The sequence below is a fragment of the Diachasma alloeum genome, unplaced genomic scaffold, assembly GCF_001412515.2.
Source record: "Diachasma alloeum isolate Michigan unplaced genomic scaffold, Dall2.0 Dall_scaffold_00360, whole genome shotgun sequence".
Taxonomy (NCBI): Eukaryota; Metazoa; Arthropoda; class Insecta; order Hymenoptera; family Braconidae; genus Diachasma; species Diachasma alloeum.
Window position 1 is genome coordinate 29,692 of NW_021680499.1, and position 66,157 is coordinate 95,848.

At 35.6% G+C, this 66,157-nt stretch overlaps 7 protein-coding genes across 18 annotated transcripts; 5 read left to right on the forward strand and 2 right to left on the reverse strand.

Moving 5' to 3' along the window:
• Positions 1–1,353: 1,353 nt before the first annotated feature.
• LOC107041296 (LIM domain-binding protein 2) lies at positions 1,354–15,421 on the forward strand (the record flags this gene model as incomplete). 3 transcript variants are annotated; one of them, XM_015261785.1, is given in 8 exon segments in its annotated part: positions 1,354–1,447; positions 7,998–8,100; positions 9,246–9,418; positions 9,522–9,749; positions 10,306–10,438; positions 11,368–11,492; positions 11,921–12,163; positions 13,555–15,421. In XM_015261785.1, coding segments are annotated over 8 exon segments (1,201 nt in total), but the record flags the coding sequence as incomplete, so codon positions are not given.
• A 2,853-nt stretch (positions 15,422–18,274) lies between these two features.
• On the forward strand, positions 18,275–23,023 carry LOC107041270 (heat shock 70 kDa protein cognate 5). The gene is made up of 10 exons (XM_015261742.1): positions 18,275–18,516; positions 19,184–19,245; positions 19,322–19,467; positions 19,761–19,884; positions 19,978–20,286; positions 20,551–21,170; positions 21,384–21,680; positions 22,005–22,192; positions 22,266–22,406; positions 22,746–23,023. The coding sequence occupies exons 1-10, from the start codon at positions 18,424–18,426 to the stop codon at positions 22,827–22,829; spliced, it is 2,064 nt and encodes a 687-aa protein (XP_015117228.1). The 5' UTR covers positions 18,275–18,423; the 3' UTR covers positions 22,830–23,023.
• A 444-nt stretch (positions 23,024–23,467) lies between these two features.
• Positions 23,468–28,136, forward strand: LOC107041271 (ethanolamine kinase 2). Of its 2 annotated transcripts, none has more exons than XM_015261743.2 (6): positions 23,468–25,132; positions 25,428–25,562; positions 25,627–25,892; positions 26,030–26,256; positions 27,595–27,817; positions 27,885–28,136. In XM_015261743.2, the coding sequence occupies exons 1-6, from the start codon at positions 25,019–25,021 to the stop codon at positions 27,943–27,945; spliced, it is 1,026 nt and encodes a 341-aa protein (XP_015117229.1). In that variant the 5' UTR covers positions 23,468–25,018; the 3' UTR covers positions 27,946–28,136. The 2 variants fall into 2 exon arrangements, with proteins under 2 accessions (XP_015117229.1, XP_015117230.1); XM_015261744.2 differs by having other exon boundaries at positions 27,697–27,817.
• A 588-nt stretch (positions 28,137–28,724) lies between these two features.
• LOC107041275 lies at positions 28,725–33,169 on the forward strand. Of its 3 annotated transcripts, none has more exons than XM_015261750.1 (7): positions 28,725–28,854; positions 28,909–29,708; positions 29,861–30,034; positions 31,346–31,834; positions 32,401–32,524; positions 32,598–32,725; positions 32,824–33,169. In XM_015261750.1, the coding sequence occupies exons 2-7, from the start codon at positions 29,595–29,597 to the stop codon at positions 32,932–32,934; spliced, it is 1,140 nt and encodes a 379-aa protein (XP_015117236.1). In that variant the 5' UTR covers positions 28,725–28,854; positions 28,909–29,594; the 3' UTR covers positions 32,935–33,169. The 3 variants fall into 3 exon arrangements, with proteins under 3 accessions (XP_015117236.1, XP_015117237.1, XP_015117238.1); XM_015261751.1 differs by having other exon boundaries at positions 28,912–29,708; XM_015261752.1 differs by having other exon boundaries at positions 28,790–28,808; positions 28,912–29,708.
• Positions 33,170–35,482: 2,313 nt separating this feature from the next.
• LOC107041267 (tetraspanin-11-like) lies at positions 35,483–40,454 on the reverse strand. The gene is made up of 7 exons (XM_015261740.1): positions 40,392–40,454; positions 39,253–39,462; positions 38,056–38,238; positions 37,081–37,293; positions 36,319–36,538; positions 35,612–35,662; positions 35,483–35,541 (listed from the first exon to the last, which is right to left on the reverse strand). Exons 1-7 carry the CDS (start codon positions 40,452–40,454, stop codon positions 35,483–35,485), a joined length of 999 nt encoding a protein of 332 aa, XP_015117226.1.
• A 243-nt stretch (positions 40,455–40,697) lies between these two features.
• LOC107041290 (elongator complex protein 4) lies at positions 40,698–45,526 on the reverse strand. 7 transcript variants are annotated; one of them, XM_029126318.1, is made up of 7 exons: positions 45,440–45,526; positions 45,086–45,267; positions 44,521–44,752; positions 43,424–43,459; positions 42,742–43,361; positions 41,143–41,355; positions 40,698–41,062 (listed from the first exon to the last, which is right to left on the reverse strand). In XM_029126318.1, exons 3-7 carry the CDS (start codon positions 44,639–44,641, stop codon positions 40,955–40,957), a joined length of 1,098 nt encoding a protein of 365 aa, XP_028982151.1. In that variant the 5' UTR covers positions 44,642–44,752; positions 45,086–45,267; positions 45,440–45,526; the 3' UTR covers positions 40,698–40,954. The 7 variants fall into 7 exon arrangements, with proteins under 7 accessions (XP_028982151.1, XP_028982150.1, XP_015117261.1 ...); XM_029126317.1 differs by having other exon boundaries at positions 45,086–45,311; XM_015261775.2 differs by lacking the exon at positions 45,440–45,526 and having other exon boundaries at positions 45,086–45,400.
• A 3,182-nt stretch (positions 45,527–48,708) lies between these two features.
• LOC107041292 (muscle-specific protein 20) lies at positions 48,709–50,648 on the forward strand. Its single transcript, XM_015261781.2, has 4 exons — positions 48,709–48,816; positions 49,398–49,609; positions 49,701–49,821; positions 50,442–50,648. The coding sequence occupies exons 1-4, from the start codon at positions 48,787–48,789 to the stop codon at positions 50,631–50,633; spliced, it is 555 nt and encodes a 184-aa protein (XP_015117267.1). The 5' UTR covers positions 48,709–48,786; the 3' UTR covers positions 50,634–50,648.
• Positions 50,649–66,157: the final 15,509 nt, after the last annotated feature.

The following is a 66,157-nucleotide window of genomic DNA, read 5'->3' on the forward strand; positions in this document are numbered from 1 at the left end:
AGGGAGATAGCGAAATTTTCATAACTCATTTTTTATAGCTCTCAACCGGCTCTTCAAAAAAGGTTGTGAAAAAATTTTGCCATCTCCCTTAGATTCCGGGATATTCATTGAAAACTGGTCAGTCAAAATTGACTTGTACCGTTTTACCACTTCGCTACTGATTTCATAAGAGCCCTTGTATAAGGAAAAATGAGTTTATTTATTTCTCCTGAGACTATTGCGATTAATTTTTTTTTAACGTTAGAAAAGTTAGTTTTATATGCTCTGCTGTCAGTCGAAAAAATTACAGAATTTTCTTTGGCCGTGAAAAAAAAACACATTTACTCAACTTTAGATGAAAATGTCTCGAGAATTCCTCGAAAACCGTTGTCCAATGATGACTTGACATCATTGAAAACACATTTTCAATAATATTTTCATTTTAAACACGAAGTACGTAGCAGAGTAAATGAAAATGTTAACAAGTCCTTGATTACCGCATACTCGTTGAGACAATCAATGTTATTAATCACCTTCTTCTTTCTCCTCTTAATCATGCATTTACCCCAAGAGCACACATCTTCATGGATGCATTTAAGACTTTCTCACACCTGTATGTCCCTGAAATATGTACGAAATTTACATGCTTGCTCTCGTCAATATCCATTACTTACATCTCAAGCGCTTCTTTAAGTACCCAAGTCATACGAATCTGACACTAATTGACAGTGGGTCAAGTGACGTTTAACCTTCCTCCTTTTTAACTCCCGAATTTGAACTATCTTCATTAATTTTTCTCTGTAATGTTTAAGAGGGCGAAAATGGATATTGCTGGCATCATATGACCCCAATTAATGAAAATGATTATTTGTTCTTATCTGTAATATTGTGTTCCGAATTTTGAGAGTTTCTGGGTGCGCCAAGATTGTTGAATCAAGTCTTTTAAGTAAATTAAAGTTCTGGTTCGTCATGAATTCAGTAGTGAAGTGGTAAACCGAGTTAAGTCGATTTTGACTATTAGCCAGTTTTTGCTGAATATCTCGAAATCTAAGAGAGATAGCAATAATTTTTCTCATGACTTTTTTTGTAACGCTCTATTGGCTCTACAAAAAAGGTCGTGACAAAAATCTTTCTATCTCTTGTAGATTCCGAGATATTCGTCAAAAACTAGCCAATAGTAAAAAACTACTTAACCCGGTTTACCGCTTCGCTACTGAATTTCACGTAGAGTTTTAAAAAATTGTACCTCGCATGATTCAATGAAATTAACTGCGATTAGAATGTAAATTTACACACGTCAAACACAAATTACACAATAATATGAGATACAGTAATACACGCACCTTAACATGACCCATCGGTCTGCACTGACAGATCGTTGCCTGTCCCCAGGAGGCATACACCGTACTTCCAACAGCCGGACATCCGACTCTACGAGCTCAATAAGAGGTTACAACAGCGGACTGAGGTGAGTTTAAATATTCAACATTTTTTTCGTCCCTCAGTAGAATTTTCTCAACGCAAACTGTCTGATCTTGAATAAAATTTGTTGTGATACCAGCTTGAAAAGTTCGCTTTTCGAAACCGTTGGTTAATGCTTGTTTTACGAGGTGCGTAAAGTTCAGAGGTCGCGCGTAAAGCGTCGCTTTGCGTTACGCGTGCGAGCAAAAAAGTGGTTCTTTACGCACTCGTAACACAATTGTAACACAAGTGAGACTTTTCATACGTTGAAGATCGATTATATAGATCTGAAAAAGAATAATCAGTGCAAAAATAATTTTTTTTTATTGTTCGTTTGCCCAAAAATACTTAAAATGAAAAAAACAGTCCAGGGCCTCCAATTGTTGAGCTACAAAAGATTTTTTTTTTTTTTCAAATTTTCGAAAAAATGTGTGGAACAACAATTACGAGCCAGTTTTTTTTAATTCGACTCCTACACAGCTGATGTCAGCTTTTTTCATATAGAAAAATTCACTATGCGCGGAAAAAAACTTTTAAAAAAGCAAATTAAAAAAAAATTAGCTCATAATTGTTATTCCACATATTTTTCTCAAAATTTTGAAGAAAAAAATCCTTCGTAGCTCAAAAATTGAAGGTCCCGGACTGTTTTTGCCATTTTAAGCGTTTTCGGGCAAACGAACAATTGAAAATTTTTTTTTTGCACTAATTATCGTTTTCAGATCTACATAATTGATCTTCAACGTATGAAAAGTCTAACTCCAATAACCCACGACCTTTAAAACTCATAGTAGTCTCCTCTTAATAGTTAGGAAATGCATATTTGAAGACCCTTGTTCGACTCGACTTTCACCTTTCAAGTGAATCATTCTATCAGTGTACTATCAAATCACATTAAAAATTCACATGTAGAACATGGAGAACGTTAAAATTATGTAAATTAAGGAAAACAGTTAAGAAGACATTATTAAGTTCAATGATTCTGAATATTTTTGTGTCGTAGACATTATTTGACAAAATGAATTCATTAAGACACATTAGTCCGTCGATCCAGCTCGACGGCTTGTCAATAGCCTGTTTCAGATATTTTTCACAACATTTTTTTTCTCGATTTCCTACGGAAATTGTGAGAGTTGTTGAATTAAGAGTGTAGGCGGTAGAGTATTATACAGCACGTCGCGTGTCGCATAACGATAAATCATCTCTTCTCGTTTGCTTATATCGTCTTGGGATCACTCCTGACTCTCCGGTGCGCCTGGTGAGATCTCTCTGTCCGTGGTGCACCCTTCATCGTTCCTCTTTCAGTGCCATTCCATTCCTCCTCTCGCTTCACTCCTTCCAACCGATTCCCTACCCTTGTGATGTTTCCTGGAGATCATGCGCTCGAAAATTTGTAATTCTTCGCACTGGTGCACAATACATCACTACTGACATGTGCTCCCAGTTCAATATTATCCAATTGAATACTTCCTTGAAGATTTTTCTGTATTCATCCTACGTGGAGAGAAATATTCAATAAAAATTACGTATCTTTTCCATAATTCCGGAGCGAAATTGGCGAACTGTCACGGAATTTTTACCTAAAATCACGGAATTTTTCCAGAGCGTTCTGCAATTTTTACCTGCACGGAGAGAAATATTCAATAAACATTATGTATCTTTTCCGTAATTCCGGGGCGAAATTGGTTGTAGGAAATTTTACGGAACTGTCACGGAATTTTTACCTAAAATCACGGAATTTTTCCAGAGCGTTCTGTCATTTTTACCTGCACGGAGAGAAATATTCAATAAACGTTACGTATCTTTTCCGTAATTCCGCAGCGAAATTGGTGGTAGGAAATTTTACGGAACTGTCACGGAATTTTCACCTAAAATCACGGAATTTTTCCAGAGCGTTCTGTCATTTTTACCTGCACGGAGAGAAATATTCAATAAACATTACGTATTTTTCCGTAATTCCGCAGCGAAATTGGTTGTAGGAAATTTTACGGAACTGTCACGTAATTTTACCTAAAATCACGGAATTTTTCCAGAGCGTTCTGTCATTTTTACCTGCATATTTAATAAAAATAACGTATTTCTTCCGTAATTCCGGAGCGAAATGTGGTTGTAGGAAATTTTGCGGAACCGTCGCGCAATGTTTCCAGAGTGTTCGGTAATTTTTACTTGAATCTCCTGTGAAAAATTACGAGATCGTCACGTAAATTTTCTGAGTCGATTCCGACATCGCAAGTGAACTGTGAGTTCCGTAATTTCTACTGAACATTTCTGTCCGCGTAGAAAAGTAAAAATTTTCTGTATCATCATGAGACGTTTTCTTTTAGTAGTTTCTCCATGAGCTTTTCACACTCCCTATTAGAGGTGGATAACCGACTCGTTAACCCTCACCATTGAGTACGTAATTTTCAGTTACTATGCTGAAATTACATACTCAATGGTGAAAATACTGAAATTTGTAAATGTTAAAGGGACTTGGATTTCCTCAATTCAGGCGCTAACGAGTAATAATTATATTCAGAAAAAGGAATATTACAGTCTTTCTTCGTCTCATTGTTTTTTTTTCTATATGAGTTTTTTTTTATAGTACATGCATGAGCCGTAATAATAGACACAACGTCCCCATAGTCTCCATAGCGTTACGAGGCCATTAAACGGATTATTAATAGTGGAACGTTGCAATATCCACGTATTTAGGTTAGTTGAGTCGGCTGATATACGAAGACCAGTCGATGTGGTCTCTCATTGTCATTTTGAATTTCCTCGGGAAGATACAAAGATGATTATTATTTGCATATCAATATTTTCCCTGTCACCTCTCTGAGAATGGCTACCGCATTTATCGTATAACAGTGGTGGAATTTTTACTAATCAGAGTTATACCATTCTCATGGGGGTTGCTGCGTTCTATAGCCAAGAAGGGAATAAAAAAATACAGAAGCATCTTGGGTGCTCTCTCTGACATCTCTCTCTCTCTCTCTCTCTCTCTCTCTCTCTCTCTCTCTCTCTCTCTCCTCCTGAATATCTTTTGACTTATCACATACATTTAGAATTGTATTTGTAATGATTGAAATGCAATGGAGTGTGAAAAAACTTTTAACATAGAAAGGAGTGGGGCAAAATGAAACAATGGAAAAATGACTGTTAGCAATTCAAGCAAAAAAAAAATTTTTTATTCAAAATTTTTTTCATCAACTTTTGTTGCTTAATTTTTTTTATTAAGAGTACTAATGAGAATAATAATTTTCCATTGAGTAGAATGAAAAATTATTGAGTTTTGACGGGAGAAGATTTTGTCAATGGATTAATTGCAAACAGAACGAAACAGCAAAATCCAGGGTCTACAGGAAGGCCCTGGGGGAGACCCAGAGGGGGAAAATGGAAAATATGATGCTGAATTTCAATCGAATGAAAAAAGAAAAGTGTAATCGGCATAATCTACTCAATTGAATTATAAGACGAATAGGAAATTATTATTTTCATCAGTACTCCCAATAACAAAAAAGTTAGGAGAGGGTCGGGCAAAATGGGACGTATTGAGATCTTTTCCAATTGAAACAAAATTAAATAAAAATTAAATTGATTAAATTCATTAAATATTAAAAACAACGCAAGAATATTGTTTCAATATTATTTATTTATTTTATTTTTATTTTTTATTATTAAATTTTTATTATTGATTGTCAATATCTTCCCCTATAAATGAGGATATTGACAATTACAGAAGATCACGAAACGTCCCATTTTGCCCGATTCTGGCCTCATAAAAAAAAATTAACAAAACATTTTTTTTTTTTGCTTTAATTGCGTCAGTTATTTTTTGACTGTTTCATTTTGCCCCACTCTCCTCTAGATTTTTGCCATGAGTCACTCAACGAAGGATCGAAAAATTGAGAAAAGAATTGATTTCTTGTACTCAAATGAGCATTGAGACAATGATAGATCCACAATTCCTCTTCCGCAATCGAAGAGCCAAATAATAAATGACAATAACCCAGTGATATCCTTGACCACGGTCAGTGCCCGAGACTGTCGACTCAATGTTACCAATGAGTTTATAGAGGACACGAGAGGAGTAGAGGCACAGAAAAGCAAACTATTCAACCACGACGATGCTCCGATGTGCACTGTACAGCGGAGACTGGGCGATGGCAAGGAGGGGAGAGAGACGAAAAGTCTTGTTTACACGACATAATCCTCATGCTGAAAAGTTTTATGAAAGTTGAGAGCCACGGATGGGAGCCTGGGTAATAAAATGAGGGCCCCTGGCTTCCCTCGGGGGTGGGCCGTCTCCCTGTATCCTCCTCCCTCTTCCCCACTCCTCGATAACCCATATTGTACCCCCACCTCTCGGCCCTCTTCCCCCCCATGTCTCTCTCTTCTCTCCTGCCGCTGCCGCCGCCGCCGCCGCTGCCGCCACCGCCGCCCCATTCGACGTATATACTCAACTCAACCGGGCCAGTTTTGTCCACCTCCTTATACACCAGAGACAAATCATCCAACATCATTTTTCCCCTTTCACCTCAATCCAAAATTAACCAAAATTGGTGGGCACCTCTATTGCATTTTTCCAAACATTTACGTATTTTTGCCGGATTATTATAATTTATTTTTACATATTTTAACGATTTTCCAATGAAAATTCGAGAGATAGAACGCTGAGACAATAGTTTTACTGGTTCGTATATACACGATCATATACCACCCCTAGGTCTCCCCCTTCTACTTCCATCTTTCTCTCTCACTTTTCCCCCCTTATACCCACCCCATTCCAACAACAGTGGGGTGGTACAGTCAGTGAAAAAGACCAAAGGTACAGAAAACGCAAGAATATTGTTTTTAATTTTTTTTTTGCTGCATATTTTGATTTAACAGTAGAGTAAATAACAATTTTTCGAAATTTATTATTCGCATATTCAATTTCAACTTGTTTTCTTCGGGTTCAAAAACATGAAGATGTTAATAATTGAAGAAACGTTTAGTTCCATGTGAAATTTTGAATGCACATTTGTCATCATCATTTCCAAAGTGGTTTGCCAAAATAACAGCTCGATCAATGCTCTATTGAAAAATTGCAGGCGGCTGTATCTTCGATACAGCTGCAATTGTGCGTGGATACGTCCATGGTCTTTCCTTCTTTCTCGAATTTTCTGGAAACTCCTTAAATTCTCTCGAATTTTCTGGAAATTACTTGAGTTCCCTCGAATTTTCTAGAAATTCCTAGAATTTTCTCGAAATTTCTAGAAACCTCTCGAATTACCTCGAAATGTCTGGAATTTTCTAGAATTCCGATAGATGGCGCTGCACGTAAGGACCGTTTCCCAAAAGACCCTCCATATTGAAACCATAGACGTGTCCACGTCAAAAATGTCAAAAGAAAATTTTTCAGGCGACCGTATCTTCGATACAGTTGTAATTGTACGTGGATAAGGCCGTGGTCTTTACTTCTTTCTTGAATTTTCTAGAAACTCGTTGAATTCCCTCGAATTTTCTGGAAACTCCTTGAATTCCCTCGAAATTTCTAGAAACTCCTTGAATTTCCTCGAAATTTCCAGAAACTTCTCGAATTACCTCGAAATGTCTAGAATTTTCTAGAATTCCGATAGATGGCGCAGCACATAAGGACCGTTTCCCAAAGTGACCCCCATATTGAAACCATAGACGTATCCACGTCAAAAATGTCCAAAGAAAATAGCAAATAGCTGGTAAATTTCTGAAACACACTGCATTGAGATAAAAATTGCAGGCGGCTGTATCTGCGATACAGCTGTAATTGTACGTGAATACGTCCATGGTCTTTCCTTCTTTCTCAAATTTCCTAGAACCTCCTTGAATTCTCTCGAATTTTCTAGAAACTCCTTGAATTCCCTCGAATTTTCTAGAAACTCCCTGAATTTCCTCGAAATTTCTAGCAACTCTTTGAACTTTTTCGAAATTCCAAGAAACTTCTCAAATTACCTCGAAACGTCTAGAATTTTCTAGAATTCGGATAGATAGCGTAGCACATAAGGACCGTTTCCCAAAATGACCCCCCATATTGAAACCATAGACGGATCCACGTCAAAACACACCCAAATAATTGAGAACGATTATTCATCCTTTTTGCTTGAGAATGCGTGAAATTTTTCGCGCGTTTGTTCATGTCCCCGCACTCCCCCACAAGATTATTACAAATCATGAAACTCGAGAAAAAACATAATCATCAACTATGGAGCAGTTTCCATTTCTCTAAAAAAAACTCACTGAATGAAAATGCAGAAAACATAGTGAGTGGAAAAATACTTTCTACCCTCCTGCCCCCAACAACCCGCAAGCGGGGATGCAGCTATAATTCCAAGCCAGACAGTCATGCGTTATTCAGTCCGTACTGACTTACTCAATCCCTTCCTTCACCCTGTTTCACCCTCCCCAAAATAGAAAATCATAATTCATCATGAGAAATTGATTAGAATGTAGAATTAATAGTTGATGGACTTTTCACAACGCGAAATAATTTCTTCGGTTCATGCGAGTTTATCGTTTAAAGGAGACTCGAGAAATCTCAAATTTTCTTTTTTTTTCAGGAAAGCGACAATCTTTGGTGGGACTCCTTTGCGACTGAATTTTTTGAGGACGATGCCACACTCACACTCGCATTTTGCCTCGAAGACGGACCCAAGAGATACAGTAAGTGAAATTCAAAACTTTTTGTTTACTTATTTATTTATAAGCTTTTTATTTATGTTCTGGGACATAATGACCCCCTAAGGACAATCTGAATATGATACAGTAGGTAATAAACCGATACAAAATGCGTAGTGAATTAAATCGTGATCTTAGATAATGGCTTCCTGACAAAGACGTATTCATACTATTTATACAGTTTTTGTGTTTTGATTTTATGTACATTATTACAAAATTCAAAGTTAAGTGTATGTCAGGAAAGTTTAATAATAGAGCTGTTTATACAGCTTATGTGTTGGATTATTATTCATTGCAATATTCTATGTTAAATTCTAAAAATTCTAAACAATGCACATGATCTGCCACTTAATTGAATGATGCTATTCGATGATAAAAACTATTTCGTGTTAATAAGATATTAATGATCAATACCAAGTACAAATCCATAATATTAATACGCACGTATGTTTGTTATAGTCGCACGTATGAAAAAATCGTATAGAAAAGTTCTGTACGGATTGCGTATAGAAATTCTATAGGATTTCCGTGTATGATATTCGGATATTTCTATACGAATTATTTCTATACATAAATTTTTACATAAATTTCTGTTTTCATACGAAAGATGTCTAAACGCTCCAGAGAAAAACGTAGAGAAATGTCACAACTCCATACGAAATGTTTCTATACATGTGGCAGTGGGTCGTATAGGATCAAACCTATAGAAATCGTATAGAAATAATTTCAGTAGCGAAGTGGTAAACCGGTTTAAGTCGACTCATCTCCCATTTGAGTTTTTCAGGAATATTTCCGAACCTAACGGAGATAGCGAAATTTTCGTAATTACATTTGTTACAGCTCTCATTCGGCTCTACAAAAAAGGTTATAACAAAAATTTTGCCATCGCCCTTAGATTCCGAGATATTTATTAAGAACTAGTCAATAGTCAAAATTGACTTGTACCGGTTTACCACTTCGCTACTGATTTGTAGAAAAACATCCGTATGGAAATATCTGAATATCATATACGAAAATCCTATAGAAATTCTGTACGCAATCCGTATAGATAATTTCTATACGATTTTTTCATCCGTGCGATGGTGGTTTGCATTGAGAACATTTAGTAAATGAAGAATATGTAATTCCAGCAATAGGAAGGACGTTAATACCGAGGTACTTTCGTTCAATATTCGAGGGAGGTGTTATAGAACTTTATTACCACATGAAGCATCCAAAGGAGTCATTTCACAATACGAGTATAACGTTGGATTGTGAAAATTGTGTGATGGTTACGCATCACGGGAAACCACCGTTTATGAAGGTAAAATTTTTTATAAATTCTTATTCCAACTTTTTTTATAATTTATTCTGTATATGAAGAATTTGAGATGGGAATGAATGAAAGAAAAATTGAAGAAATTTAGGATTTTCTGTTCCAGGTGTGTACAGAAGGTAGGCTAATATTAGAATTCACCTTCGATGACTTGATGAGGATAAAATCGTGGCATATGACGGTACGGCAGCATCGAGAATTGGTACCCAGATCGTATGTTAACTTGCACACAGCCCAGCAAGATCCATCGGCGATTGAACTATTGAGCAAAAACGTTACTAGACAAGGCATCACAAATTCTACTCTTAATTATCTTAGGGTAAGTACTGTGAATGAAAACATTGAAAATATAGGGGAGAGTGGGGTAAAGTGAAACCTCAGGCAAAATGAAACAGTGGGAAAATGACTGTTTGACGCAATTCAAGCAAAAAAAAATTCTTTTTTGTTAAATATATTATTTTGAACTTTTGTTTATTAATTTTCTTTTGTTCTTGAGAGTATTAATGAGAATAATAATTCTCCATTCAGTAGAATCAGTCAATAGATTAATTGAAAACAAAACGAAACAGCAAAATCCAGGGTCCAGAGGAAGGCCCTGGGGGAGACCCAGAGGGGGAAAAAGGAAAATATGATGCTGAATTTCAATCGAATGATAAAAGAAAAGTGTAATCTAATCGATTGAATTACGAGACGAATAGAAGATTATCATTCTCGTCGTTACTCCCAATAATGAAAAAGTTGATAAAAAAAAAATTCAAAATTTGTTTTTCCTGTTTCATTTTGCTTCATGCTTCATTTTACCCCACTGTTTCATTTTGCCCCACTCTCCCAAAACAAATGTCCTCATTCTTTCATTGTTTGTTTGTTCTTTACAGTTATGTGTCATTTTGGAGCCAATGCAGGAGCTTATGTCGAGGCACAAGGCTTACGCACTGTCGCCGCGTGACTGTCTGAAGACAACTCTTTTTCAGAAGTGGCAGAGGATGGTTGCCCCGCCGGGTAAGAGAGGTAGACAGACAGTTGCTTTACATGAGAATCCACCAACAAGTGGATTCAGGACCAGAAAATAGTTATTTCAATTCCACCGAGAGATCTTCGTTGATGCATCAAAGTTTCGACTGACTATTTTTGCATATGACAAAAATTTTTAACAAAAGTTGCACGCAACGTTCCAACCATGGCTCTGATTGTATCTGGCTCCGATCAATTCAATTCAAGCCCAAAAATGGCGGGAGCCGTAGCTTCATGCCTAGTCAGAGGGATTTCCCTTTTCAAACTTCACTGTTTAGCATTGAATCGCTTCAATTCCATCAAAAATTAAATTTCCCTGTTATTTTTCCCTCCTGACCAGACACGTAGTAATTAGCATTTATTGTGGATTCGGCTACGAGGTTTCCTCCACCGTTGATTCCTGCATGAGTGACTCTTTACACACTCTATGGCCTGTATGTGCACACAAGCTTATCGCACCTCACTTCCGTTTCTCAAGAAGAACATGTAAGAGAAAAAAAAAAGAGAAATGAAAATTTTAACATTTTTGTGCCAACGAGACCGTGTTTCCTTTGCCAGGTCGACAGAGCCTCGGAACAATGCACAACTTTTCTTCTTTCTTTAAAACATTGAGAATCAATCAGCTCGTTGACTCTTGTCGAAATTATTATTTACATTTCATTAAAAAAAAGAATAAGACAAAGACGTAAAGTATCTGTCTATTTGTACATATGTGGTGTGCCTGCATGCCTGAGTGAAAAACTTTTTGCCATAATGTATCAGAGACCTTTGATGACAATAAAGGTCCCCAGCTGGATAGAATTTGCTTTTATTTCGATGATATTTTTTTTTTCGTTTTTTTTTCTTCTCAATTCTCTGGCATATTTTTCCTTGCCAAATTTGCTTGACGATGAAAGTACTAAAAGAAAACATTATAAAATTTGCAGAATCTCAGAGGCCTGCGAGTAAAAGGAGAAAGCGAAAGGGGAGTGCATCAGGGCCCGGAAATAATGCACCACCAGCCCCCAGTAAAAAGCGATCACCAGGGCCCAACTTTTCCTTAGCATCGCAGGTAATTTCTTCATTATTAATTTAAGGATGTACTACGCCCTTTCGGCCAAAATTCACGTTTTTTTTTTTTTCATTTTTCTGGCAAATTATTGATCGGATTGACGCGAAATAATATATCGTCTTTGCGTTTTATCATTATTGACTGACTCGCGAAGCTTCATGGTAGTCTAATCATTTTCCTGCATTTTTTCTAAAGTTTTGTGAATTTCCGAAAAGTTTTAGAAAAAACGCAGGAAAATGATTGCACGATCATGAAATTTTGTGAGTCATTAAGTAATGATAAAACGCAAAAACGGTGTGTTTTCTCACGTCAATGCGATCAATAATTCCCCAGAAAAATTAAAAAAAGGAAATTTTGGCGAAAAGGGTACAATAAGTGGCAATGAATAATGGTGAACGAAGAGAGTAAGTGAGATTTTATATTGACAGGATGTGATGGTAGTGGGTGAGCCATCTCTGATGGGAGGTGAATTTGGTGATGAGGATGAACGATTGATAACAAGGCTTGAGAACGCGCAGTACGATGCTGCTAATAGTCTCGATCCCCATAGTCACGATACCTCAGGGGGCCCACCACCCCATCCCCATCAATTTCATTCGGAACCAACACCCGGTAATTCCTGGCCACCTGACCGCGGTGGAGGACCACCCCAAGGAGGTCCCGGAAGTCAGGTAAAACAGGAAAAACTTGATTTCGACACAGAACCTCGAAAATCTCCTAAACCACACAACCGAAAAAAATCTCATCAGGATCATTAGAAAGTACGACAAATTTTTCGATCCAATTCTCGATGCACGTCATTTCTGGAGTTTCTTTGGAATGAGGAGAGGAAAATTCATTAATGTCTTGAGAGAAGTCGCAATTCCAATGACAGATCAGTGTTATTTAGTCAAGTGCTGACTTTAATCAATATCAATACCAATTGGCGATTTCTTTGGGTAATGAGTTGTTGTTATTTATGGCGAAATAATTTATATAGGAATAATGAGCTTAGTGTTAAATTGTAGAAATATTCAATAATGCAACAACTAATTATGCAACATGTAATTAAAATATCAAAATTTCTTCGTTTCCTCTGATGAAACATTTTGTATTGTATTGAACAAAGTATCTTACCCTGCTCCAACAATTATTTTCATGAACGGAAAGTGGGAAATAAATTAATAAACTGAAAAATGTTTTGTCAAATAAACTCGACTGAGACTCTTGAACTTATTTTATCTCCTAATTCCACAAAACTCGAGATACTTTTGTTAGAAAAAAAATTAATTGAGTAACGTTCTCCTCTGCGCAAAGCAGTTTATTTTTAAAGTAAAAATGAATGATTGATAGTAGATGCTACACTGAGAGAGAAACAAACACGTCAAACAAGTCTTGTTTGGGCCGACAAAATCGCTAATTGATAATTGCCAAAAAAGAATTTGTTTGGTTCGCATTTGAAAGTCTCAGACATGAATGATTGTGCTGCTTTCGACAGCAACGAAATATTTGGCTCAAGAGGCGGATAATTCACACCAGACGGTGGAAATATCCGGTATAGAGGAAAATTTATCAACAAATATTTTATTCCTAAGTTACAAGATTGCTATCATATCATTATTATTGTTCCATTTAAGTGTTCATTTCTTGTCTGTGATTATTAGACAACCGGGACGAAAAACTACCGTCCCTTGTTTCGCATGAAACAAAGATTTTTCGGGAGCAAAATACGCATGGGAGTATCGAATAACGAAGGAGTAGTGCTAGAAATGACATTTCTTGCGTGTACAGAGAATGCAATTTTTTTTGAACTACTAAATCTATTTTTGCGACAAAAAATTTTCATTCCAGCGCACTCTCTGCACGTTTGGCACAAAAAAATCATTTTTTGATAATTTTCAAAAAACTATTGTCTTAGCACAAGTAAGATTTGTTTGAGGACTTTGTCGTTTTTCTCTCAGTGTAGAATCGCTGGGGAGAAATGTTATGGGAAATTGGGAGAAAGAGAGAGAGAGAGCGAGAGGGGAAAAGCGTGAGTGAGTGCGAGAGGAAATAGTAAAGGAAGTTGAACTTGAATTTGTAGGGTGTGCAGGGTGCTGGAGGTGGTGGAGGAGGTAGTGTACAGGGCTCGCAAGATGGGAGCCAACAGCAGCAAGACAAAAAGAGCCCCGCAGTGAGCCAGTGAGGCCAGGAGTCCCCGCGCCCACCCACCAGGGGGCGTCGGGGGCGCAGGCCCAAAAACGTGGCTCCCTAGCGGGGCGAGAACACGGTGTTATCAACGAGCTCATATCTGACCTCATCAACCGCCTCGTCGCGTTATCATGGACAGTTAACTGGTATGATGCCACAGCTTCCAATTTCTGAGCCAACATCCATGTCCATGGAGAGCGCTGATATTGGACTGTCTAATACCGTTACAACTGCTCAACCTACTGGTGGAGGTGTTACGCAAACTAATCAGGGTCAAGATCCACTACAAAGTATTGTACAGCAGTTACTCTACCTTCAACAACTAGATTACATCCTTGCACAGCATGGACACATGTGACCCAACAAACAGGGGGCTGGTCATCAATTCATTGAACATTCAATACAAACATCATTCGAACATTGATAACATTATCTGAGAATCGTCAATGACTCAGGGGCTTAATGAAAAATAAAACAAAATAAATGACAAGTTCAACTTGGTTGAGTTAAAACTTGAATAAATTCAAAGACGATTAAATTAATGAAAGTCAAATTTTAATTATGGAATTTCTTCATCGAAATTTTTTAAATAGAAAATAAATTCTACGATACCCTGTTTTGGGATCGAGTGATACGCAAAAATAGTTGGCAATGTGAAATAATATTCTTTTTTTTTATATCAAGTGGAGTGAGGGTGAAGGAGTGGTTAATGGAAACGAATGAATGTTCAGTAAAATTAATTCTACGAGGTGGAAAATCGTGGAGATTTTTCTTTGATTTTTTTTCCCTCCAATCGAAGGTCATGTACATCATCCGCGCACAAAAATGGACAATTTCTAGTTTTTGGGGTTTTTTAATTTACGCTCGATTAGACGTGCGCGAGCTGTGAATGAATCTCTATCCGTCAACAGTATTGATATAATTATAGAATAAATGAATATAATATTCTAAGAGGTTTTTAGACTGTAAGTACGTACTGTGCAAGCGAATTCTGAGTGACTGAACAATTTGTTCTGTGGATGAATGATTATTTTTTTTCGTTCTTTTCATGACAATTGGTCGTATGAAATTGTCTTAACGCACACATTTATTTCTTCAATTCTGGAGGGCATTGCACAACAAAAAGTGGCATATAATTTTGTTTACTACTTATGAAGAATTAATAACTAATTTATTAAAACTACGTAAAAGTACTTTTTTCTTTATTGTCGGTGGCAATTTATCAATTTTTATTGCACATTCTTAACTCAAAAAGGATAAAATTCATGAATACATTTGTATCATTACAAATGTAGTAATATTCAAAATGTACAGGGGAGATAGCAACCCAACTATCTGGATCCTAACTGTATTCAGACTTACCCAATGATTTTCTTAGTTTTGGACTTGTTATTGGCCGCAAACACTATCCAAAATTTATAAAATCGCAATTTCGAGTGAGATTTACTGATATAATTTTTCATTCAACACGATGAGCCTCTACGTAAAGATGTGAATTATTGGTGAATTACATGGGAATATTTTAATTTAATCGAATCATCAAGCAGGAAAATTTCCCAAACTCGATCACACTCCCGATATTTCACCATTTTTTTAAATCTCAGCTATGTCACAAAAGACTCAACGAAGACCAATGCGCATAAAATCAACTGACAAAAACAATGTAATAAACTGAAGGTGACTGAAGAATATTATACACTGAGAAAAAAATTTATTCCTTCCAAGAAAATGTTATTGGTGATATCTTTTTCATACTCTTAGTAGAAGAAAATATCTCTTTTGGAACATATTTCTCCAGGCCAGTCATTTCCAGGTGCTCCGAAATCAGTTCCAAGCGTGAGAATTATGGTGATCTATAAGAATATTCTTCTGCATATGACCTCGAAGAAACTCCCATAATAATTATTAACATTTGAAATTATTCCAATTTTCTTTACATGAGAAAATCGCCAATTTGTAAAATCCGGAAGATATCGGAGAACATTTTGTCAAGGTCATATGTAGCATAATAATCAGATTGTTCAATATCACTGTAATTTTTGAGGATAGACTTGGACTCTCTGAAAATGACTGTCCTGGAAAAATTCGTTCTGAAAAAATATTATCTTCTGACGAGAATATCAATCCTTGGCAGGAATAATTTTTTCTCTCAGTGTAACAGACATCTGAATTTTACATAAGTTGATAGAGCCACGCGTGCAGCCAGTAAGTTGCCCCTAAAGTGTGATTTCATGTAGAAAATAAAATCGATGAATAACATGAAAAATTATGATTTTGTGTAATTATAATAATAAGTGCGCAACGTATGAGTGAGTATAAAATGAAAGATGAAAATGAATTTGTGAGAGCGCTGAGTTTTAGAATAAATGATTTATTGACAAATGTTGTATATTATTACGAATTATAATGACACTATAATAATTAATTAATTATTATACCATAATAATGTGAATTGACCTTAACAGAAGAAAAAAAAATACATGAATGATAAATAATAGGGAATTTTTAATTGTTAGTAAAAAGGTGAAAATAATAAAGTGGTGAAATGAAAAACTCAAGTGCAGAAGCAGTCGTTTTGACAGCTATTAGGTCTGAACTCGATAGCAGAAACCGATCCGCTCAATGCATCGAAATTATTTTACACCCCTATGAACTCGTTGTATATTGTCAACTTTATTTTTATTCTTCTATGGATTTTTGAGAGATGTGCTTTAACGTTCGAATGCAGTGTGAACCATCATTTTCTATAGGATTTTAATAAGCTTCTTGCGCTCTTTGGATGTAAATACAGTGGTAAATTATTCATATAGAATTTATTATTTATCCGACAGGCATGAAACGTTCAAAGTACACTCTCAAAGTACACTCTTTATTATTAACTTTATTATTTTGACAGAGGGAGAGACAGAGAGAGAAAGAGAGAGCGAGAAATAAAAATTATGGCCCTCATCAATTCAATTCAATTCAGTCGAATTTGCTATTCAATCAGGCGTTCAAGATAAAAATAAAAAGAACTTGAATCAACCTCAAATACCAAGAATCAAAGAATGGAGAATAGTTTCTAACGGTAAAAAAAATCAATAAAATAGAAAAGTGACACACTTTCACATAAATGCGTGTTACTGCGTGAATTGAAGGAAATAAGGGGCGGAGAAATATTAACGAGTTCTGTTGTACATTGTAAACGGATTTGATGTCGAAAAAGAATTACGAACAATTATGAATTGAAACAAAGCAAAAAAAAATAAGTAGCATCATTTTTTAAAGTGATTAATTAATATTATGAATTATCTTTAACTATTATTACATGTTTCTGAGGCAGTGTACAAATAAAATTATCAATCACTTGAAAAAGTAAATGAATCTTGTAATTTTGTATTCATTATCTTCATTATTATCTCTACTATGATTTCTAAAACGTTTTTGGACATTATTGAATTCTAAACAATTGAAATTATGTTGTTTCTTTTTGCAGATACATTTGAGGGAAATGTAAATAGTGATCTCTTCTAAACTTTCAATCAATTGATTTTCAAAAAACGACGAAATCATTGGAAGGAAGAACATAGAAAATGAATTTGATATTGATCGATTACCTGTGATTCGTAAAGTGATTGTACGAAAGAAAGAATCGAGAAAGAAAAGAGTTGAACTACCTGCAAAAGTAGTTGGAATGAAGCAGCTCACACTGGACCAGTTTATTAACGACTAATGTGCACATTTTAATGTAAAGAAAAACGGGAAATCCCAAGGGCTGAGTGAATTTGAAAACAAAATTGACTTGGGAATTATCAAATGCGTTGTAATGAAAATTTAAAAAATAATTAATTTATCCACTTGCGATGGATTACAGCCAGCCGGTATATTACATTAATATACCTTCAGAGTTGGCTTATCTCCGTGACCAATGCAATTATTGAATGAATGAATGAATGATAGCGAAGTAAATCATTGATTCTCATTCAACAAATTTTTACGCACTTGACAGAACAAAATCATTTCCAAAAATGAATAGAAAATGGTAAATTTTTATCCTCGTCATTTGTATAATAATATTGACACGTTCAACCTTTTAAATGAGAGAAGAATAAATAATTCAATAAAACAAACGAAAAAATGGAAAAATGCAAATTCACATTATATGTATGTAATCAAAATTGTAATAAACAACACAAATGAAGAACGTTAATAAAAAAAAAGTAATGATAATCAGATAATTTGATTTGAGAATATTGAGAGATATATAATGATTTCCCATCGATGTGACGTCATTATTTCCATTCAAATTCCGGAAATTTCTGCAAATTTCCTCAAAACAGTCTATATTCTGCGCCAAAAATTCAGATGCGATAATTATTCAATTTTGCAAACAAAAAAAGAGATAAAACGTGTTTGATTGAGATGAAAGAAAATTTTACCTCGAACTTGATGGAACATTCGGGATCATTCTCACAAGATCAAATCCCCACGGATCAGTAAAATGAATTTCTATTGGTCAGAGCGCTGACAAGATGGCATTCCCATTGGCTGAAACTGGTAACTAGCTCGCTCATAGAAACTCGCGCATGCCCGTTGCACACTCCGTGAGACTCCGAGCTTCGTACAATTTCTAGTCGACGAGATTGCATCACTACACGTGAAGTCGTACAGGCCTCTGGCTCGTTTCCGGTCGTGCACATTAGTGCTTTTTTTCATCATTTATTATTAAACTATTGAGAGAACTTGGGTGTGAAGTACCCAAACACATCGACAAACGACCAAAATGTTGGGAGCATCGAGATTGTTAATCCGCAACTGCAACGGACTTGCACAGGATCTTGGCAGGCGAAGGCAATTCAGCACAATCCTCAAAAACGTAAGTTGTACGCAGTTTCCTACAATCAGTAATTGCTCATTTGCCTTCACAACTGACTTCAAAAATTCTCTCCCACTGAATTCGTCAGTCTGAGCATGAAGAGTATTTTCCTAATCTTTGCACGTATATTATACGGAGCATTTTCGGATTGCTCCATCGTATCGGGCGTCCATTCCCTCACCGGCACGTGAGGGAGCATTGAAGATGCGATAGCATATCAGGAAGCCCCTAAATCAGACATTTTCTCGGTTTTTCATGACGAATTCAACGGGTTTTGGCTAGTCATTGCATTGGCAAATTTTTACCGGGAGTTGTCAATTATTTATTCGACATGGAATAGCTCACAGCTCTAAACGAAGACAGAGAGCACGCACCCGGTAGCACGTGTGCGTGCCGTTTCAACAAATTCACCAACCCCCGACATAGTCTCGATTTCAGAAAGAGTAGAAAATTGAAGATCAATCTATTGAGTTCTCTCTCCTAATTTTTTTTCTCTCCCTCGATGACGAGATGATTGACGACTTATTTCCAAATTTGAGTAGTTACATAACCCTCAACCCTAGCCAGAATGATCCAATGAATTGGCGATGAATCCTGATGACTTTCATTATTATCATCGCCTCATTAAGTTGAAAGTTTATGTTTCAATGTGCTGTAATATTTCTAGTCCATAGCCCCGACGCTTTCTGCTCCTCAGAGGGAATATGAGGTTAACCAGTATCGGTACAAGTGAGTAAAATGACAAGTTGACAAAAATCCATTGCATTGTTTTTGGATCTTTACCTTAATTATATTAATTAAACAGGTCTGATGGGGTCAAGGGTGCAGTCATTGGTATTGACTTGGGTACAACATTCTCATGTGTGGCCGTAATGGAAGGAAAACAAGCAAAAGTTATTGAGAATGCTGAAGGATCTAGAACTACACCCTCTTATGTGGCTTTCACCAAAGGTCAATTTTCCTTCTCTTAATTTTAATAGGGGAGGTTGGGGTAAAACGGACACTTTTGACTTTTTTTTCAATGTTACAGAGGGGTCGAAATGTTGATAAAATTTGATATTTTTTTTTTTCAATACAAAGAACAATTCTTTCCGTTTGTGACGAGCCTAAACTGAGCTCAATTGATCAATTTGTTTCTCAGTTATGAATAATTTAAAAGAAATCTAAAGTGTCCGTTTTACCCCACCCTCCCCTAAATAATATTTTTTGAAAATGTTTTAAACTGGAAATTTGTGTCACTGCAGATGGAGAACGACTCGTGGGTATGCCAGCTAAACGCCAAGCAGTTACAAACTCGGCGAACACGTTTTACGCTACGAAACGTCTGATTGGTAGAAAGTTTGAGGATCCAGAAGTGAAGAAAGATATGTAAGTCAAGTGTTTGGCTGTTAATCCTTTGTCAATAAAATTAAATGTTAATATTTTAATATTTAATAATTAATTTTAATATTTAACGTCCAGGAAAACAGTATCTTACAAAATTGTTCGTGCCTCGAACGGCGACGCTTGGGTTCAGGGGGGCGATGGAAAGATGTACTCACCAAGTCAAATTGGTGCTTTTATCCTCATGAAAATGAGGGAAACCGCCGAGGGCTATTTGAATACGCCAGTGAAGAATGCAGTTGTCACTGTCCCAGCGTATTTCAACGATTCTCAGAGGCAAGCAACTAAAGATGCTGGTCAAATTGCTGGTCTCAACGTCCTCCGAGTCATCAACGAACCGACGGCTGCCGCACTTGCCTATGGAATGGACAAAACCGACGATAAAATGTAAATATATATGAGATCATTACGCCATTAATTCTGCATATTATTTAATAATCAGGATAAAAATATTTATCCAATGAAAATGTTGAATATAAACTTCATATACACTAGATTAGTCCGCGCTTTGAGCGTTTGGCGTATTCATACTAAACTATTCTCCAGACTTTTCACTTATTTACTTATTTTAAATAGAATGCAAGCACTACATACATGTCCAAATAATCTATCCCAATTGCCTAATGTTAAACCTGTTGTTTTGATTATCAGCATTGCAGTTTACGATCTCGGTGGTGGTACCTTTGACATTTCCATTCTGGAGATTCAAAAGGGCGTCTTCGAAGTGAAATCAACAAACGGCGACACTTTCCTGGGTGGAGAAGACTTCGACAATGCTCTCGTAACTTACTTAGCAAATGAATTCAAGAAAGATCAAGGAATCGACGTAGCCAAAGACGCGATGGCAATGCAGAGACTGAAAGAGGCAGCCGAGAAAGCGAAAATTGAGTTGTCCAGCTCCTCCCAGACTGACATCAATCTCCCTTACTTGACAATGGACGCTAGTGGACCAAAACACTTGAATCTCAAACTCTCCCGCAGTAAATTCGAGAGTTTAGTTGGTGATCTCATTAAGAGGACGATTCAGCCATGCCAGAAGGCCCTTTCGGACGCCGAGGTGGCTAAATCTGACATTGGCGAGGTCCTCCTCGTTGGTGGAATGACCAGGGTACCGAAAGTTCAACAAACTGTACAAGAAATATTCGGGAGAACGCCGTCGAGGGCTGTCAATCCCGACGAAGCTGTTGCTGTGGGAGCTGCTGTACAGGGAGGCGTCCTCGCTGGTGATGTCACAGATGTCCTGCTGCTTGATGTCACCCCACTATCCCTAGGTAATTTACATCCACCGAAACTGATCATTTTCCCTTTTTCTTCTTCACACCTTAAACTATGATGCACCAGTACTAATCTTCTCTCTGATATTATAATCTTGAAGAAGACCAATTTGAAATCTGAGTTTATATTCTAAAATATTGTTACTCATCGCCCGTCATTTTTGCAATGCATGACAATAAAAAATAATATATTTTTATTTGTTATGAAAGGTATTGAAACACTTGGTGGTGTCTTCACAAGGTTAATTTCGAGAAATACAACAATTCCAACGAAGAAGAGCCAAGTATTTTCAACAGCAGCTGACGGACAGACACAGGTAGAAATAAAAGTCCATCAGGGTGAACGTGAAATGGCCAATGATAATAAGCTACTTGGACAATTTACACTTGTTGGTATTCCACCAGCTCCACGTGGAGTTCCACAGATCGAAGTTACTTTTGACATTGATGCCAATGGAATTGTCCATGTATCTGCTAGGGACAAGGGAACTGGAAAAGAACAACAAAGTAAGTTGTATAATTCTCAATAATAATAATAATAATAATAATAATAATAATAATAATAATCTCATCCAATCATTTCCTATGACGTCACAAAGATGTGGAACGCTATATAAATTCCCTTCTTTAATGTAAAAAATAATAATATTTTCGAATTTTTGTTATGAAAGTGATGATTAATATTTTTCGTCTCTCAATATTACCATGGGTAATGTATGTGGACAAAACAACCTGATTATTTGCTTAATGCAATCAATTTTTTCCTCAAAAATGATGGAAAAATGTATAATAAATAATATAATAATTGAGAATGATTCCCTTTTATTACAGTTATTATTCAGTCGAGTGGTGGCCTAAGTAAGGATGAGATTGAGAACATGGTGAAGAATGCCGAGCAGTATGCGAAAGAGGACAGAATCAAGAAGGAACGTGTTGAGGCTGTAAATCAGGCAGAGGGCATGGTTCATGATACTGAAGCTAAGATTGACGAATTCAAAGCACAGTTACCACAGGAAGAGGTAAATAACGAGTTATCCTAGCAAGTATGGCATTACCGATGGCTCATTGATTATTGAATTATGATTTTTCCAGTGTGACAAATTGAGGGAACTCATCGCTAAGGTGAGAGAAGTTCTTGCTAAGAAGGACGAGATGGACCCCGAGGAAATAAAGAAGCAGACCAATGAGCTCCAGCAGGCCAGTCTCAAGCTCTTCGAAATGGCTTACAAGAAGGTACGTGACGAGGATGAAAACGAGAAAACGTTGACAAGACGATTTCAGTAGTAAAGTGGGTAAAACGGTTTAAGTCGACTTATATTCCGGTTGAGTTTTTGAGGAATATTTCCGAAACTAAGGGAGATAGCGAAATTTTTGTGATTACATTTGTTGTAGCACTCAATCGGCTCTACAAAAAAGGTTATAACAAAAATTTTGCTATCTTCCTTAGATTCCGAGATATTCGTTGAAAACCGGTCAATAGTCGAAATTGACTTGTACCGTTTTACCACTTCGTTAGTGATATATATTCGGTTATAATTCAACTGACTGACTATTATTTCTATGTGTCTGCAGATGGCTGCTGAGCGTGAAGGAAATCAGGGCTCACAACAGCAGGAGCAACAGCCGGAAGGCGAGAAGAAGGAGGAGAAAAATTAAGCACACTTAACATTGTTGCATAACTTTAAATTTATTGAATGCTGAATGCCTGACTCTATATCGTTCGGCTGAGCCGATGAATGTCCTCAAGTTTTCACGTTCATTCCTCCTTCGAACGAACGAATAGCATTCGTCAATTATTGATTCATTTCAATCTCATGTGAAGGCCCGGGTGGACTATATTTCGAACGTGATCTTGGTTGTTTTTTTACTTTTATAATCTGAGGTGATTAACAATTGCCATTCAGTTTTACTGTGGCAAGCTAGCCCTGGAGTCTCCAAAAATTATGATTGCACAATCAAAAAAACGTTGAAAAAAAGCTGAACATTTTCAAAGAGCGTTTTTGAATAATGTTGGGAAATAAACCGAATAGAGAGGAAATTGCAAATTAATAATTTGATGTATCTAATGGCTGTTAGGTCGTCATTTGTCACAGTAGTCAATGGCTGTCAGATCGTTAGTTACCATGATAAATTATCCATTCATTATTTCCTTTCTATCGGACTTATAAAAAAATTTAATGTTCAACTTTTTTTCTACATTTTTTTTATTGCACAATCATAATTTTTAGGGACTCTCCTGCGTGATGTAAAATCCAATGGAAATTGTGAGATATTTTACATTATAAAGATGGAAAAACAATCGAGATGACGTTCGAAAGATAATCCACCCGGGCCTGGACTCAATAAACGCGGTATTTTTACATTTTTACGGTGAACTCTAGTTTCCTCCGGAGTTCAATTGGCAAATAAAATACTATTTTCGTAAAAAAAATGAGCCAGAATTTACTCTAAATAATTTCAATTGAATTCGTGTGCTGTTTTCCATTCACATAGTCGTTGAAATTGAAATGGTTCATTCTGAATGCGAATGAACTTGAAAAACAAAAATTCATTGAGCCCACATTGTATTAATAAGGAAAAGCACAGACGGGTTAAAACAAATATAATGAACGCGAATACCTTATTTTAACGTAATGTTGAACAACCGACCGGCTTAATAGCCAAAGAATGAATTCAAAAAGATTTCTCAATTTCATGTGTGTAAAAGATTAGAATGTTGTAATTGGATGTGGATGATGAGTGTGTATGTTGAAGATAAATTGCTGAATAGACTAAGGATTGAACAGAAAAATTATGGAGCTATAGCGAGTAACAAAACAAAACTAGCGATAATAATAATAATATAATGATGATAATATTGTTATAATATGACGGTAGTTTCTGCATTTTTTATTATCCGTAGATTTAGAAGAACATGGCTCGCTCCAGGTTTTTTTCTTTCCCTTTCGTTGTATTGTTTCAATAAAAAAAATGTAAAATTCATAAGCACTCGTCTCATAAATCATAAACAATATGAGTCATAACAGGTACTTGGAAGAATAAAGTATCAAAAATCTGTATCAGACGTACGTCCCTGAGCGTCACGTGGTTCCAGTTGACCTAATACCCCCCTCGTACGCATGACACATCAATAACATCAATTTCTACCGTTCTCTGCAGTACATCCAATATATCCAACCGCAAACTGCAGAATTCCATACTATCATTGTCATTAAAAAAAAAATCAACTAGTTGAAATTTGTTTCTAATTAAAAGAGCGAAGATTGATAATCAATGTAACCGATAAGGCCTAATTAGCATTGAAAATGTCCACAAAGGCCCGATCACTCCATATGAAATTTGCAAAATCGTCGCTAATGAGCACCAGACAAATATCGTGAGAAAAAATTGCAATATAATATGATAAAATGTTATTGAAGGTATTGTGGTCCAATTGGTTTGAGGCAATACCGGTCCCTCGTGCCCTCAGCAAATAATTCAACCTTGCGCTCGGAGGAAGTATGGAACGCTGGAAGTGCTAAAGTCCATTACTCTTAAACGCTGAGAGTAATGCGCCAGTGAATATTATCAGTTATACTCTGGCACTCGTGACATGAGGTTGTCCACTCAGATATTGTGATAACGTCAATTTCATTCAGTATCACTGAGTGGCTGAATTATCATCTAATCGGATGGTTAATAAATTCCACGTGGAATTTTTGCGATAAGAAAAAATTTGCTATTTGTATTTTTCGTTGCGAAGAATAAATCAGTGTTTCTCTGAATCAATCACTTCGGGTTTACGTCTAAATAATTCGTCCCTCTTCCTCAGAAGAGTAAAAGGAAATTGAAACTGTGTTTGAGGAATGGACGACGTGTACTTGAACGTAACAATCGATGAAAATAATGTTTTTCACGGGGCAAAGGAAGTTATTAAGCAATTGAGACCCAATTGGCCGACAGAGCAATTGAAATTCAAGGTAACGAATTCTGTCATGAACTTTAAATGATAAATTCAATAGACTTTTAGGGGAGGTTGGGGTAAAACGGACACTTTTGACTTTCTTTAAAATGTTAATGAGGGGTTGAAATGTTGATAAAATTCAATTTTTTTTTCAATACAAAGAACAGTTTTTTCCCTTTGTGATTAGCCTAAACTGAGCTCAATTGATCAATTTGTTTCTGAGTTATGAATAATAATTTTAAAAAAGTCTAAAGTGTCCGTTTTACCCCACACTCCCCTACCTAAAAACATGTCACATATTTTTTTTCCAGATTTTTACCGATGGAATCACAAACAGATTGATTGGAATTTATTTCGATGAGTACAACAGTATGGTATTGATTAGAGTTTATGGCGAGAAGACGAATTTGTTGATTGACAGGCAAGCTGAAATAAGAAATATCAAGGTGAGTAGGAGTGAAAAAAATTGCCAACTTGTTAATATAATCTTGATTAATTTTTTCAAATTAGATTCTACACAAAGCAGGCTATACACACTCTTTGTATGCCACTTTCAACAATGGCCTCGCCTATGAGTTTTTGCCAGGAGAAATCCTGACGGTGGAAACTGTTAGACAACCGGAAATTTACAAACTCGTTGCAAAACGAATGGCTCAAATGCATAGACTCGATCCAGAGGATCCTATGATGATAAAAAAACCAATGGTTTGGGACAAAATAGAATGTTTCATGAGTCTCATGCCAAGGCAATTCGAGGATCCTGTCAAGCAGGCCAAGTAAGACTGTTTATTAATGTTGCCATAATTATCAAACGATTTTGTTGAAATAATAATAATAATAATAATAATAAATGGAATAAGTAAAATAATTTTATTATGCAATCAATATATTAAATTTTCGTTTGTTGCCATAGGTACGAAAAAACGATAAAACCATTCGAGATATTGGAACAAGAATATAAATTACTAAAGGAAGAGTTATCAAAATTGGACAGTCCAGTTGTGTATTGTCATAATGACCTTTTGCTTGCAAATATTCTCTATGATACGAGGGACAAATCAGTTGTCTTCATCGACTTCGAATATACAGCTTTCAATTATCAAGCTTTCGATATAGCCAATCATTTTGCAGAATTTGCCGGTACTTGTGTTTTTCTTTCATTTCCTCAGATCTTTCAAATTGGTTCCGTAACTTATGATCCGCGGACAAAATTTCCGACAATTTATCCGTTGACAAATTTTTCGCCGACAGTTTCCCCCAGATGCAGTATTCCGGACGTCTCCAAAAAGAAAAAGAAACTCAGAATTCGTGCAGAACATTTAATTCGTAATTTTCAATTCGATAACTGACAGTTTAGATACAATTACAACAATGCACCCCAGCAAACAAATTCCCCTCAATTCATAGGAGCACGCTATTACCATTAGTTAATGAATGTACAGTACAATCATTAACTGACATCGAATTAACGTATAATTACAAATAATACTGCATTAAATTTCAAGTCGTTTAAGCATTCGCTCCGCTTCATTTTCAAACTACCCGGTGAACATACCAAAAACATCGTCACAACAGCTTCTACAGCCTCAAAATGGCTATAACACGTTTTAAATAATTCAATTTGCCACTAGAATTGTAAAAGATACAATTTTCTTAAGACGAAAAGAGAGGGCATCATTGAGAACCCTCGCTGATTACTGTTTACCATCCGAAATTGTAAAGACATGAAATATCGGATAATTTCTCGACGGATATGATGTACCAAGGATAAATTGTCGGCAGAACAGATGTCAACAATACAATAATCGCCGGAAAAGTTGTCTTCAGTTTTCCTTTCATTTGGGAATTTTGTCGCGGAAATTTTGTCCGTGGATCCACGTATTAAAAATTTAATAGAAAACCTAGCAAATTCGTTAGAAAATTGTATTGGAATTCCATTGACGAATTCTATTCGTTTTTGCGCCGATTCTATTGGATATTCGATAAAAAAAAGTCAATAGATTTCGAATTTCTGTTTGAATTTTTCCCCCGAGATTTTTTCTATAAGAATGGCTGGGCATCAATTTTCCAATTGTTTTCCACTCGGATTCTTCAATGCAAAACAAAACAAAATCCAGTGGAAAACGAACATTTGTGCCCAATAATTCTAATAGAAAAAATCTAAGGGAAAAATTCAAACAGAAATTTGACTTTTCCTTATTTAATATTCAATGGAATCAGCGCAAAAAACAAATAGACTTTTTCAGTAGAATTCCGATAGAAATTCTACAGCAACCCCATAGAATTCAATAGAATTTTCTAGCGAATTCGCTAGGTTTTCTATTGAATTTTTTCATGCGTATCAAAATGTAAATATCTGTTACTTGAATACACACACTTGCCCACTAATTTCTCATTTCGCTCTCATTTTCAATTTCAATTGCCGTTTTGTCAGTGCATTCATGTACTAAAAATTTTCAATATGAATTATTCTCTCAGGTGTTGAAAATATAGATTACTCACTTTACCCCGGTGAAGCACTTCAGAGATCATGGCTCAGAACGTACCTCCAAGTTTACAACAAATGTAACAATGTTTCAGAAGATGATGTGACGAAAGTTTATGAACAGGTTGAGAAATTTGTGCTGGTGGCACATTTTCTCTGGGGCTGCTGGGCAATAGTCCAGTACGCCAACTCCTCAATTGAATTCGACTTCCTGCAGTAAGTCTCGACGCAAAGGATGATGAGAAATTGAGAGAAAGTGAGAGTGAATTTTCTGCTGTTTTAGATTTTCCGCAGATCGATTCAATGAATACTTCAGGCGAAAGGCAGTTCTGGGTGATAGATGAAACAGAGGAACAATTTTGGTGCCTGCAATGTCGCAAAAAAAATCCAATGCATTCAGTTGAACATCTTTCGGCACCAAAATTAACAAAGTGGCAAAGCTGGTCTTTACTAATTTTATATGTCACGGAGACGAGAATTATATTGTTGAACGAATGTATGTTTTTATGTATAAAAATTTTATCAAACAACGTTACCATTCTTGATTTGTAAGACAAACCTGTCTTTCGTGCCATTTATTTCGTAAATCCCATCTTTTTTGTGCATAAATTTAATTTAAATTGAATAATGCGCAATAAAAAATTATTATTTCAAAACTTATCATTTTTTGTACATAAATTTACTTCAAATTAAATGATGCACAATAAAAATAAAATTATAATGGTTTATAATTTTATTTAAATTTCAATTCAGCAGCGAAGGGGTAAAACGGTTCAAGTCGACTTATCTCTCAGTTGAGTTTTTGAAGAATATCTCCGAATCTAAAGGAGATGATGAAATTTCCGTGATAAACTTTTTTCTAGAGCAAATTGAATGCTACGAAAAAGGTCTTGACGAAAATTTAGCTATCTCCCTTAGATTCCGCGGTATTCACTAAAAACTAGCCAATAGTGAAAATCGACTTGAACCGTTTTACCACTTCGCTACTGAATTTCTTTTAATTTAGTTCAAACTGAGATTATTATTCAAACTGAGACCACTGCCTAGGGATTTCTGTGCCCTACCTAACCTTCCTCCCAGGCTAGCCAAACAACAATGCAACATTCAAAGATCAATTCTTGGAGCAACAAATTCATGTGACACAATTCCAGAAAAATCAATCATAATTTAATAACAATCTTCTCTATTGATCACCTGAGAAATTACCGTCTGTATAAAATAGCCAGAGAAAAATTGTGCATTTGAATCACTCAGTATGTTTTTGTCATGGTACGTACGACGGCCCATAAATCAGTGTTTATTTTTAGCAGGCACCACAGAGCGGCGATTTTGTGATATTTTTCTACATCTTTGTGAGAAAATAGTAAACTCGTGAGATCAATTGGCGATAAAAACGCCCACCGACTAGTCCAGGGACCTTTGAGAATTACCAAAAACCTTCCTGTGTTTCAAAATCAAGAATCGAAGGTGGGGTGAGTGATCAGCGGGCAGCATTGTTGAAAACTTCACCTTGAAAAACTTGAATTGTTCGGAGTGAAAGAACTAATAGTACACAGTACGCTGAAAACGTTCTAATTGCTCCACTAAAAGAACAAAAGAATAAAAAATAGAAATAAAGAGGTGCTGATGCTGAATGTTTATTGGCATCCAGCGTGAGTTGGGGGGACGAAGATTGTTAATTTCCACAGAAGGCAAACATTTGACTTTGGTCAAGTAGAAATGTGAAGCTCGTCACGTTTACCGGTACTGTGCAACACGTTCCTTCTTGCGCTTTAATCAACCGACCAGGGCTTGCAGAACAATGTTCTTCACTCAACCAACCTCAAATAATTGAAAGACATCACATTGTTCAGGATTCAACAATATTTCTGTCAATTTCCTGATTGAAAAATCGACTTAACAACGAAACCTGTGCGCACTCTTGTTATTCTTACTCGAGATTGGCATTGCATATTTTGGGAAAGTGACCAGCAATTTTTACCGATTTTTCATCATGCATATAACGTGCAAGTGTCTTAATGTTTCAATCAAAACGAGGGGCAGCCAGCTGGGGGATTTCACTCAGGAGATTCATGATTGTGAAAAGGCTCATCCATTCTTTCAACAAGTGAGTGACTTATTTTCATTCATTATTAATTTAAACATTCAGGAATTCTGCTGGATCAGTGCTTAGGGTATTCAGTCTATTGATTCTAATTTTCTAAGAATGATGAGGACAACAGTAGTCGAAGATTGAGTGAGTAATCTTCGAAATTTTAGAATTTGGCGACTGCAACGGAGCTCGAGGGCATCAGCAAGGAGCAATCAGGTCTCGTTGAATGCAGAAATGTTGGCTCTTGGATTGTCAATTGTTGCCTGAACTGCTCTAAATATACGCACGCCGTTCACAGAGAACACGGAGCTGCCTTGGTTGTCATCAACACTGACCTGGTGGTGAGTCCTTGATAATTACTGGAAAGAGATTCCTTTAATGAAAAATCCAGTGTAACGTATTTTGAAGCCAATCGATTCGGCGTATTGTGCCATTATATTTTTCATAAATGATGGAAGTATAGTGGGGTAAAATGGACACTTTAGACTTTTGTTTTCATTACTCAGAACTCAGAAACAAATTTATCAATTGAGCTCAGTTCAGGCTCATCACAAAGGGAAAGAATTGCTTTCTTCAATGAAAAAAAAATATATATTAAATTTTTTCAACATTTCAACCCGTCATTAACAATTAAAAAAAAGTCAAAAGTGTACATTTTACCTCATCCTCCCTTACATTAAAGATGTTACGATAATACTTTATTATATTATATTCTACACTATACTATATTATAATGCATTATGCATATTATCACTGTCAGTTTATTATTTCATTTTTTTTATTATGCACATTATATTTTATAATACATAGGGGAGGTTGGGGTAATGGACACTTTTGACTTTTAAAAAAATGTTAATGACGGGTTGAAATGTTGATAAAATTTAATAGTTTTTTGTCATTACAAAGAACAATTCTTTCCCTTTGTGATGAGCCTAAACTGAGCTCAGATGATAAATTGGTTTCTGAGTTATGAGTAATTAAAACAAAAGTCTAGTGTCCATTTTACCCCACTCTCCCCTACAGTACTCTATTATATATTGTGTATTATACATAGTATTTATAATATAATATAGTCTTATTGTAATAACTTTAATGTATGCTATTATCATTCATAAAAAATCTAATGACACAATACGCCGAATAGATTGGCTCCAAAAAAGTCACACTGGATGTATTAAACACAAAAAAATAGAATACATTCCTGAAACTTTTCCTTCGGAAACTTTGATATTAAATTCAGAAATCTAATGTAAAATTATTCACTACAATTGATGTATGAAAAAATCGTATAGAAATTTTCTACACGGATTGTGTATAAAAATTCTTTGGGATTTCCGTATATGATATTCGGATATTTCTATGCGAATATTTTCTATACATAAATTTTTACATAAGTTTTTGTTTTCATACGAAAGATGTCTAAACGCTCCAGAGAAAAACGTAGAGAAATGTCGCAATTCCATACGAAATGTTTCTATAATATATGTGGCAGTAGGTCGTATAGGATCAAACCTGTAGAAATCGTATAGAAATAATTTGTATACAAAATATCCGTATAGAAAAATTTCTACACAATTTTTTCATACGTGGAGCGCGCGGACTGATCTAGCATCGGCAAAAAAATGATACATGTTCATTGATTACTTCTCCAGATGTCTCCCGAAGAGATGGAAAAACTGAAAACTAGCCCAAACTATAGTTCAATATTCAGAGTAGTAATAGACCGTGGGCTTGATGATGGTGACCTCCTGGAAGCACCCACCAAATATTCCGTCTCTCAGTTGTCGAGCAATTTACAATTAGCACTGACGAATCTTCAACAGCAATTGGAGCAGGTTGTTCACAGAAAGGCAACGGAGACTGAGGAAAAAATTCGCGACTTCACGGCTGAACAACACCAACTGTTGGAGCAATTTCGGGAAGAAGCACATTATGAACATCGACTTCTAGCTAGAATAATCTGTGATCAACATAAAGTCAAAGCAACGAGCAATGTCAAGGCCGATGCTGCAGTGACTGAAAATCTTACACCAAACTTCATTGCATCGCCCTTGAAACTCAATAATTCTAAGACGCCTCATAGGTCCGGAGTGATGAGTGAAAATCAGGCTGCTACGAAACATCCAGCTCATATTCACTTGGTAAATTTCTTTTTTTTTTTAAGGGCCAGGTGGATTATCTTTCGAATGCGATCTGGTTTGTTTTTTTTTATTTTGATAATCTGAAATGATCTCCAATTGCTGTTCAGTTTTCATTAGCCCTGGAGTCTCCAAAAATTATGGTTGTACAGTCAAAAAACGTTGAAAAAAAGCTGAACATGTTCTCAGAGCGTTTTCGAATAATATTGTGGAATAAACCCAATAGGAAGGAAATTGCAAATTAGAATTTGATGGATCTAATAGCTGTTGGGTCGTCATTTGTCACAGTAGTCAATGGCTGTCAGATTGTTAGTTACCCTGATAAATTATCCATTCATTATTTTTTCTCTATCGGACTTATTTCTTAATCTTTATTAAAAACGCTCTTTGAAAATGTTCAGTTTTTTTCTACTGTTTTTGATTGTGCAATCATAATTTTTAGGGACTTCTGCGTATGAAGATGGAAAAACAATTGAGATAACGTTTTCGAAAGATAATCCACCCGGGCCTTAAGGCAATTAAAAAAAGAATAAGAACAATGTTTAAGCTTGATAAATTGCTTGTGCCAGAATGGAGACAGGAAACTACATGTAAGTAGTTACGATACAGAAGCACTATTCCCACTGGAGGGAATGGATGACACATCGTATGTGGAGCCTTCACATCCCTCAGAGGATGAATCAGATACTGATGGTAAGAGCCCTCCCAAAAAACTTGTCCTTATGAATGGGAACGACGAGATGAATGTTATTATGGTTCGTTCAAGGTCAAGAAGAAGGGATTCACATTCCGAGAGCACTCAGAGGTGGTCATCCCACTCTGGCTAAATCATTACCAGTTAGTGTACCCAACTTCATAGTTCGTCGAACTATGCAAGACCAAGACGATGATCAGGTATTCCCTCAATCAGTTTATTCAAATTGCTATGCGTTTCCGTCCAACGCCAATAAGAAGTGGTTATTAATTTGCATTGACGGTTTAAAAAATTTTAGCTGCCAAATCCGCATAATATCCGGGCCTCCATCAAAGCACTCGCAAAGAGCGTCCACGGTGATACGGTCTTCGGTGATCTGCCTCGCCCGAGATTTTCAACTCAAATCTGACTCAAAAAATGTCAGTTTTTCTATGACGAAAACACTCATCATTATTGCGACACCAGTAAAAAAAAATATTAAAATTTGTCATTAATAATTGGAACATTCATCGATAAACCCTGAACACAAGAGAATGTTGTGATTTAATCGAGAGTGTAGACAGTATTTATAATTCCTTGAATTCCAGTTTTGGTATTTGCTTATTTTCCCTTCATTGGTAAATAAACAGAGAGGAGCAGAGGTAGTCGTCGGAGTTCTTAAATTTCCGGTCAATTTAAATGATAATTGTAATGAGACTGCAAACGAAAGGCGAAGTAATTCGAACATAAGAAAATTCTATTGATACAGACTGATTTGAAATTGTTAACGGTCATGAGGACAACAAAATTCAAATGTATTTGAATAACAATACATGAATATTTTTCACCTCAATTTTACAGTTGAAATTTTTTTTTTAATTTTTCAATTTTTTTGCTAATTATACACTTATTTTTTTACAGTTACTTAGCATTGTGCGTGGAATTTGGTATCTGATTAAAAAAAAAATTATGATCATGAGATACATAATTTTTTTTTCATTTAGTTGACGATGGCTAAATAACGGTAACACCTCTGGAATCGTGTGTGTGGAAATCATTGGATTTCCACTCACGCGATCCACATTTCCATAAATGAATACAGATTAATAAGGTCTCTAGTTGTCAATCACCATGAGCGGTGAAGCCAATGACAGAGATAACGCTTGACTGACGGCCCATTTAAGATACCCCACATCGAATGCAGGACTTGAACAGTGCACTCAGAGTCATTCCCTGATGGAGATTCCCTGATGGTGTCTGATCTTGTCAAGCAAACAGGTAAATGGAGCTTTTTAATCTATGAAAAATTATTCCACAGAGGTATAGAGGTGGGTAGGCGCCAGATTATGATCAGTCAGGCCTTTTTGGATGTTTCGACGTGCGTTAATATGTCCATTCCAACAGATGAAACAACACGCATGAAAAAATTCAATAGAAAACCTAGCGAATTCGCTAGAAAATTCCGTTGGAATTCTGTAGCAATTCTGTGGGGTTTCTATAGAATTTCTATTGAAAAATTCTATTTGTTTTTTGCGAAAAAGTTGAGAGATTCCGAATTTCTGTTTGAATTTTTCTCTTGAGATTTTTTCTACAAGAATGCTTAGGCAGCAATTTTCCAAGTTTTTTCTATTCGGATTCTGCAATGCAAAACAAAATCCAATGGAAAAAACCTAAACTGCAATTGGAAATTAATTGAATAAAACTTACTTGTTTGCGTGACGGCAATGAATAACGGAATGATGGGAATGACTGAACTCAGATATCATCATGTATGGAGAAAAAAAAACAATTTATTGAAAAAATTAATAAAGAGAATACGAGAACGGAGTGAGGTTTGTGACATAAATAATATAATACAATAGTTATATATGAGATGAGATTCTTATAATGATAAAATATAATAACATACCATTCCGAGGACAGTGAGTCCAACGTTAAATCTGTCATTGTTCACCAATGAAACAGATAACACCAAATTGGGATACAAAAGCCAGATTTACAGCGGGAAAACCGATATCACCAGATCATATTGGTGGCATTCTTATGTCTAGCCATTGGATTTAAGCAGAGATTCAATAAAACATCAGCCGCTTCATTGTCATCATCTTTTGCGTACAGAGTAGATCTTTTGACATTCCACCCTGCCGGTGATTTTCTCGACTTATTCTCCAACACAGAAGATTTTCCCAACGACTTTTGATGTGTGTGTTGATTTTTCTTTTTCCTATCAACTCTGGAGCTCCTCCTTGTAGATTTAGTTGATCCTCGTGGACGCTGAATTGACTTTTCCCTCATCTGCCGAGGTGTTCCTGATATTGAAGCAATTATGGGAAGACCGCAGGCATTGTGCATTCCCACAAGGGGGACTCCAAACATCTGATGCTTATTATTCTCATAATCGGGACTATTACATCTCGCGTTTCCTTCGTAAACTGAGATTTTCTGCAGAACATTACTTCTTGACAAATCATCATTGTCTGCTTCATTCCGGTGTCTGTGTGAATTTCTTTGGAAATTTTGCTGGATATTTGAGTTCCCCAGCTCATCATCTTTTTTAATGAGTCGAAATATTGGAATGGACTGGCTGTTCGGTAACTTGTTGGTCTTTGATAAGGAACAACATTTTCGGTGACTATGACTGCTCCTGTATTTTCGGGAAAATGCCCCTGAGGAAGTGTGATTTTTCTGCTTATTTCTCTTATTGCGATAATGAACAGAAGTTAACGAGTCAAATTGTCGATGAGGTGAACTCGATCTCCGCAGTGTTCCCATGTTTTGAGCGAGTGATGCTCGATAATTTGAAAATTGTTTGAGGCTTCTGTTAGTGTTGTTCCCTTTGGGGGTTTTTGAATGATCGAGTAACACAAAGTTTGAAGAAGATTCATTGGGCACATCGATGGCACGTTCCTCGTAAAATTCCTCATTTGCAAGTATCTCCAACTGATGATTCTTCTTGTGGCTTTGCCAAGCAAAATCCATTATACGTCTGTCTGGCGGATTCGCTGATAACTGCGCAATTTGCGATGACTCTTCAATTCTTGGGAAATTATTGTTTGAATTGAACGGGTGTTGTCTCTCACTGTCCTCCAACCACCTTCAAGATTTGCCGCAGAATGTCGAGCCGTCTGTATGGCTTCGACTGTTCTCCATCCCCAATCCTGTCAATTCAAACAAGTATGATTATTTTATTCAAACAAGTATGATTATTATTTTTAAGGGGAGACTACTGTGAGTTTTGAAAGTCGTGGGTTATTGGAGTGAGCATTTTCATACGTTGAAGATCAATTATGTAGATCTGAAAACGAATAATTTGTCTAAAAAAAAATTTTTTTTTATTGTTCGCTTGCCCGAAAACGCCTCAAATGCCAAAAACAGTCCAGGGCCTCCAATTTTTAAGCTACGAATGATTTTTTTTTTTTTAATTTCCGGAAAAATATGTGGAATAATAATTACGAGCTAGTTTTTTTAATTCACTATTTTTTTACACAAATAGTGAATTTTTTTATATGAAAAAAGAAACAAAATCAGCTGTATAGGAGTCGAATTCCAAAAAACTGGCTCGTAATTGTTGTTCCACACATTTTTCCGAAAATTAAAAAAAAAAAATCTTTTGAAGCTCAAAAATTGGAGGCCCTGGTCTGTTTTTAGCATTTTAAGCGTTTTCGGGCAAACGAACAATAAAAAATTTTTTTTTGCACTAATTATTCGTTTTCAGATCTATATAATGGATCTTTAACGTATGAAAAGTCTCACTTCAATAACCCACGACTTTTAAAACTCATGGTAGTCTCCCCTTAGTCAATGAAATGCTTACCAACGTTGTGATTACTCTCAATGGTGAATGTAGGGGAGTGTGTCAATGTTTGAGTCGACGTGAATGTTGACAAATTTGTTTTCCTCTTTGGATTTGACTTTGACCAAGCTAATATTGTACTCACTAGAGCACTTATTTCAATCAACATTACAATGAGCCCCATGACTAAAAAAATCAGCGCCTGATCCTGCGTCCATTTTTCTATCATGTCCAAACAGCCCTGGAAAAATAAAACTGATGATGATTTTTCAATCAACTGAATGTCGTTTCATTATTATGAGAAATTGAAAAAAAGTATTAGCAAATATGCGTAATAGTCAATAATGACACAGTGGGTTAATGAATTTTAACTCTTTATTCAATCGCACTTGGAAGAGGCACCTCGACCTTAACTCTATCTCCGTCTCTCGGATGCTAACATCAAGAACCAAAGGAACACTACTCTGGGCCTCTGATGACTAATATTCTCTTTATTCTTTATTCCATCTTGACAATTGGCCAGTTTTCAACAAATATCTCGAAATCTAGGGGAGATAGAAAAATTTGTGTCATGACCTTTTTTGTAGAGCGAATTGAGGGCTACAAAAAAGGCCATTACAAAAATTTCATTATCTCCCTCAGATTCGGAGATATTCAGCTAAGGGCTAAGTCGACTTGAACCGTTTTTCCGCTTCGCTACGCAATTACAATAAAAAATATCAATTTATATGACAAAAAGTCTAAGTGAGAGATACTGTTGACCAAGAGGGATAAAATACATACCGTAGTGTGCCGTGCGCGCTGATGTTCAAGAGGATTCAATGTTTGACACAATTGAAGATCTTCAGGTTGTGGATTTAGAAAAGCATCCGGCGACTGGGTGTTGTTAAGGGTGCAGCATGTGAGGGGTACGACCAGTTCCCGGCGCCCGACTTCCTGCAGTCGCCACCATGAGGTCCCATAATTACTGCTTCCGTTGATGCCGCAGCAGGAAAACTGTTCAACGATCCCATTAAATTACACAACCATGGAACCCCACGTTAAGGATGTACTACACCCTTTCGGCCAAAATTCACGTTTTTTTTCATTTTTCTGGCAAATTATTGATCGGATCACGTACGGAAAAAATATGGAGAATTCGAACATTTCCTAGAGGATTTTTCTGATAGGATTTCCTATCGGATTTCTCACAGGATTTCCTATAGAATTTCCTATCAAATTTATGACCCTAATTCTGACCCTTGTGACCGATTGGTTTCGAGTCTCAGTTTTGGTACTTTCTATAGAAAACCCTTTAGTGAATTCTATAGGGTATCCTATAGAAAATCCTGTAGGAAATCCCGCCAGAAAAATCCTATAGGAAATGTTCGGATTCTCCATAGGATTTCCTATAGGATATCCTATAGGAAATTCTATAGGATTTTTTCATGCGTGATTGATGCGAAATAATATACCGTTTTTGCGTTTTACCATTATTGACTGACTCACGAAGTTTCATAGTAGTGCAATCATTTTCCTGCATTTTTTCAAAAGTTTTGTGAATGTCCGAAAGGTTTTAGAAAAAAACGCAGGAAGATGGTTGCACGATCATGAAATTTCGTGAGTCATCAAGTAATGATAAAACGCAAAAACGGTACATTTTTTTACGTCAATTCGATCAACAATTTGCCAGAAAAATTCAAAAAACGTGAATTTTGGCGAAAAGGGTGTAATACTTCCTTAAATCCGTCATGCTTCACCAAGACGTTTAATACGTACAGCCGTTTGAGCAAGGTCTAGAGCTGCAGTAAATTGTTCACGTCCAGGCAGTGCGTAATTTCGCTGCAAAGCGCGAACTAATCTGCTTGACCGGATTTCGATGCCCAGTAGATGTGGCCAGAATACTGCTATGACGCAGCACGCAAATTCTCCCAATAAAAGAAGAGTAAGTGACATTACGTACTGAAAAGAATTAATTAATTTTTCACTTGTGACAGAACCAGATTAGTAACTGAATCAATAAAATTTCATCGTAATTTTTTTCTCCGGAAAATCGAAGGCTTTGCGCGCCTGGCAATTTGATAGATTTTATATGATTTATCACGTTGTTATTGTAAGTTGATTAAAATCATTATGTTCTTTCACGTATACGAATTTCTAGTATTACTAAGGAGAAATTCGTGGGAAGTGCTGAAAACTTAAATTGAAAATCCATGATTTTTTTTTTATTGCAAAGGAATGGAAATGTAGATCGAGAATCAATAGAAGATACGATGAAAACTGTGAAAACTTGCATTAGAAAACGAAGGATTTTCCATAGAAATCTATCGAAACTTCTATCAAAAGTCTGAAAAATGCGTCGAAATCCATGAAAACTTCAATTGAGAATCAATACATATTCCGTTGGAAATCACCAACACCAACATTATTAGCACCACCGGTAAGATCAACCTTATCAACAAAATCAGTATCATCATCGTCATTTATGCTATTTCTATTTTCGACATTTAGAAATATAAACGTGTGACATCTCCTTTCTATATAAGAGATGGAAAATTCCATCGAGAATCAATAGGAGATACGACGAAAGCTATGGAAACTTGTATATTAGAAAGCGAAGTATTTTCGATAGGAATCTGTGGAAATTTGTGTTAAGTCCTTGAAAAATTCGGTTAAAACGTCACTTTGAGTCAATTGAGAATCAATACATGCTCTGTTGGAAATCACCAACACGAATAACATCAGTATTACCAACAAATAAGTATCATCATCATCATGCATGCGATTTCTCTTTCAGAACATTCAGGAATAAAAGTGTGACATCACCTTTTTATATAAGATTCAAATTGCAATGTCGCATAGTTATGGGGGTTCCCCCTGTAATATCTCGATATGCTTTACAAGCACCGGCGCGTATCACCTCTTTCTATTTGAATATATTTCAAACACACGCTCCAAATTCCTCGGCAAACTCACCCAAGTAGTAACGCAGCTACTAGTAAAACACGTTGCCAACAGTCCCGTAAGAGCTATAACGAAGCCCATCCCTACCATGGCGAAGGACAAATAGTACGCCGGAGGTTGATCCGTGTGGACGTCGTTGAAGCCAACAAGTCTTGATAGGAGAACGCGCTCATTATCGAGAAGCAGCAAAACTCCGAGAAACATGATTGCGAATCCTGACATCTAAAATTATGTTCCAGTAAATACACAGAAAAAAATTATTTTTGGCAAATATCCATTTATTTGAGAGAAGTATTTATTTTTTCAGTGCCGTATTTCTCCAGTCGAGTCACGGACGAAAAAATTTAATAGGAAAACCTAGCGAAGTCGTTAAAAAATTCTAGTGAATTTTTATTGAACTGTTCTATTCGTTTTTGGCCGATTCTATTGAAGTGTTCGATAGAAAATATTCAGTAGAAAAAATTAATAGAATTCAATTTTTCTATATAACTTATTCTACTGAGATATTTCTATAGAATTTCGCCGACTCAAATTTTCTAAGTTTTTTCGTCTGATTTTCTTGATGAGAAGAAAAGAAAAAGAATGAAAAAAATTGGAAAATTTGAGTCGAGCAAATTCTATAGAAAATATATGAAAAGAATAAGTTATATAGAAAAATCGAATTCTGTTAACTTTTTCTATTGAACGTGCCAATAGAATCAGCCAAAAACTAACAGAAAGTTTAATAGAAATTCAATAGAATTTTCTAACGCATTCGATAGGTTTTTCTATTAAATTTTTTCGTGCGTGGTCACTCCAGAAGATGACCATATTAGCCATTAATTGGAGTGCACTTCCTCAATAATTATCACCATTAAAAAAATAATCGAAATTCTTCCCTCTAGAAAATAAGACATTCATGAAAAATGAATAATCATTGGAGGAGTTCATCCCACTGAAAAATTCGATTTTGTAAAAATAAATACTCTTAAGTAACTGAATACTTGTCAAAAATAATTTTTTTCTCAGTATACAAAAAACTAATCCTGCTCATGAAATTCACTAGTATATAGTAATAAAAAATAACTGATATTTCATCAATTATTTCGTTCTTTGCAGGTGAATAACAATTGCTGGTGTCCAATAATTATTTTTACAGTCGATAATTTTACCAAAAACAGCAGATTTGAGCAGTACACGAATGTGCTGGATCCAGTCAGCCGCTTCTTGTCCATTGCCTTGTAATATTCCGAGACACAAACATATGAACAGTCCTAGATGATTCCCAGGAATGAACTGACACCCAATGCTCCCCCGCGATTCAGAGCTAGTATTCAGGAACGCGGTAACACGCGTTGAATCCTCTCATGCGAGTCGACCCACCGGATAAAACCGGAAGGAAATACAGATACAGAGGGTGAGGTGAAAAGTTTAATTACATTTGTTCATGGTCGAGTGATCTGGTATACAACTGTTTTTTATTTACATTTTTCAATGAGTTTCACCAAAGTTGAGATGAAAAATTGATGGATTCGAATGGAGATAGTTAATTTTCTGTAGCATCTTGAGTTTACAGGGCCATATACATATATGTGTTATTTATTCAGTGTTCGTTGAGCCTATCTCCTGCCTCTCGGCACTAATTCACCGTCGATGGGTCACGCCGTTGGTGTTAAGTGGGCCAACAATCCAGCCAAAACTCAAATCAATGTCTTATTTATTTATTTTAATTGGATTAGAAATCCATTAAATTACTGCCACCTTTGCCGCAAGTGGTTGCGTGAATGCTGTCATCCTGTTCACGTTGAGTTGAGTCACCCAATTCTGGTGGCAAATGGAGAATCTAAAGAGGAAATGGAATTGTCGATTGAATTCACACCCAACTAATCATCACTATCAAATGGAGTGACATAATGAACTCACCTCAATGATGAATTTCTTTCTTCGTAGCTTGAAGGCGAGATCGAACGACTCTGGACAATGTGGAGCAAGGGTGTTGATGGCAGACAATTTTTTTATATGAAGTAGCCCGTGGTAGTCTCTGAAAATGGGATTCGTTTCTTTCGATGAACCCACGAATGACTCCAGGGACACTACAGTGTCTGCGAGATGTTCCATTCGTCCCACAATGTCGTTCTTGGTGAAAACAATCGTGATGAATGGATGAAAACAGAATACGAATTAATTTTACAGGCTCAACATTGAAAACAAATTATTTTTTCCAAATATCCGTTTACTTGAGAAGGATTTATTTTTTCAATGCTGGATTTCTCCAGTCGAGTCACTCCCAGGCAATCCTCATTAGGTGTCAATTGAGCTAAATGACCCTACGCTGGTCTAGCTAAGGTGAACACATCATTAGTCCAATATTTCTATCGAAATGAGCGAGAAGATGCGATGATTTAAATTACATATCAGAGGGTAAAACCTTCAGAATTGGAATTTATTTATATTAATTATGATAATTACTATTTTTTAATAAATAATCGTGCATAAATGTGAAAGGTCCCATGTCCCTACGCTCGCTCTTTTGTCCTCATGCTCGTTTGACACATGTCCCTATCCTCGTCTCGTGATTTGAGTGATATGGAAAGGTTACATCCGAACTAATTACATCGTGAGTATCCGATTTTGTGATAAAACAACGTTAAAAAATATCTCGATGCGCAAAATTATATTTTCATTGGACAGTCCAACCTTTTAAATGATTTTTTCATCCGTTTAGTCCGTTACGAGTTGACAGTTGGGTGCAAAACGAGCGTAGGATCAATGCCATTCTCATTGTTCCTATTCTTTTAATTGGCAATATTTCAGTGAAATATCCGGATATTACTCTAATTTAGACATTTTTATTAAATTTTTAACTGTTCGAAACCTTGGCCAAGGGATTTTTAATCCCATTTTACTATTGTAACGGAGATATAAACGTTTTAAAATTCTGAGTTTCTTAACTTGTGGCTCAAGAATTGACTCTGTCGTAGCACGAGTTGATGTGAGTGGGATTTTTCTCTCTTATTATTCAATAAATCACTCTGCATTGGTGTCTATAACTTTTCTTATTGACTAAAATCATAACTCCGATCGTACTTTACTCTCAATAGATTCTTGAGACCATCAAAATGATTGGAATGTCACAGCTGGCAGGTACATTTACCTTATGAAAATTATATTGCTCGAGAAAATGAGCATGTTAGTCATCACTTAGAGTGCACCCCCTCAATAATTACCAACATTAAAAAATTAATCGAAATTCTTCCCTCTAGAAAACAAGAAATTTAGGAAAAATGAATAATCATTGGACGAGTACGTCCAAGGTCAAGTGCAACATAGTCATCCTCTAGAGCAACACGATCGTCATAATTGAAACCTATTCAGGCTCACCTGAGCACGAGTCAATAGGAAAAATACTATTTTCTAAAAATAAATGCTTCTCTCAAGTAAATGAATATTTAGAAAAAATAATTTTCCTCTCAGTGAAATTGAACGTGTAGAGAAAATAAAAATTTTCGGTTAAATCCTTACATGGCCTTGGAAACACTGTGATGGCATTGTAATAACAGCAACAGCGAATGCACTTCTCAGAAGTGCTCTGAAGCAGTATAAAAATTTGAGAAAGTCATGGTGCATAGTTTCTTCAGTATCACACAGCCAGAGCCTTGAGCCCAGGGAGTGTAGCCCTATCCTCAATATATTTCTCTTATTGGGGCTGGCATTGACGTAGAATTCACCCTTTTTAAGGGTCTCTTGAACAGTCTTAAGTAAATCAACGTAAGCGCTATTTCTGAAACCACTTGTTTCGTATGTAATGTCCTCTCCATCCCAGAGAGTTATGTCGGTATTACTCAAAATATTTTTATCTATTTTTTTGGTGAGATCGTAGAAGTGACCGAACATTTGTCCACTCTTGGGTGAAGAATCCAATATTCTCATGTTTTGGTATCGCCAGGCAATTTGCATTTTCTCATCGGCGGGAGCTGGTGGTGTGGGTGCTGGAGATTCTGTCACAACAGCAGGCATCTCCGATATCAGTTGATCCGGTTTTGTGTCTTGGGATGCTACTAACAGCGAGTGAGACATCACAGCTCCCTCCGCGAGAAAATATTTTAGCATGACTTTGGCGTAATTTCCGTATGTATCTTCCTCTGAAAAATATTCGATACAATTATAAAATATTTTTGTATGTGGAGTCAATATTAGGACCTACCTATCAGGAGAATTGAGCCAATAGTTAAGCCTCCCCCTTGAAGAAAACAAACAATGTGTAAATTATCACTCGTAAAACAATGTGGCTGTTGGTGGACGTTGAATTAATATTGAACTGTTAGAAATTTCTTGAAATTTCAGTCAGAGTGTCATCTGCACGTGTGACACAATCGTTTAGAAATTTTCCATGCGGATTGCGGATAGAAATTCTATAGGATTTCCGTATATGATATTCGGATATTTTTATGCGAATTATTTGTAGCAGAGGGTGGGGTAAAACGGACGTTTCAGACTTTTTTAAAATTATTCATAACTCAGAAACAAATTGATCAATTGAGCTCAGTTTAGGCTCGTCACAAAGGGAAGAAATTGTTCTTTGTATTGAGAAAAAAAGATTAAATTTTATCAACATTTCAACCCCTCATAAACATTTTTTTAAAGTCAAAAGTGTCCGTTTTACCCCAACCTCCCCTATACATCAATTTTTACATCAATTTTTGTTTTCGTAAGAAAGATGTCTAAAGGCTTCAGAAGAAAACGTAGAGAAATGTAGGAACTCCATACGAAATGTTTCTATACATGTGGCAGTGGGTCGTTAGAGTCAAATCTATAGAAATCGTATGGAAATAATTTGCATAAAAAATATCCGTATTGAAATATCGGAATATTATATACGAAAAGGCTGTAGAATTTCTATACGATTTTTTCATACGTGGGAATTTTCAATGTTGTGAGTTTGAATTCAAATTCAAATGAAAATGTTTACTAAACTATCATTCGTCTTGAAAATTCCAGAAAATTGGGTTTTTCATGTTAAACGATCATTGATTTTTCGATGAAAGCTTGAATTTCCAAACTCATTGTGAAAATTGAATGTCGCATGCAATTCAATTTTCAACAGATTGAAAATTCAGGAATGTTATTGCCTGAATTTTCAAAATGTTGAGGCTTTTTGGAGAATTACTTGAACATTCAAGAAATTAACTGATTCATCAATGAAGAATTCTGCAGAAATTTCATGTAACTTTGTCGTTGTTAAAAATTTCAAGCATTTTCACTTGAAATTTCAAGAGTAATTTTCTGACAGTGTATTCATACCTATAATATTGTCGAGTGACGGAATTCCAGTTGAAACAAGTAATTGGGCATTTTTAATGGAAGGCTTGGTGCCCGGTACTGCCGGAATTTTGACTTTTCCTTTCCCAGTGTTTGAAGCCATTGCACATTGGTGTCAAATGTTAGCAATTGAATTGATAGAGTAAATCTTGGTTTACGGCCTGTCCTGCACGTTCCTTTTTTCTATTTTTGTCCCTAGATCCGTCGAAATCCCCTAGATATTATAGTTATTATTTGGTGTTGCGGGGACAGTAATTGCGCAGGATCAAATGAAAAGCCATAACCTACGACACGTAGGTGTATAGTTAAGTCTCAGAGGGCAACAACAGTAATTAGCATATAATTACAAGGAAAAAGTTCACAACACAATATGGCGGTTGAATTCTGCCGCTCGAACAAACACTAATTATAATTCGTACAGGGGCAACAGACCTGGGATCTAATTACCTACGCGTTGGACATTATGACCATTCGGTTGAGCCCAAGATGGGTTTTTTTAATGTTCTTTGTGAGACGTAATCAGTATCTCTGTACTTGAGGTGATCACCTGTCAATAGCTTGGAATGCAGCTGTGGAGACAACACCGAGACACAAGATATTAACCATGTCCTACAGTACTGTCACCTTTACTCTGAAGGGAGACAACGAATGATTGATAAATTAATAAATCTGAGGTGTTCCAGGGCATTCACTATATTTGCATTCCTTGCTTCTAAATACTTAGAACCCCTGCGGATAATCCACGAGTTCATCAAAAGTAACAAAATTAGAATCTGAGGAGAAGCGAAACTATGATGTAAACACAAATGAAATTGAACCAATGTTGAATTAAAACTTTCTGTTTGATAATGTAAATAACCCGTTGTAGGTTAATACTTCAATAAAAAAATAAAAATATCACCTGTCAATTTCGGGGATGTTAGCTCTTCTGAAATCTGGCAGATGTCGCCACTATCAACTCGGAAACGAGCCAAGTGATTTGAATTGAGACAAGTGGTTTGGAGTGAAACTATGGATTTTACGACTGTCTCACTCCCTCCCGTGTTGATCGAATATAAATCAGTAGCGAAGTGGCAAACCGGTTCAAGTCAATTTTGACTATTGGCCAGTTTTCAATGAATATCTTGGAATCTAAGGGAGATAGCAAAATTTTTGTCATAACATTTTTCGTAGAGCCAGCTGAGAGCTACAATAAATGTCATTACGAAAATTTCGCTATCTTCCTTCGATTAGGAAATATTTCTCAAAAACTCAACTGGAAGATAAGTCGACTTAAACCGTTTTACCATTTCGCTACTGAAATTCTAATTACCGACGACGACCGTTTTCTGTAACCATGTTTTTATTAAAAAGAAACCACAGTATTTACATGTATTTACAAAGAATAAGAAGTCCTTAGGGGGAGGGATAGATATTATTGTTCCCCTAATTTTTTTTTCTTTTTTTTTGGAACTCATTTTTTCGATACACCTTTTCATTTCCGAGGGATGGGAAGGGGTTGAAAGAGGGAAAGGGGTAAAAAAATCAAAAATCTAAAATCAATATATTTCATCCCCAATGAATTTGTTCATAGAGTTCATTTTATAAATAAACCCTTGAATTTGCAGGGGGTTCATGGGGAAAGGGTGAATATATTTCATTCTCAAAATTTTTTTTTCTCATTTTAGCAATACAATTTTCAAATACACTGATTAATTTGTGGAGGGGTTCATGGCGCACCTTTTTTCAGGATCTTCCGAAGACGCTATAATGGCCGGAAAAAATTAATTAAAATTTACTAATGTATTTTTTTATTTATCTATCTAATGTATACCCTCTCGGATTTTTCCATTTTTTGTTGCCCAACCCCTTAAAACTTGAGATATCAATACGCAATGGAATATTTTCCGTTGAACTTTCCTATTGAAAAATGAACACACATATAAGCGAAAAGAAAGCTCAATAGAAATCAAATAGGGTTTTCTAGCGAATTTGGTTGCTTTTTGATGAAATTTTTCGTACGTGAGAGAATGCGAAAAAATTACATTTTACGTTTCCCCACTTCCCGACGGCATTATATTTTTTTGTTAATGCAAACAGCTGTTACCCCACGAAGACGCAGATGCCTGGATATATTTAACGTTGACTCAGCAGCCAACAATTCTCTAATTCACTCGTTGAATAATTCAACCCCTCACAATCAATGTAACTGAGGGTGACAGAGGTTCCAAATGACTACCGTCCTAGAATCTTTCTGAGAGTACAAATGTCACGTTAGAGTAAAAAGTGAAACAATAATCATGACTGGTATATGTTTACAGAGAATCTAGAATGCACAACGTTCTTTCAACTGGATCACGCATTTATAACCTGACCCATATTCCTGGTGGAGATTATTTAAAGAGGTGCTTTACCTTGAAAACCACGACGTGACGCTCTTATTTTCTTGCGAATTACTCGAAATTCAGTGGTCCAGGGGCACTAGGAGACGTGAGAAAATTAAGCGTGCTGATTATTCTGGAAATATCTTGGTAACGAATAGGTTGAGAAAAAAACATGAGAAGAACTTTTTTGCGAGGAATTTAATTTCTTGCGAAAATGTCTTGTGATGTTTTTCTGTGTAATTAAGAGTTTCGAAGATATTTGCATAATATTCTGCATCCAATTTATCGTCTCATCTCCCATTATTGAGAATTCCATCACTAATTATACTCGTCAGTCGCAATTCAGTAGTCGAGGGGCACTATAGGGGGACTTAAAACGAATTCTGCTTATTATTCTGGGAATATCTCAGGAATTAACGGGTTTAGAAGAAAACATCATAAAATATTTTTTATCGGAAATTATGTTTTCTATAAAAAAGTCTCATGATATTTCTCTCTAAAACTAACAGATTCGGAGATATTCGCACAATATCTCTAGTGTTTCTGAAGTTCGTCGATGCATTGACTACTTATTGACATTTCGCTGAGAATTTTTATCTCTATTTTTTTTTGCATCCTTAAAATTTAAATTTAATGCAGTGGTTGAGGGGCACAACGAGACAACGGAAGATATAGTCTATTTATTATTTAATAAATATGTCTTCAACTCCAACATGTCAAATATCTCAGGAATTAATCGCTTTAAGGGAAAACATCATAAAACATTCTTTATAAAAAATCAAATTTCCTATCAGAAAGTCTTTCAAAATTTCTCTCTAAAACTAATAGATTCTGAGATATTCCCGCAATAGCGTAATTAATCGATTCACTTTCTATTGATTAAAAATTTCGTTAAAGAATTAAAAAAAATGTTTTTGAATCCTTAAAATCCGAATTCAATTCACTGGCTGAGGGGCACAAACAGATGAGTGAAAATGTTCTTTACTGATTATTTACCAAATATATGTTCAACTCAACACGTCAAATATCTCGGGATCTAATCGGTTAGAACAACACGGATGACAAAATTTAATAGAAACACCTAGAAAATTCGTTCGGAAATTCTATTGAATTTCTATTGAAATGTTCAATAGAAAACATTTAATACAAAAAGTCAACAGATTCGATTTTTCTATACAACTTACTCTATTGAGATATTTTTTACAGAATTGTCTCGGCTCAAATTTTTTGTTTGATTTTCTTGATGAGAGGAAAATAAAAATGGAATGAAAAAACCTTAGAAAATTTGAGGCGAGGAAATTCAATCAAAAATCTCTGAAGAGAATAAGTTATATAGAAAAATCGACTTTTACTGGCTTTATCTATTAAATATTTTCTATTGAACATTTCAGTAGAAATCAACCAAAAAATGACGGCTCAATATTTCCCTCAAAATCTATTATTTTCAATCATATTTGCTAAACTGTTCGTATAAATATTTTGACTCATCTCCTTCTCCAATCCGCAGAAACAATTCCTTGCACGCTTCACTTCCTCTCATTTCGATCATCGCAATGTCACATTGAACTGACAACTCGATGACAAATCTATCCCAGAGTGTCACGACATTGGCATATGCCACGTAATAATCATAATCTAATATTAGATTTCCGAAAAATTGAAAGAAGCAAGAAAATCGGCGGAGATTTCTGGAGGGGCGAGCGGGGGGAGGGAGGGAAGAATCGCTGCTCATCTTCTTTTTCCCCAGTTGGAGTTTTTCGCGTGGGCTGAGATGATAGTCGTCTGGGGGTGAAGGGTATAAGAGCCAGGGGCCGACTGTTTCAGCACTTCAGTCGAAATCCCGGTGCACATCCAGGAACTGTAAAACTTAATTCCGATATAAGAAATGGCTCTTGAACGTCAAGTCCGCGCCAAGGTACAATATCCATCCCGACGGCTCAATAACGGAGAGGCGATGTGTGCCACTTACGCCTGTCTGTTATTGAGGGGTTAATTCAAGTAGTGAAGTGGAAAAGGACACGGGACGCGTCTAGGATTTACTATTCTTCCTTCATTGTACGATTACCTCGGAAACCAGTGAGTTTAGGGGAAATTGTTGTAAGAACTTTTTGTAGAGAATTTCATAATCTGCAGAAAAGATTTATTGACATTTTTTCTTAAACCCAGTAGTTTCTGAGATATTTGCGAAGTAAGGCCTGCGAATCTTCGAATTGGTCTTCTACTATTATCTTGAAAACTACAGTTATCTGTTTTATTATCTCGCGAAATATTGAATTTAGAGGAAAATGCTCTCGAAGCTTTTTGCAGAAAATTTCATAATCTAAAAAAAATATTTAATGACATTTTTTTCTAAACCCATTAGTTTACGAGATATTCGCGAATTAATGCTTGTGATTTTATTTTGATTCGTCTCCTGTTCTCGAAACATTGCAAAAATCCATGAAATTAAAGATAAACTAAAACAAATGAATAATAATTTTGAATATGAAATTACAGACTTTGGCCAAGCGTGACCCCCAGCAGGAGAAAGAGGCCCAGGAATGGATCGAGTCAATCCTCGGCATGAAATTCCCCGCTAATGAGCCCTTCGAGGACGTTATCCACGATGGGCAGCTTCTCTGTGCAGTCATGAACAAACTCGCCCCCGGATCCGTCCCCAAGGTCAACACCAGCGGTGGACAGTTCAAGATGATGGAGAACATCAACATGTGAGTGACACCTCTCACTCTCAATTTCTCTTCTCAATCCCTCGCTCTTGACAGCAGGAATAACAGCTTAAATGTTAATTAATTTTTCTAGGTTCCAGAAGGCAATGAAGGCGTACGGCGTACCTGATACTGATGTCTTCCAGACAGTTGATTTGTTCGAGAAGAAGGATATCGCACAGGTTGTGACCACCTTATTCTCCCTTGGTCGTACGGTAAGTAAATTCAATCAAAGTTATTGCAGAAAAAATAATCCAATTTTACTAACAATTTTCCTCTCATTTTTTATACATTTTTAAATAATTCTCATATTGCATTTATTACATCGAATGCGATTTTTGTATCAACAGTATGAAATTTGTTTTTATTAATAATAAAATTGTTTAAATACAAAATTTATTTCCCTCGTACAATAGCAAAAGGGTTCAAGTCGGTTTTGACTATAGGCCAGTTTTCAGTGAATATCTCGAAATCTAAGAGAGATATCAAAAATTTTGTTATAACCTTTTTTGTAGCCCTCAATTCGCTCTACAAAAAAGGTAGTTACAAAAATTTCGTTATCTCTCTGAGATTCGGAGATAAACCCATTTTACCATTTCGCTAAAGATTTGAGTCACAGGAATTTTTGCATTTGGTAAAATGACGAAGTGTAAAAATTTGATAAAAAATCCGTCATGTCGGCTTGGTAATTTTTCACCACTTATTGAAATAAAAAAAGCGTGGCTTTCTTTCTAGTGTTTCAGTCAATTTTCATATCCAGGAATTGAAAAATTGTTGCAAAACCCATTGAATTTGTTTAAAAATGTGAAATTTCATTTTTTGTTGTTCCAAATAGACATACCTGCACCCAGAATGGAAGGGACCCTACCTGGGACCCAAGCCCTCCGAGGAATGCAAGCGTGACTTCTCAGAGGAGCAGCTCCGCGCTGGTCAGACAATCGTTGGCCTCCAGGCTGGTTCCAACAAGGGTGCGACCCAGGCCGGCTCCAACATGGGCGCTGGACGCAAAATTATCCTCGGAAAGTGAACGAAGATAATTGGAGAACAGAAAAAAAATCCACCCCATCCCCATCCCCACACTCCCTCCGCCCTCTCAATGTAAATGTTTATGTTCCCTTTTGTAACTGAGTAATATATGTTTCGTTATTATTTCATATCTCTCTCGTAATCATTCACCCAGTTTGAAATTCTTGCTCAAGAATTTGAGACCAGGCGCTTACGTGTCCTCCCATAACAACAGAAATAAATCGGTACGTATGCTGCGACGAAAATACATAACGCTTGATAAATAAAATTCGAGAATGAAGATATTCAGGGGGCGGTGCATCATGCCGACCTCTTTCAACGTTGACAGCGATGACAATGATCGAAGTGACTGAATGAAAATGCAAATTTCAAACTTCTAGAAATTCAAGATTTGAGTTCAGTCGAAAATTTGCGAGGTTCTTCAATAGTTTGGGTTTTAAAGCGACCTTGGAGGGTATTAATACACTTTCCAGAAGGTTCTAGCGCACAGCAGAACTGTGGAAAGTTTCTTAAGGATATCCAAGTAGTTTGGCAATTTTTTCATCAGTGAAATGATTTTCTACTTTTGCAGCTGCACATCAGAGCTTTCATTTGACCCTAAGTTTCCGGAAATTTTAGAATTATTTTATTATTCAAATTTTGTAGGTCTGAGTTTGAATCTCGATATCGAACAGTTATAAAATATTTAAAAAATCTGAGAAAAATTGGAAAGTTGACGTTTGGAGGAAGATTGGTGCAATAATTTGAAAATTGGATTTTTTAAAAATTACGAGCATTTTCTATAAATAATTTATAAACAATCAATTTTCCTCCATAAAAATCATTTATTCGGAATCCCAACAAATTTATTTGTTTTCAGAATTTTACCAGAAATCAATTTTATGCCTAAAAAAATAATAATTTCAGAAAGTTTAAACGATTTCAATTACTTATTTATAAACAACGAATGTTTAAAAATGTAATTTAATTTGAATGACACTGAATATTCGTGATTTTTTTCAAATTTTTCTCGTGCAGTTTAATTGACAAATTTGATGATTAAAAATGGTTGAATGTATAGTGTGGTATGTACCAAACTGTAAAAAATAATTGGATATCCTTAAGAATATCCAAAGTAGTTGTTGACCAGTGTGTAGTTACACTTGTCGGGAAGTCCATTTTTTCATCTGTATCGTACGATATTTTCTGATACTGATGAGAAAAAGGCAATTCTTTACGCGCGAAGCGCCTGTTTTGGCTTTGTATTATAAAAATCTTCAATTCCACTCAGCAGATCTCGATCTCCTGACAAACCACACGGAAAAAATTATTTGGTGAATTTCACCAGCCAGTGGTTGAAATTTAACCATTCAACTTATCTTAACACAATTTAATTCAACAATTTAACAGCTAATTAATTAAAATTCAGAAAAGATTTTTCAATTTTATTCGGCAACCATTTCCTAAATTCTCGGTAAATGTTCCTCAATTTTTTTGATGGATCAAATTTAACAACAAATTGTAGATTATTGCGAAACCAACTTCTAGGCGAGTCATCGATCGATTATCAAGATACAAATGATTGAGATTATTTTCAAAAGTGTGAATGCCCTTACCTTTTTCTTTGGTAGTCAAAATTGATTGAATTTATTGAATTAGAGGTTCAACCTGGTCGCCTTGTATCGATAACACTGTTAAAAATTTTCAGCTAAAACGTCTTATGAACTCCTTCGATTTTTTTCTCATTGACATTTCACATAATTTTATTATAATAATTCATGCAATAATTTCATTATTAAGAATTCGAAATTAATCAATTAGTCCTTAAATTTCACCAAATAATTTTATCCGTGTAAGATGATCCATTTTACTCCCCTCCCCCTAAAAATGCCGCAACACTCTCCCAGAATATTGATATCTTCTAAATAGATGAATCACATGAATTTTCAAAAGTTCTCAAAAAAGGCAATAGAGTCATCGAATTTTCCCCGAGTGTCCGACGGGTCACACATCATTTTTAACCTGCAGTCGTGTAAACATTCTTTGCAAGAACTCCATCCCTCAATATTACCAACCAGTTGTTTACAGATAGCGCGTAATGACACGCCTCAGTTCCTCCGAAAGATTCTAAAATCTAAAAGTGGAAACGGCCCGAGATTTGTCAGACAGGCGTGTGGGCGTCAACCATACGAAACACCGGGCTTTTTGGAGCGTGTTGTTGCTACTTTCTGTGACGACACTCGATGGATATAATCCGAGTGAATTGTAATCGCTCGAGGAGAGGTTTCTATTCTCAGATGTGATACCGAGCGAAATGAATCAGGAGCTGTGACGCTCGAGGATATCAGAAGCCCCAAATTGACGCGATTTTGTTAGCATCGATGGGACGTTTAATTTATTGGAAATCGGTTCATGAATTAATCTAATGGCTGGATGTATCCATATTTTAACGAGAAGGCGGAAATATTTTTCGGTCTGTTAAGGGGAGACTACTGTGAGTTTTAAAAGTCGTAGGTTATTGGAGTGAAACTTTTCATACGTTGAAGATCGATTACATAGATCTGAAACCGAATAATTAGTGCAAAAAAAAATTTTTTATTGTTCGTTTGCCCGAAAACGCTTAAAATGCCAAAAACAGTCCAGGGCCTCCAATTTTTGAGCTACGAATGATTTTTTTTTTCGAAATTTTCGGAAAAATATGTGGAGTAACAATTGCGAGCTAGTCTTTTAAAATTCACCTCTTACATAGCTAAATTTGCTTTTTTTGTATGTTTTTACACAAATGGTGAATTTTTTTACATGAAAAAAAGACGAAATCAGCCGTGTAGGAGTCGAATTCCAAGAAACTGGCTCGTAATTGTTGTTCCACACATTTTTCCGAAAATTTTGAAAAAAAAAAATCTTTTGTAGCTGAAAAATTGGAGGCCCTGGACTGTTTTTATCATTTTAAGCGTTTTCGGGCAAACGAACAATTGAAAAAAATTTTTTTTGCACTAATTACTCGTTTTCAGATCTATATAATCGGTCTTCAACTTATGAAAAGTCTCACTCCAATAATCCACGACTTTTACAACTCACAGTAGTCTCCCCTTAATGGAGCACTGACAATGAGTTTTGGGCGAATTTTGTAATTGAGAGTAAGATGTTGCGGGCTTGGGGCTTCATTTTATATTGTCATCCAAATGATGTTGTGCTCGGTGAACATGACGCGGGATGTTTCTACCTTGTCACAGTCGTAAATCTTCCAGTATATTTGCGGACATTCTGGCAGCGTGATCATGGGATTGTCTAGGTTTAATTTTGAGAAAGGTGGACACAGTGAAGTTTACACGATTATCAGGGGATAAATTGTAGTACTTCTCATTTCGCTTTTTTCCGAGTTCCGAGTGCAAATCCCGGCCGGGTAGAATGGTGCGATCTACCCATTTAAGGGTGCCAAGTGAATTTGGCGATGACCTTGAAAATTGACATTCACCAACAAAGTTATAATTTTTTTAATTAATAGTATTAGACAGATGGTGAACATCGGTGACAATTTTAAAATTTTAGAACTTATGGATATCGAGAAATTAAATAAACAAAATCAGTCTTATACACGGCCTCTTATGGAGTTTTGATTAAATTGAGCGTTTCAACCCCCTAGGAACTCAAGAAAAATTTGAAAAAATTTGAAGATATGGGGAATGATGTGTTCAATGTGATGGCGACAAAAAACAATGGGGTACCGGGGTGAATAAGAGAGATATTTCAACCCGCCGTACCCATTTGATCCCATGCTTTCTCGAGGTTCGTCACGCGAAATAGAGGATTTTCCGCATTTATTTTCTCGATGTCTAGTTCCGGTTGCGGGTTTGAAATTTCGTCGGATGGATGAATACATATTTCTCCAATGATGGAGGGAAAGATAGTTATTTTCATCACAAGGTCCACAAAGTATTTTCTGACGAATGTGGCTTTATTGGCCGAGCCGAAGGCGAGGCTATAATCACATTCGTCAAAAAATACTTTGTGGACCTTGTGATGAATGCAATTTTTCGTCAGAAGGCCCGTAAACCGCGATCTAACCGAGCGAAGCGAGCGAAGCGAGCGAAGCGAGGTTAGAATCGCGGTTTACCGGGTCTTGTGACGTAAAAAAATTTTTAAAATCTTTTTTCAAATTCACTTGGCACCCTTAAAGTCTTGATCATCATCGCAGTATACCCTAACCGGGTCGAAGCGATGTAAAATAACGATGAAAAAAAAGTGTTGTGGCAGGAAATTTGTTAAAAAAATTTGGAAAATTCGCGGCACTCTGTTACCCCTCAAGACCTTTGAAAGAGGCGTTTATTCTTTGCATTATTCTTTCGGGTGCAGGGATGGATTTGTGCCGCCAGTGGTAACACCCCCATCGGTAAGACCGAAACTCATTCAGAGCTTACTAGCCCAGGATAAATTGCAGACTCCGCCCGAACCTCAGCCGATGCCGCAGACAATTTCGAAAGCGAATTTCGCAGCGGAGTATGAATAATATTCTACGGGTGATCTCTGACAAGCGTGAAAAATGGACAAGCGATCTCCCAACATCTCGCCGATATGTTCAACGTGGAGATCGATCACCCGCGGACATCATTCCGGCGATGTAGCTATTCCCAAGAATCACAATTTGATTCTGATATCGATGGGCTCAGCGATTTGGCCTCATGATGCATCGGTACAACTCAAGAATATTCACGAGTGTACGATGATCCCTGTAACGAAACATTGGTGAGGATGACTGAGTGCTAGTGACTCATCCCTTCCAAGTTTTATAGTTCATACCTAGGTGTTTCGACGAGTGGCCAACCGCCAAAAACTCTTACTCATTTATTTTAGCTCTTATGCCATCGCTATCGCCCACGTTGATGCCACGAAAAATTTCAATATCTCGGTGATTATTCTCCTAAAAATTCATCTCAACGTCAGAGCCGCGTGGTGGTACGAGATTAGAACATTGTGAATGCCCAACAGATGAGCTGTGCATTATGTCATAGAGAATATTTGAAAAATTTGCGAGTCGTCGTGAATCATTGTTACTAGTTTTCTACGGGGCGTAAATTTTTTAGAGTATTGCCAAGTTTGTTTTGTAAGCCAAATGATCACATTGGAGAGAGTGACACGAGGAAAACAGTCTTACTGAAATTTATCTCAAATTGTAGTGAGACATCCAATAAGTTTATTGGAGATACAGAATTTTATGGGATTTTTACTTTGTGAAGAACTTTTTTATGCAATGTTGAGGGAAATTTTGATCAAGGAATCGTTCCAGTGGTATTTCAAGGAATTTCGTCGTTTAAAATACGTAATTTGATGAAAAATCAATGGAAACTGTCCATTTTGATCAAGCGATCGTTTCAGTGGGATTTCAAGGAATTTCGTCGTTTGAAATACGCAATTTGATGAAAAATTAATGGAAACTGTCCATTTTAGTTCAATTATTCCATGAAAATGGATAGAAATAAGGAAATTTCAGGTAAAAGTGTTTGGCATTTTTAATTAATTGTTAATTTACTATAATTTGTGTTAAATACTATTGCATTTCCAGTAAAATTTGAAATTTTATAGTTTTTTACTCGAAAAATTACCAAAATTTGATTGGACGAAAGTGGTGGGACCACAATAGTGAGATGTGATGCAATTCATCCGTTTCTCTTGGACTTTTTCCCCATCGTCTCACAATTCTTCGTTTTCGATAAATTGCGTTACAAAAAAAATTATCCCATCTCACATTTTTCTCTCGACTTCAAGTAGAATTCCTGAAATCCAATCTCACTATTCGATTCCCTAAATCGTACATTAATGTGTTGCACTCCTCAGAATTATTATCTGAACGGTCTACAAAATTTAATTTTTTTTCTGACATTATCGAATGCGAAAAATTCTCGCTTCGGTGATCCGTAATTTCTTAAACCCATTTTAGAAATCTTTGAACAAAATGAAGAAAGTGAAGAAAATGTTCCCCGATGTCAACAGAATAGTTAAAATTTTTTTGAATAACGATCAACAGAAATAAATGCGGACCTCGTTAATACCCGTGGTATCTCAAAATACCACTGGAACCCGCCGGATTCCAATCCCCACGTCTCTCCACATCGTACCACTCGGCTCATATATTCTCTCCATGTTCTCGGAGTGGAAGGATCACCGGTTCGACACTCTATCCCCGGAGCATTTAAAGTAGCATGAATAAACTCCAGTTGAGTCGTTGAGTGAAACGAGAAAAACATAAATTCGAAAAGTCAAAATATAAATTATTCATCATTGATATTTTTTCCCATGAATTCTAGCTTTAATGAGTGCACAATTTTCATATTGTGCATAAAATTTTCATTCCTTTTTTTTAGAAATATTTTCCAATTCTTATTATCAATAATTAATGTGTTGTAGCTGAGCCTGACTTATCCAGTGACTATATGCCGCCATACAATAATCCGATAAAATTTTTATTTTCCAATTCTCAATTTCCGTCATTTATTCAATTCATTCGATGAAAAGACAACGATAGAAATCGAATTTATGGGTATTCTTCCATTATTCGGAAAAATGTATTGATTTTCCCGCCCCCTTTTTTTGCATTTTTTATTTTTTCCTGCCGAAATATTGATATGCCTCTACTACTTGAAGAAAAAAAGTGATTCGAAGTTCCGGCCGACATAAAAGACGAAAAAATGAATTTCCAAGCCGATTGATATCCTTTTACTACATAAAGGGAATAAGATTTGAATTGACTTTTGTTTTGTGCGCTGGTTTTGATCACAAAAAAAAAAAATTTATTGATCTTTAACGTAATTTCGCTTTATTCAATATTGTAACTAATGAATTAAGGAAAAAAATATATAATAAGAATAAGAATGGATAAAATTAAATTAATCTAATTGTAAAGACGAAAATGCAAAGAAAATGAAATAAAATAAAATAGCATAAATTAATCTAGAGTATTATCTATTTACATTTACTTCCGTTTAGAATTGACTCTCGATTTTAATCTTAAAAATTCGGTAGTGAAGTGGTAAACGGAGATGAGTCGACTTATCTCTCAGTTCAGTTTTTGAGAAATATTTCCGAATCTAAGGGAGATAGCGAAATTTTAGTAATTACATTTGTTGTAGCACTCAATCGGCGCCACAAAAAAAGTTATAACAAAAATTTTGCTATCTCCCTTAGATTCCGAGATATTGATTGAAAACTGATCAGTAGTAAAAATTGACCTATCTCCTTTTATCACTTCGCTACTGAATTCAATTTATGTTTATACTGCTTTAATCCCGAGTATGAGTTAGGAAAAAAAGGAGGAATAAAGCGAAATAAAATCGCCTGAGAATGCACTCCACCCGCAGATCGGAGGAGCGAGAGGACGCCAGAATTACGAGATAGGACTGTGGGGCGAGGGTCCCTCTATGTATTAATATGAAACATTGGAGCGGGGTACAATCTTTATGAGCCCGTGTTACCGAATTTTCGTCATGTACCAAGGACGATGTGGTGTTCGATCCAAAAATAACGTCCATCGGTAACTCGGGCAAACGGAAAACTTACAAGATGGCCAAAAATTCTGAATTTTGGTTGTGGGGTAGAGGTAGGTAGGTGGTGAAGCATCAGCATAACTCATGCAGAAATAATTACGTACACCTGCATTACTCGAATTGTTTTTTTGAGGATTGTGAATCATCAGTTTCTGAATTGGGAAACTTCGCAATTGTGGAATTTTGAAATTCTCTATGAGATTCAATCCGTCCCGTGGATTGTCCTCTACAACTTATTCTATTGAGATATTTTCTATAGAATTTCTTGGGCTCAAATTTTCCAAGTCTTATTCATTCTATTTTTCTTTTCTATTCATTAAGAAATTAAAGAAAAAAACTTTAAAAATTTAACTCGAGGAAATTTTACAGGAAATATGTTAGTAGAATAAGTTGTACAGAAAAATCGAATTCGCTAGATTTTTCTATTAAACTCTTTCGTGTGTTCTGCTTGAATGATACAGACTTGAATAAATTTGGGAATAACTAACCAAATGAGTGAATAAATGGAAAATAATAGTTGTTGATGATAGTTGTCCATTAATATTTTGTTATTAAATAAAATAATAGAATAATTGCCACTAATGGGGGTTTCAAAAAACGAATCAATTCGTGAAAAATAGTATAATCAGAATGAATGAGTAATTCATTGACGGCAATTCGAAAAAATGAGGGTTAAAAATAGAAGAATGAAATATGTTGTTATTTTTTATTTAACGTCAACTCAAGAAGACCGACAATATGCCATAGGGTGGCTGTTACCCAAGAATCCCCCAGCTGTTCAAATCTGTCCCGTGGAAATATTTTTTTTTATAATAATTCAATTGTTGCTACAACCCATGCATATTCATTATATTTAACCAGGACTATGAAATTTAGTGACATGTATGTCACCTTGAATTATTTGGTCTTGTAATTAGCCTTGTTCTGCTCGAATAAATTTATGAATAACTAACCAAATGAATGAATAAATCCATCAATGATAGTGTTACTGATAGTTATCTATTAATATTTTTCAAATAAATAAAGTAATAGAATAATTGCGGCTAATGGGGGTTTCTAAAACGAATCAATTTCGAAAATAATGTTGAAAAATTTTCAAAACTAATTCCGCCATTTTCTTATAAATGATGAGACAATTCGACAAAATGAGAATAAAAAATAGAAAAATGAAACGTATTGTTATTTTTTAATTTACGTAAAGTCATGAAGACCGACAATGTGCCATAGGATGGCTGTTACTCAAGAATCCCTCAGCTGTTCAAATCTGTCCCTTGGAAATATTTTTTTAAATAATAATTTAATTGTTGCTTTAACTCCTACATATTCATTATATCTAACCAGAAATTTAGTGACATATATGTCATCTTAAATTATTTGGTCTCGTAATTAGCCTTGTTCTGCTCGAATAAATTTATGAATAACTAACCAAATGAATGAATAAATCCATCAATGATAGTGTTACTGATAGTTATCTATTAATATTTTTCAAATAAATAAAGTAATAGAATAATTGCGGCTAATGGGGGTTTCTAAAACGAATCAATTTCGAAAATAATGTTGAAAAATTTTCAAAACTAATTCCGCCATTTTCTTATAAATGATGAGACAGTTCGACAAAATGAGAATAAAAAATAGAAAAATGAAACGTATTGTTATTTTTTAATTTACGTAAAGTCATGAACACCGACAATGTGCCATAGGATGGCTGTTACCCAAGAATCCCTCAGCTGTTCAAATCTGTCCCTTGGAAATATTTTTTTAAATAATAATTTAATTGTTGCTTTAACTCCTACATATTCATTATATCTAACCAGAAATTTAGTGACATATATGTCATCTTAAATTATTTGGTCTCGTAATTAGCCTTGTTCTGCTCGAATAAATTTATGAATAACTAACCAAATGAATGAATAAATCCATCAATGATAGTGTTACTGATAGTTATCTATTAATATTTTTCAAATAAATAAAGTAATAGAATAATTGCGGCTAATGGGGGTTTCTAAAACGAATCAATTTCGAAAATAATGTTGAAAAATTTTCAAAACTAATTCCGCCATTTTCTTATAAATGATGAGACAATTCGACAAAATGAGAATAAAAAATAGAAAAATGAAACGTATTGTTATTTTTTAATTTACGTAAAGTCATGAAGACCGACAATGTGCCATAGGATGGCTGTTACCCAAGAATCCCCCAGCTGTCCAAATTTTCGTAATAAAATCACATCGGACAGTGCTTCATGCACGTGGGTGTGAATAATCCTGGCCGGTAATTCAATTCTAACGACGATTCCTCATAAATACCGAACGGACGAGAGCAGAACAAGGATCGGAGGGGAAAAAAATCCAGAATATTACAACTGAGTCATGAGAATGCTAGTGCCTGCGTGCAAGTGTCTCGAAAGCGTCTGCTACTCAAATGCTAAATTTGGTTACCTTTGGAACGGGGATTGTATTACGCGCGTGGGATATTCTAATATTTCGTTCCGTTGGTTGGGCCTCTAGAACTGGGACGTCTCATAGCACATCGGTGACTTCATTTTAACTGAGTGATGGGTTTCCACGGGAATCAACTGCGGAATGAATGAGACGAATTGAGGAAAAGAATGGGATTGAGGGGATTAATGGGGGAAGATGGGGGGAAAATGATTTGAAAACACATTCCTCGGTTTAACTGAGTGCAGACTTATTACAGAGCGGAAGAGTTTCACTTTGAATTCGAAAAATGCAGTTGTTCTAGTAAATATCATAATATTTTAGGTGGGGATTGCACAAAATTATTCTAATGTTCACTAGAATATGTAGAACACGAAGAAATTTCATGGAAAAAACTAGCAAACGGAAGAACTTCACTTTGAATTTTAAAAATGTAGTAATTCTAGTAAATATTATAATATTTCAGGTGGGAATTGCATAAAAATATTCTAATTTTCAGTAGAACACGCACGATACGAAGAAATTTCATTAAAAAATCCAGCGAATTTTATAGGAAATTTTATGGGATTTTTATTGAAAATTCTATCAGTTTTTTAATAGGAAATGCCAACTTGTACATAAAATCAGAAGAATTTCTGTATAAATTTTTCTATTGAGACATTTTCGATAGAATTTTCCACTCAATTTTTTTCTCTCGTCGTTAAAAAAATTAAACAATGAAAACTGTGAGGCGAGGAATTTCTGTAAGAAATACGTCAATAGAATAAATTGTACATTTTTTATGGAACATTTCTATTGAAGAAAAACGCGCAGAACAGCTGCAAAATTTTTCAATAGAATCGGCCAACAATTTATAGGAATCTACTAGAATTTTTTAACAAACTCGATAATTTTTTCTTTGGAATTTTTTCGTTCGTGAATCATTGGATTGTTTACTACAGAGTTCTCATAAACAAAATGCTGGAATGAGGCCAACATTCAGTTGAGAAAAATTTGAGATTTTCATGGAAAGTTTGGTAGTAATTATCAGAAATGCGACATTGAATTTTATCTAGGGGAAAGAACCATGAGAGTTGTAATTTCTTAAAAATTCAAAAGAATTCCAAATTTTTAAACAAGAGGAACGCGAGGATTGCCCAATCTACTCGCATTTTAAATCAAAACATGCATATTCAGAATCAAATTCCGCTGAATTTCCAATTTATTAAAATTTGCGATTATATTTACCTAAATTTTCATGGAATAATTGAACTGAATTTTAAAGTTTCCGCTCATTTTTCCATCAAATTGTGAATTTTTAATTTCAAAATTTATCAGAATTTCAGTGAAATTATCACGTTATGACGATTTTCAACAGTCTATACTGCACGATTACTAGATTTTCGAGGTCATTTTCACAATAAATTTATGTCTGCAATGAAAGATCTTTAAAATTCTAGCCAAGTCTCTGAATTTTCAGGTTTTCAGGGTAAATCATCAACAAATAGGCCAACATTTTCCACGGACCATGAAACACTTCACTCAATATTAATTTAAAGTTGTTCGCGAAACATGAAATTCCTCTGCAATCGCATGATATTTCTGTTCCCAGTAATCAATATTGATAGAGCAACTTCCGATCGTCCCACCGAAATGAATAGAATTCCACTGCAACCTCACAAAATTGCAAAAAGGTATCTGTTTCCCTGAAGTGTTGAGGATAAATAATCAACGAAAACCTGCGAAATTTAATGTGAAAACAGAAAAATTTCCGAGTATCTATTTCCCCGCAGACGTTCTGGAACAAAGATTTTTTGCCGCTGACGATTTAATTTTAACCACTTGAAAAAAAATAAGAAGTTCTTGAATATCATTTGCAAGAACGAGAAATGGAATTCAACGTGGAGAAATTCTCCACATCGATAATTCCCCGGTTTTCTCGCTTCCGGAATTATCGAGCCACCATTGGCTAATAATAGAACCCCGGAGAGATCGCGTAAGACGATCTCCTCTCCGGCAAACTCCTCTCTTTTCCCTTATAACCTCCTCTACTACTCTTTTTTTTTTGCTTTATTTCACCCGCTTCCTCCTTACGCCAACTTAGTCCCGTTGCGCTAGTCCCTCTTCAAACAAACTCTGATTATGCAAAGTTCTGCTCATGTGTGTTGATGGTTTTAGACATGAGTTCAGTAAACTTACAAATTCTTTGGTATGTTATTGGTATGATTCAAGGATATTCGTATGTATTTGAAAAAAAAATTCAACTCATTCAATATTTTTTCATTCATTGCCGTAATATTTTACTTAGAAATTCATATATTTAATTCACTGGAAATGTTTTGATTACACGAAATTAATGATCCCTTTATTCCAAATGAAGAATTGTCATGCACGAAAAAATTTCATTGAGTAATCTAACGAATTCGATATAAATTCTATTGGGTTTAAGGAAAATTTATCAAATTATTGAAAAATTGCAATTCTGAAAGATTAAGACCTTTTTTCTCTGTGCAAAGTTCTGCTCATGTTGATGGTTTTAGACATGAGTTCAGTAAACTTGCAAATTCCTTGGTATTTTATTGGTATGATTCAAGGATATTCGTATGCATTTGAAAAAAAATTCAACTCATTCAATATTTTTTCATTCATTGCCGTAATATTTTACTTAGAAATTCATATATTTAATTCAATGGAAATGTTTTGATTACACGAAATTAATGATCCCTTATTACAAATGAAGGATTATCATGCACGAAAAAATTTCATTGAATAATCTAACGAATTCGATATAAATTCTATTGGGTTTAAGGAAAATTTATCAAATTATTGAAAAATTACAATTCTAAAAGATTAAGGGCTTTTTTCTCTGATTGTGCAAATTCTGCTCGCGTGTGTTGATCGTTGTAAAAATTGTTGCAAATTTCTTGATATTTTATTGGTACAGTTCGAGGATATTCGTATTCATTGGAAAAAAAGCTTCAAAAATGTTTCATTCATTGCAATAATATTTTAGGTGGAAATTCCTAAATCCATATATTTAATTCAATTGAAATGTTTTAATTACACAGAATTAATGATTCAGAAAATTATAATTAATGACTTTAGAAAATTCAATTGGATTTTGAGGAAGATTTATCAAATGATTGAAAAATACACCTGTGAACGATTGAGACGTTTTATTATCAATAATTTATTTCTACCCCGAAAATCATTTTTTCACAGTCATAATCAATTTTTGTGTTTCTCAAACGCGAGCTCTTCTCCGAGTTGGAACATCATTGGTCACTTGATGTTGCGAAAACTTGGAAATTAGATTTTTACTTGAAGACGGCGAAATAATTAAGCCACCGGAAACCGCTAATTCGTGATTCGGTTTCGATTCTTCAATGGGAGTAGATGGCAGTCAACGATAAATCTGAAGTATTTCAGGGAGTGTTTCATTTATAATTAATAGAAATATGTCTGGGTGAGTTCAATGAATTGATTTCACAATCATCCATTCATAAGCTCGAGAATTCTGGATTTCATTTGCGAGATGTTTCGAGTCGAATATAAATTATTGATAATTACGTCATTTTCATTAATTATCGTTTCACGGGAGGATATTAATGGAGAGATCATGGAGATGGAGGAAATCTCCATAAAAAATGCATTTGGACATTTTTTAAGGGAATTCCTCATCACTGAAAGGACTCCACTGTTGAATAATCCCCCAGTAATTTCGGAAATTTTTCTTTATTTAGCAATTTTTTTGGATTTTTAATTTTTATGGACATGTTCCCCTCTCTTTTTATATCTTTACTCTATTCCTTTTTTCCTTTACTCTCTTTTGTAAACACCAAAATTCGATAAAATTCAGTTATTCATGGTGAGCTATCCTTTATATTTGAAGAACAGCTTGAATTTTAGCCCTCATTATGAAAATTGAATATTAAATGCAATTGAATTTTCAATAAATTGAGAATTCCGTAAAATAATGACCTGAATTTTTATTATTTTCAACAATTTTCGTTGGCGTATGGACCAGGAAATTATAATTTCATTCAACATGAAGAAAATTATTTTTTTATCACGCTAAGCGAAAAAGTCCTTTTACCACACATTGTGATGAGAAATATCGTTCGATACTCGTGGGAAAAGTGTTTTTTGGCTCACGGGATTATATCACTCGCCTTCGGCTCGTGCTATAAACCTCCCACGAGCCAAAAAACTCTTTTCCGCACTCGTTACGAACTATACTAGTTTTTCAACAACTAGTTGTTAAATTTTACTAACTACTTTATTCACATTCACCAAATAATTTTCTCCGTGAATATTCAAAGAAATTACTTAATTTTTCAGTAACAAAATAGAGATAAATTTCACGATAAATTTCGCGATGTTAAAAATGGCAAATTTTTTTTTGCAATTTCAAGAGTAATTTTCTACGGCCCCGTTGCACCAGCTCGGGGTAACGACAACGTGAGATAAGAAAAAAAGTAAATTTGGATGTTCGATGGATTATTTTACCTGGGAGAGCATCTCAAATTGATCCCAGGAACAAAAAATAAAAGTCAATCCCAAGGTTAAATCAGCGTTAATTCAAAAGGAGCTACAGAAAAAATAAAAAATGATTCTGCGGGTCAAATATTGAAAAATTATTATTAAATTACATTATTATAATTGACCCCGAGGATAAATTTTACCCTCGGGTTTATTTGGATAACAGCACTTTGGTGCAACCGGGGCTAACAGTGTATAATTCATCTGCAGAACAAATTTTTTCTCTCGTCTGTTCATTTTTTTCTTTCCTGTCAATTTTACCCCGCTCTGCCCTAGTATTTCCAAAAAAAATTTCACAAAAATTTCACTCAGAAAAACGAACATCAGACATATAAATAGATAAACATCTCGTATCACGACACTGTCCCCCGTGGTCTCCATAAAAAAAATTCCACCCAGAAGCCATCCACTCTGCATAATCCAAAATCCCCAGGTTCGTCGTCCGTTTGCACCCGAAATTTACCCTGGGATGAGACCATGAACATTACCACGACCGCATTATGCGTTTTCGCCCACACATGACAAGCGCAATTCAGCCTCATCTATGTCTCTCTCTAAATTCGTATTTCGTACAATGTTACACGGGTTTGGGGGATATAACAAGTGTGTTGTCTATCTCGGTTGGTGGTTGAAGGTACCCCCAGTGCTTGCTCTACCCCGGCGCTATCCGTTGTTTGCCTCGCGCCAACCTCCAGCTTCTGCATCTGCATAAACCATCCCCCCTCTCTGTGCTCACTTCCGCCTCCAGCGCAACCCCTTCGCGAGGCGACTTTCAGGGGCCCTGTGCGTTGATCGTGAGTCTCCGATTGGATTTATATATCAATTGCTGGGAATTATTTCAATGGTTATTTTTATTTCACGGGGTGAAGTGTAATCTTACTCGATGAGACGTTTCATACTACTTCAATTAAATCAAAAGACTTTTTTTTCAAACTCCAAGAAAAATTGAATTTATTCTCGATTTATTCCACGCATGTCTTGGATGGTTATTAAAAATATATATATATATATATATATATATATATATATATATATATATATATATATAT

Coding starts and splice junctions, on each gene's coding strand:
- LOC107041270 (XM_015261742.1), top strand. CDS start 18,424: ATGTTGGGAGCATCGAGATTGTTAATCCGCAACTGCAACGGACTTGCA. Junction 18,517..19,183: donor TCAGCACAATCCTCAAAAAC/GTAAGTTGTACG, acceptor TAATATTTCTAG/TCCATAGCCCCGACGCTTTC. Junction 19,885..19,977: donor CCAGAAGTGAAGAAAGATAT/GTAAGTCAAGTG, acceptor TTTAACGTCCAG/GAAAACAGTATCTTACAAAA.
- LOC107041271 (XM_015261743.2), top strand. CDS start 25,019: ATGGACGACGTGTACTTGAACGTAACAATCGATGAAAATAATGTTTTT. Junction 25,563..25,626: donor CTGAAATAAGAAATATCAAG/GTGAGTAGGAGT, acceptor TTTTCAAATTAG/ATTCTACACAAAGCAGGCTA. Junction 27,818..27,884: donor ATTGAATTCGACTTCCTGCA/GTAAGTCTCGAC, acceptor CTGCTGTTTTAG/ATTTTCCGCAGATCGATTCA.
- LOC107041275 (XM_015261750.1), top strand. CDS start 29,595: ATGCATATAACGTGCAAGTGTCTTAATGTTTCAATCAAAACGAGGGGC. Junction 32,525..32,597: donor GGATGAATCAGATACTGATG/GTAAGAGCCCTC, acceptor GGTTCGTTCAAG/GTCAAGAAGAAGGGATTCAC. Junction 32,726..32,823: donor AAGACCAAGACGATGATCAG/GTATTCCCTCAA, acceptor AAAAAATTTTAG/CTGCCAAATCCGCATAATAT.
- LOC107041267 (XM_015261740.1), bottom strand. CDS start 40,454: ATGGACAAGAAGCGGCTGACTGGATCCAGCACATTCGTGTACTGCTCA. Junction 37,294..38,055: donor TAGACCTTGCTCAAACGGCT/GTACGTATTAAA, acceptor ATCGTTGAACAG/TTTTCCTGCTGCGGCATCAA. Junction 36,539..37,080: donor AGCGCGCACGGCACACTACG/GTATGTATTTTA, acceptor TTATTTTTCCAG/GGCTGTTTGGACATGATAGA.
- LOC107041290 (XM_029126318.1), bottom strand. CDS start 44,641: ATGGCTTCAAACACTGGGAAAGGAAAAGTCAAAATTCCGGCAGTACCG. Junction 43,460..44,520: donor GTCACTCGACAATATTATAG/GTATGAATACAC, acceptor GTTTTCTTCAAG/GGGGAGGCTTAACTATTGGC. Junction 43,362..43,423: donor TGGCTCAATTCTCCTGATAG/GTAGGTCCTAAT, acceptor AATATTTTTCAG/AGGAAGATACATACGGAAAT.
- LOC107041292 (XM_015261781.2), top strand. CDS start 48,787: ATGGCTCTTGAACGTCAAGTCCGCGCCAAG. Junction 49,610..49,700: donor ATGATGGAGAACATCAACAT/GTGAGTGACACC, acceptor TAATTTTTCTAG/GTTCCAGAAGGCAATGAAGG. Junction 49,822..50,441: donor TATTCTCCCTTGGTCGTACG/GTAAGTAAATTC, acceptor TGTTCCAAATAG/ACATACCTGCACCCAGAATG.